The sequence below is a fragment of the Thrips palmi genome, unplaced genomic scaffold (assembly GCF_012932325.1).
Source record: "Thrips palmi isolate BJ-2018 unplaced genomic scaffold, TpBJ-2018v1 HiC_scaffold_19, whole genome shotgun sequence".
Taxonomy (NCBI): domain Eukaryota; kingdom Metazoa; phylum Arthropoda; class Insecta; order Thysanoptera; family Thripidae; genus Thrips; species Thrips palmi.
In genome coordinates this window covers 13,169,350-13,221,901 of record NW_023144628.1, presented here as the reverse complement: position 1 = coordinate 13,221,901, position 52,552 = coordinate 13,169,350, and the positions used below count along the sequence as shown (strand labels likewise).

Below are 52,552 nucleotides of genomic sequence, written 5' to 3'. Positions count from 1 at the left end.
ATTTCTCAAAGCTTGAGGGTCATTTTTACTCCTTAAGAATTTAAACAAGTGGACAAATTTTGGATGGAAAACTTCTAGCGGGGACTGAGTAGAGTGATTCCATGTCTAGGGAGCGCAAGACTTTTTTTTTGGTGTCACCGATCTGGAATGTGGACCAAAATTTTACCACATGTACCCCTTGGGTAGAGAAAGATGCCCACAAATTTTGAAGGTTCTAGGTCGACCCAGTCCGGAGCAGTGGGCCTTAGTGTGTTTTGCGACTTTTTGGTAAAAGTCAACTTTGAAGGTACAAACAGCGGGTGGAAACTCCTAGCGCGGCTGGGACATGGAGGTAGGAGAGGGTGCACGCAGTGCTGTGGGCATGGGCTCGGCGCGGTGTGACAACCGCATCGCGATTCCGCCCTGCACCCACCAACCCCCGCGCCCTAGCGCGCCAATCTGGCCAGCAACCCGACTCGTTTCACAAAGAGAAAAGGATATCTGTGGTAAATGTTGTGGTAAATGTGCGTTGGGGTGAAATTGATAGTTAAGTTCAAGAAGAACAGAGATAAAGGTTGTCTTCAGTTTATTTATTTACACAAGGGTAGGAGAAAATTTACAAACTTAACATACAATTATACCTTACTAATTTACTGTACAAATAATCTACTGACCTCTGAAGTGCGTAACCGTATTATTTAATGTGCGACACCTCTTTTTCCTGGTGAAAGCATTTAATTTGGAAACCTCTGAACAGACTCTAGTGACTAAATATTTCTTAATGACTAATTTTATCAGTTCTTCTCTATGAGAGCTCAGTGGATTACCATTGGCAACATGTTCATCCAGTGTGCTGAAAATATCACTAGATGGCCTTCGCCTTATGTTTATTTGGTGACGCAATAAGTTGATGGTGAACATGCGCTTCTCCCGCCTTGCTCCGCCTGAGTTCCCGCTCTGCTTCCAGACAGATTTTAGTGACATCAGAGGATGGGTACAGCAATCCCCCTTTGTCCTTGTTCATGATAAGAACGCACTTTGTCGTGGAACTGAACAATGCCTCAGCGCACCGCGCGCAGTGGGTCGCCACTGCGACCTCGCGACTGACAAAGCCCCCAATATATTCCACCACATCTTCAACAAACGGAGAAAGGGGCTCCAGTGGGCTGCTGAAATCGTGCTCGGCGATCAGATGGTCGTCGTCATCGCCATGCTCCTCAAGGGCAACATGTGATGCCCGAATCCGATTCCGAGCAGCGGCGGCAGAGGAAACATGCAAGGTACATGATGAGTCCTGCGGCATGCAATTGGCTCCTTTTCTACCCCCCAATCCGGCTTGAATCAAAATACGTTTGTACCCAGCAATAAAATGGGACACTGTTACAGCATTGTCCCGAGTACCCCTTGTTGCTCTAATTTGACTGAAAAAAATTTCATTGTGATCCTGAGAAAATTTGTATCCTAACAAAAATGCCATTTTGTTACTCTCTACCAACAAAACGTAAAGACCTTTAAATGTCTCAGTATTTACTAAAAAAAACCCAGAAAGCCAGTCTTAGATCTGGTCTGTATGATAAATTTGTTTTCAGTTTTTACCTTTAATTTAGTAATGTAATCAGTGGCTTTTTTGAAAAAGTCTAAATAAGTACTTTGAGTGTTACGATCAAATGGCGCCTTGAAGCCCTTTCCGGCAATACTCCTACTATTGAAAATATCAAACAAAGGATCAAATTTTTCTAATAAAATTTTATGAGTGGTCCAGCACCTGCAAACTGAGGCTGCTTTAGTTTAGGGATAACACAAAATTTCAAGAGCAACAGCCACACTTTCACTGAGTGTCTGCGCCGCTAATGCAACTTTTTTCTTCTCATTAAAATAATGAACATGTCTTGTAGATAATTTGTTGCCGGCGAGCAGACCCTCAGAAGTTTGGTAATCATGTAACAATTTATATATTTAAAGTCGATTTCCTCTCCATCCTGTCTATTAAATTTTGGCCCCCAAAAATATTTCGCCAAAGTTTCAGCATATGCACAGCGTCCCAGAAAACGTGGACCTTTTCATTAGTGACTGGATGGGGAACCACGAAGTAAGGCTGTCTGGTTTAAAAGAACACCCCAAATTCCATCCATTGACACTTTGACCTCTTTACCACCATGAGTCAGAGATATCACTAGTGACCCAGTCTCATGTAACATTTCTAGAGCCATTTTTACTATGTTTGCTCTCTGCTCTGCAGCTAAGCCATTAATTAAAAAAAAAAATGGAATTTTCCAATACCCATTGGCGCAAACTGCCATGAAGGTCCATGACTCACAAGCTCTGGTTGTTTTATCATTATATGGCAATGATGGTTCTCCCATTTCGATAAAGCCAACAGTTTCATCTCCCATTTGTTTCAGTCCCTCCCGGATTTTCGCTTCATCGCAACATACAGCAATGTAAACAGCAGAGCCTCTTTTGTGAGCCTGCTCAACCCCAACAGCGATAGCTGCTAAGCCTCCTTGGTGAAGCCGGCCTACCATCCACAGCTGACATCCCCCTCGAAATTGTGGAGGGGTGGGGCAGGGCATTGTTGAACTGTTCCCTAACGTACTCGTAAACCCCTTTGGTGATAGGTAGTTTAAAGTCAAAGCAAAAGTTCTAATCTCCGGCCCATAATCTGTATTTTTTTCCCCATTGATTGCCCGCATCAATACAGCAGCGGTGTTGGGTTTGGGGAAAATGTCCTGTGAGGCAAAGGAAAAAAAAATGATACATACAGTTAAGAAAGCAAGCCTTTTTTTGAGCGAACAAGCCACTGGTTGAATCTTTGATATGAAATAACACAGCCTCGTTGTGTGGCACTAGCTTCCTCTGAATAATACCGCACTCGCTCTGTGTGCCAAGTTCAGGCTAAAAAATTACGGTCTTTGTGAAAATTTCAATTGAAATATTAAAAAAAAACTTCAGAGAAATAAATAGAAAATCCTCTAAAAATTTTAAATTAATTTCAAAAATTAATTGTTTGCCACAATACTTGCGAACAGAACAAAGATTTCAACAACAAAAAACAAACACAAACTCAAAGAAAAAATATTAAAAACAGTAGCAACAAGAAAATTGTAAATAAGAAAAAAAAAGCTTTGTAGCATGGAAAAAATACCACTCAAAATTATCACAGATTAGTTCAGTATCACAGATGGAAGATCTCAGTCCTTTGCAGTGCATCGCACCCAAAAAAAATCTGTGATGCCACACACTGAGCTGCTATCACAAAATTACAGGGCTGGTGTGTGGAAAAGCCATATGGGGTTGGGAAACACAGTCTGGGAACTCTTCAAGGTTCTTAGTCTTGTGGACAGTCTGCTCAGAATTTCTCACTAACAGGCTTAAGGGAGATGGGTGGGGAAGTTACAGGAGAGTGTGCATAGGAAGGGAAGGGTAAGGGGAGGGCAGGGGGAAGAGTGGTATTAAAAGTTCATGCTAACCTCAAGCATCCGTTGACCTTCGATGTTCAAAAAAAGTTCCGCCAAGGCAAGCTTAGCAAAGCGGTCTTGCCGTGGACCGGCCGGGAAAGCCGGGCAGAGAGGGGGCAAGGAGGGAGGGGGCATTTTGGGGGACCCTCCTACAGTACGGCACCAGCACCCCCACCCTGCCTAGAGGAGGCCTCTGATTGGTCCGCAGAACACAGACTTGGACTTGCCGCCAGACAGCCAGACAGAGGCAAAGGCAAGGCTAGCCACAGATTTTTGTACTGAAGCTTGTGAGAGTGGCATTGATGGACTGTAACATTGACAGTTATAGACACTAAAATTTTCACAGATATTTCTAGAATTTGGCTAAATCCAAATTGTGCTGCTACTAACACTAGAGTAGGGACACAATAAATAAAGGAAGATTCTTTTCTGAAACTACGTATCCGCTAATCTTAGGGACCCTCTCTAGCTAATCTTTACCTATCCCCCCCTGAATTTTGTGCAGTGCGCTCTTAATAATTAAGATATAAGCAGAGCCATCTGAGCTCCTCACACAGAAAGAATCAGAGTTTTAAGGAACGCAGAATTTTGGACACTCAGTAGGAGTGTGAAAGGAGAAAACGAAGTTGAAGAAAAGAAGGAAAGGAGTTAGCTGATGGCAAAATAACTATGAAGAGGGATAGACAAAGCCTCTGTCGTTGAAAAAAAATTATTTCTCTAACGCAAAGCAATTTCCTTCCACCTTCAAATTCTGCTGTGAATCCCCCCACTATATCTTTAAATACTTTGTGATAAAAATTTCCTACTATTTCTAGGCCAATGACAATAATTTCCAGCCAATTTCTTTTTTTTTTAAATGAACTTATGACTAATGCTGCGGTTACACATGCAATTTATGTAATCAGAATTTTTGAGGTCAAAAGAACAAACAAATAAACTCCAACATTACTTTTTGAAGTTGTAAACTATGCGCTAATCTTTACCTTTTTCCCCCTTGAATTTTGTGCAGTGCGCTAATAACTAGAAGATAGCAGAGTCTGAGCTCCTCACACAAAGCTAAGGAACGCAGAATATTGGACGCTCAGAAGGAGTGTGAAAGGAGAACCTCAAAATTTTTGAGGTCAAGAGAACAAACAAATAAACTCCAACAATTTTTTTTTGCATGCCATATTCCATTACCGGATGATTGCCAATGCAATGATCTTAAACCATACCATAATATTTCAAAATAATTTAGTAAATGTCCCTGCATGATCTGTAAACTGAATCAACTCCCATCACTCTTGGAGTGTCTTGCGTTAAACAAATTAATAAAAAGAACTTGTAGCTTGGCCTTGACTGTATACTCAAACACAGAATGTCTTTTGAAATTAAAATGGATACACCATTAACTTGGCCACTGAAGGAACTTCTGCATTTTGAGCACAATTCAAATTCCCCCTAACCCTTACAATGTTTGTGATCTCATTTGCCTACAAGGCAGATGTTTTTTCTTGAAATTTCCTTGAAACCAGCTCGTCTCTTGTGAATTCAAATAGTACGCGCTGATCTGTGCCGGACCGCCGACATCCCACGGACCAATCAGAGGCCTCTCTGGGGGTATGGTGCCGTACTGTAGGAGGGTCCCCCAAAATGCAGGGAGGGGGTGGCTGTGAGGAGTGGGGACTGGCGCGGCGCGGCGGCGTGGCGGCGCAGGCGACGACGACAGACGAACCACGACCATGCAGTCCCCTCCGAGCGCGCTGAATGGATGGATGGGTGGATGGATGGGATGAGTAGGATCGTATGCAGAGCTAGAAGCGGTAGCAAAACCGCTTAAAAATTCTTCTTGCGCAGTGTAGTTATGATGAGAAAACTACGTTAAATTTGCCGGTTTTTCAAGGTCATTTTAGGCTATTTTCCCTGACTACACTTTATCTAGAGAGTTTTAAATATAACGATACGTCCTACGCCACAGGAAATTTCACGCATATTCCGAATCTGCCCTCAGATTTTCAATGCGGTGAACGATTGCTGAGAACGAAACGGATTAAGTTTGCTATGCGTAGGATGGCCGTAGCTCGCAGGACAGCGCGTCGCCGCCGAAAAGTTTCGGAGAGAAATTCATTGTTATAACATGTCTGTTGGTCAAATCCAATGAATGAAAACGATTCCTTGGTCCTTAAATTGTGCAGCCCCTGGCAACTCCCATGCCGGGGCTGTCCACACGGTCGCCGCGCTTTTCCGAGCGCCGGAACGCCGTTTCGCAGCATTAGAAATTGCATAAAATATTGAATATCAATTATTGGCTGAGCGTTAGCGAAGCTCTTGCCGTGTTTGGGCGCGCTGAAAAGTGACTGGTCGTGCGTCTGTCTGTCTGTCTGTCTGTCTGTGAGTCTGTTTGTACTCACCAACGATTCTCAGCAACTACAGTGGCTATAGTTTCAAGATTTCGTATTTAACGTCGCCTTAGTACCCCCCAACACGAGTTTGTTTCAAATCGTTGTTTAGTATCGTTTGAAATATTCAAAACATATTTTTGAATCAGGTCATTAGCGTGTTTAGGTTGGCAGCGCGGCAGCGCTTACCAATTTCTCATACCTGCGGGTCCGCTGCTCTCAAATACGGGACTTAAGCAAATAAGCAAATAAAACGAAATAAAGAGCAGAAGGGTTTGGAAATGAGATCGGCCTTAGTTTTTCAAAATTCGAGAATGATTAAAACCATTTTGGAACACCAACACAGCGAAATATGGAAAATGGATTCGAAAAGATTTACGTGTTTCGTTTCCCTCTCCCCCCTCCCCTGTCAGAGGGGAATCATCTTCAGGTCAGTGCACTTTGACAAAGCTTTGTAAAAAGGATGTTTTTATTTTGACCTTTTGTATTGTGTGCATCTTCTTATTTCATTCTAGTGTCATCCTCTTTTTAAAATTTTCAAACTAGAGGAAATCAGGGAAATGCATAAATAACTTGTGTTGAAATTGGCAGGCATACTTAGTTTGGACTCTAAAAAATTTTTTATTGCAATGCTGCAAGCTGACAAGAGTCCAAAAGTACTAACATGAGTTTATTAATAGAATTAATGTATGGTTGTGTATATTTAATCCTAATGGAGTTTGAATTGATATTGGTTTCAAAGAGACGACTCAGGTTTTGAGCGGTGAGTGAATTGGTGATTGGATTTAGTGAGACGATTCCTTTAACTTCACCGAAGTTAATGTAACTGGTACTACTCAGTAATGTTTACATGAGTAAGATAAATTATGTCGGTTCATTAAGCCTTGGGTAGCCTTGGCATTGGACTCTATGTGACGAATCACTGGATTTGACAATAATTTGTCCCCGTTAACTGGTTTAGATCAGCCTACCCTAAACTGACTCTCTTAATATTTACTGTGATAACATGTTCCAACCAATATTGTTTTATTCACTGGTTCACAATGAAAGAATAACAAAATGTTTCATAAATATAACTTATAAAATTGTGAGTTCATTAGTTAAGGAAAAAGAGTTATCGAATAGTGACCCAAGCATACGAGTAGCCAATTAAGCAATTCAATGTTGGCAATTGAATTTTACTCGACTGAGGGAATTGGTGACGACAGAGGGTGCTTCATGAAGACAAATAGGAACAATATACAGAAATTGAGTTCTAAGTATTGTATGTAGTTTGCAGTGTACTGGTCACAAAAACTACATTTATTTCAATGCCAATCCTACATTTTCATCTAGAGCTACGCAATTTGGGGCAAAACTTTCCAAGTTGAGATTTATGTATTTCCCTGTAGTTTTCAGTGCGCTGACCTCAATATTGACATCTTAATTGTCCCCTAACCCAAAATTTAACCGATTTTTGGTTAAATTTTTTGAAATGAATTGAACAGTGATTCTTGCAGTTTTTTGAGTGCTGATAACGAAAATAACTCCCATTTTCACACCAGACCTATATTTTCATCCCATATTAGGTCATTTTGGACCAAAAATTTCAAGTCAAGTTTTATATTGTTTCCTGCAGTTTTTTGTGTGCTGAACTCGAAAATGATTTCCCAAAAATTTTCCCAGACTCACACTTACCCGAATTTTGACCAATTTTGGACCAAAATTTTTAAATCGAGTTGACATTGTTTCCCAGCAGTTTTTGGTGTGCTGATAACGAAAATCACTTTCATTTCGACTCCAGACTTATATTCTCATCGCAAATTAGATCATTTTGGACCAAAATTTTCATGTTGAGTTTTACATTGTTTCCTGCAGTTTTTGGTGTGCTGAACTCAAAAATGACCTTCAAACTTTTCCCAGACTCATATTTAACCGAATTTTGACCAATTTTGGACCAAAATTTTTAAATCGAGTTTGACATTGATTCCAGCAGTTTTTGGTGTTCTGATGACGAAAATCACTTCCATTTGTACCCCTGGTCTAAAGTTCACTGAATATGAGCCCATAAGATGGACATTTCGTCTAATCAAGCAAAGTCCAAAGTGCACAAAAAATGTCAATTCGCATCGCTCAGCCACACTACGCGCCCAGACTGAACGGCGCGTACCCCTAGTTAGAAACATATGATGACCTCTAGGCGATGTAAAATTTCACGCAGAATCGTTTTCTGTACTCGGTTTTCCAATATAATGAACGGATCCGGAAATAAATGCAAAATAAGATAAAGCTACGAATGCCTATTTTGCCCGCCGCATATTTGCCTTTTGTTAATGCAAAGAAACCATAAAATTTAGAGGCAAACGGGCACTTGCAATCGAAAGATCACACTTTTTTCCTTGGATCTTTCAATATGGAATGAATGCGAGTCCGCTGAAACACTTACGTTGACTCGAAGAACGGGATTGATGAATTAGGGCAACAAAACCTCTTCTTCGCAACGCGTCTTTGTTTCTCGACCTTTTTGATCGTCTCAGCGGACTCGCATCCATTCCATAGTGAAAAATCCAAGGAAAAAAGTGTGATCTTTCGATTGCAAGTGCCCGTTTGCCTCTACATGTTATGGTTTCTTTGCATTAACCAAAGGCAAATGTGCGGCGGGCAAAATGGGCGTCGTAGCGTTATCATATTTTGCATTTATTTCCGGATCCGTTCATTATATTGGAAAACCGAGTATAGAAAACGATTCTGCGTGAAATTTTACATCGCCTAGAGGTCATCATATGTTTCTATTAGTTGATATTCAATATGTACTGGAACTTAAAATGTCGCGGAACGGCGTCGCCAGCGCTCCGGCGTTCGAAAATGAGGGGGAAATCACTCGCGTAATAGTCGGGTCACCGATTCCTAGCATTACGCGTAATAGTAATAGCGTAATAGCCAAATTTTTTTAAAATTTTCCCTATTTAGGGTCCGATTTTGGCTAAATATGGATAATTTTGAGCGTAATAAGCCTTACGTAATAGCGTTATAGAACGTAACAGGGAGTATACACTGAGAATTGGTGGCCGGCATAATATGTAATGCCGGCCAGATTGGCCGGCATTATGGTCATTTTGCCGGCCGCGGAGGTGAGCGCCGGTGCCGGCCAGGGTCGAGCCGCGCGACGCGACTCTGGCCGGCATAAATTGTGTCGTCCTGGCCTCCACAATTTTTTTCCGGCCAGGGACGTCTCAGATCTGTGAGAGGGGCGGTCCTTGCGGCGGCCAGCCGAACTACTGTCCCCTGGCGTCCCCCCGCATCCCCGCGCAGCGCCGCGCCACGCCGCGCCACGCCGCGGCAGCCGTGTGTTCCCCCACCCCTCCCCCTTCCCTTCCTCTCTTCCTCTCCGAGTGGCGTACGCGTACAAGCAACGTGCGTGCAGTATCATTCCTCGCTCGTAAAATGAACCTCCACGCCAAGGTTGTGACCTCCGCAGTTGAGGAGGAATTTGTAAAAAGCGTTCAGCAGTCACCCCTGTACTGCAACGTTGACTTCTTGGAGGCTTGGAATGACCTGTCGCCTGGAATTACGCCGCTCGCCATCTCCATGGGCATCACATTTGGCAACATGCCATATGCTCTCGATGATGGCAAGTAATAACTATGTCTCTTTATTACCTCTTTATGCATCAACCATCTGTTTTTTTTAAAATTTTGGTCTGTCATGATTGTCAGTGATCAATGTGTGTTTCGATATTTACTGACATTCCTACTGTCTTACCTGCAGGTGATCTGTACAACGCGCTCTTGCTCAATGTCATTTTTGGGGGTGGCTGATGGGGCCCCTGTGGATGGCTACCAGTGTCCATTGGGGTTCATCACCCAGGTAAAGCAAAATATTAGTTCCATTTGTATATTACAGTAAATCCATCCAAAATTTTTGTCCTGGTGTAATTGCGAGTAGGCAAGTTACCACTGCAATGTGTACAGAGATATCTGTGTCTTGTTCCAGGGGAATACCATATCTCCAGTTCATCGTCACCTTGCTTTGATGGCCAGGCGAAGATGGCCCTGCATTACTTTCATGAGTCGGGGCACTTTGTCCAACCCTACCGAGCGAGGAAGATACCATCTTGTGTGCCCCGGAGACAATGTATACTGCCTAGGGCAGTGCTCTGGCCCAAGGGCATTGCGTGTCTGGTATTATGCATTCCTTGGGATGACACGGAAGCCTGGTTGTGTAGTTGTGGTTCCTCCAGAACTCTGCAGACTCGTACAGTTCCTGTGTCATACTTTCACATCTAGAGACATCTGTCCCCTGACTGGCCTCAACGTTCGCACTGACACAGTCCTGGCATCTGTGTCGTGTAATCTTTACAGGGCCGCAGCTGATGCCCAGGTTGTTGCGAAGAGACTGGACTTTTAATTACGTAATAAATCCACTGGATTCATCTCATTGTCATTCCAAATATTTCATGTATTTAGAGTACCTGATGTGTGTAACGTCCCTCACCTTCATATCGCAGTGTTATAGGCAATAACTTTATGCACAATAAATTGAAACTGCTCGGAGCCTTATGTTGTCATTCTCCTATCCCTCTTGCACTATGTACTAACTGTGGAATATTATAATGATGACTGTGGAGTTCCTATCAAAAACACTCTTTTTTAAAGCTTCATTTTTATTCTGATCATTAGAAATATTGCAATGAAATCACAAGGAAAACCATTAGTCACTCTCAACTATTTTACGGTCTTCAGCTCCAGAGAAGTAAGTGGAACTGCCACTCGAGCCACTGGAGTTGTTCATGTCTTTGCCAGATGGGTCTGCAACAATGCAAACATTTGCATGAGTTAGCAGCTTCAGCAGCTCCTGCTGCAAACATCTTTCCGCACAGCAGACTTGCTTACCTTGGGTGGCAGGGATGAATTCGTCATAAAGCCCTGGGACCTGCGATAACTCCGCAACATTATTCATGTCCATGCCTAAAAAATTAGTCACAATCTCCTCATGTCCATCAGCAGAGCCATGGTGAATGAGAGTTATCCGTCTCAAATAGGTTTTTGCCTCCTCCTCAGCCTCATGTTCAGTGTCTCCAGAGCCCAAAACGACTTGTAAACCATCATCGTCATCCAGTAAATAGCCTGGAGGTGGATTCTGCTGTGTCCCATGTTTCGTCCAAGTAGACGTTGCTGCAGAGATAACAAAAACAAAATCAGTTGCGCCTTTGTGCGGTGGTGTGGGCCCAGCCTTTCCTGCACTCGCCCTACCTGTAACCCCATCACACATCCCGAAAGTAATGACAACGACTTCGGTCATGTTGGTGCAGACTCTTGGAGGTTATGTTGGCGTCCTTTCCGTGTTGCGTTGGTTGCGTTGTGATGTCGAAGCAGACTCGAAGAAAAGCCCAGAGTGCGTTTATCTTCAACTGCGAGTCGGCGGCCCGCTCCGGAGATTTGGGAAATACCCCCGGGGGAAACCGATCTTTCCCCAAGTGCAAGAGAAAAGAAGAACAAAACGAAGAAGAAGACGGTTATCCACAGTGGTGTGTGTGTTCTGCTTCGAGAATGTTTCAAGCAAGCCTCTGGAAACTTTCCCTGCCCCACAGTTGCTTGTCGTGCACGATTCCAGTTTTCAAAATTGCAAATTTAATAATGTCTATTTTGCTTCAGGCTGCTGGGCAGTATCAAGCAGTATTATTACTAGGCATGGCAAATTTCTGTGATCAGGGTTTTTATAGTTGTGTTTTCAACTTTGAGTGCAAGGATTCGGAAATGAGGAGTGGCGACAAGCATTGTGGTGCAAAATGATTTTAATGGATCCTTCTAGTTTCAAACATTCACATACGCGTACATAAAAAAATATTAATCACAGTGTAGAAGCCTTAATTAAATCTTTAGTTCATCACAGACACCAAAAGAGGGATTACAATCAAAAGTGATGTTCATCAGTTCACGCTACATATATAAATAAATAAATAATAATCATAGTGTAGAAGCCTTATTAAAAACTTATTTCATCACAGACACAAAGAGGGATCACAATAAAAAGTGTTGTCAAAAACATGAGGCTTCATTGGCAGAACCACTTTGACGCATAAAATGAAACCAGTGGCACGGAAACTCACAGAGCATAGCCAAACAAATCAGAAAAATGAGGCTTCGCAGGCAGAACCACTTCGACGCATTCAATGAAACCAGTGGGAGACTCACATAGTATGCTGGTCTAGTAGTTGGTTGGGGGCTCGCAGTCGCATGGAGGATGGCCAGGCATGTGGCATCTTACTGCCACCAAAAGATTCCTCTCCATCAACAGTTCCACTCTCGTGCCCTGCACATACACATGAACAACAATACGACAAACGTCACACTCAACATTTACTGGTAATCATGACAGTGAGGTTAAGGGGGGACATCACTCCAAAAACAGTGCTTTTGTAAAAGCGTCATAAAAACCAAACGGAAAGAGAAAAATTGTTCATATTTTAACAGATTAAGTATTAAACAACACGTTGTCAATCCGCCAGGGCAGTACAGCGCTTTCGTTGAAAACGCATTTTTGAGTGTTAGGTTAGACCATTTCGCACGGTTGCAGCGCTGGACGCCAAACGGTTTGACCTAGAACAACGAAATTTGGTGACAGCCTTCCTGAGATGTCTGGCTATGGTGGGTACCTCAATCACATTTAAAAAATCATTTTAAGTTGTATTTGTTTCATGCCAAAAAAAATTGTTTAATTTTTTGGGTCAAAATTGTTTAATTTTGAACGTCAAAAAAATAATAAAAATTGACCAATGCAATTTATTTTGCTACCCACCATAGCGGCATGTCGTAGGAGCTTCCATGCTAAATCTCCCCCCTGTAGCTCAAAAACTGCGCCCTAGAGGCCTGCAACCGTTTGCAATTTCATGTTCCGAGAAAAACGCGGTCAAAGTTGGGGAAACTGGGCTTTTCCCCTATGCATGTTTGCGGCCCACAGCCTCCCAAATCTGCAATTTTTTGAATTTCGGAATGCGGTTTTCGCCATTCGACGCAGAAAAGAATGGTCTTTAGTATGAACTAATAAAAAAAAGTTGCGATTTTTTATCATTTTGGAGTGATGTCCCCCCTTAAATACACAATGGCACTTACTCTTAAACGTCTCACTGCAGTATTCATGTCATGAACGTTCTCGTCCTTTCCTGGCGCCAGCTCCACGTGCCACCGCAGTTCAGTGGTGCCAGGTCTCTTGAACTTGCGGGTCGACAAAGACACCACGCGGACAGCGGGCAGCTCCCGCTGCAGTCTCTAGAACTAGGGGTACGCGCCGTTTAGTGGGCGCGTAGTGTGGCTGAGCGATGCGAATTTGTGCACTTCGGACTTTGCTTAAGAAATGTGCAGCTTGTGGGCTCATATTGAGTGAAATGTAGGTCTGGGGTATAAAGGGAAGTGATTTTCGTTATCAGCACAAAAAAACTTTTGGGGATCAACGTCAAACTCGATTCCAAAATTTTGGTCCAAAATTGGTCAAAATTCGGTAATGCGTGAGTTTGGGAAAAATTTGGAAGTCATTTTTGAGTTCAGCGCCCCAAAAAACTGCACGAAACAATATAAAACTCGATTTAAAAATTTTTGGTCCAAAATGACCTAATTTGGGATGAAAATATTAGTCTGGAGTCGAAATGGAGGTGATTTTCGTTATCAGCACAAAAAAAACTGTTGGGATCAACATCAAAATCAATAAAAAAATTTTGGTCCAAAATTGGTCAAAATTCGGTAATGCGTGAGTTTGGGAAAAATTGGAAGTCATTTTTGAGTTCAGCGCACCAAAAACTGCGGGAAAAATATAAAACTCGATTTAAAAATTTTGGTCCAAAATGACCAAATTTTGGGATGAAAATATTAGTCTGGAGTCGAAATGGAGGTGATTTTCGTTATCAGCACACAAAAAACTGTTGGGATCGACATCAAAATCAATAAAAAAATTTTTGGTAAAAATTTGGTAAAAATTTTGGAAAAGCGTGAGTCTGGGAAGAGTTTGGAAGTCATTTTTGAGCTCAGCGCACCAAAAACTGCAGGAAACAATAAAAAACTTGATTTGAAAATTTTGGTCCGAAATGACCTGATTTGGGATGAAAATATAAGTCTGGAGTCGAAATAGAGGTGATTTTCGTTATCAGCACAAAAAAAAATTTTGGGGATCAACATCAAAATCAATTCAAAAATTTTGGTCCAAATTTGGTCAAAATTGGGTAAAGCGGAGAGTCTGGGAAAAATTTGGAAGTTATTTTTGAGTTCAGCTCATTAAACACTGCAGGAAACAATATAAAACTCGACCTGAAAATTTTGGTCCGAAATGACCTAATTTGAGATGAAAATATAAGTCTGGAGTAGAGATGGAAGTGGTTTTCATAATCAGCACTTCAAAAACTCCAAGAATCAATATGAGATTCGATTGAAAAACATTGATATCAAATTGATCAATAATGGGTAAAGAATGGGTCGGGGTTTGGTCTTCATGGATCACTCTTTGTCGTCACCAATACCCTGATGCCACACCAATGAGATTCCTTCAGTCGAGTAACATTCCATTGCCACCATTGAATCGCTTAATTAGCTACTCGTCTGATTGACTCACTATTCGATACATCTTTTTCTTCAAACTACTGAATTTACAAATTTATTAGTTATATTTGAGAAGCCTTTTGTCATTCTTTCATTTTAAACCAGTGAATTAGACAATATAGACTGGAATATGTAATCATAGTTTATATTAAGTGACTCAGTTTAGGGCAGGCTGATCTGAAGCATTCGACGGAGAACAAGTTTTGTCAAACTCAGTGAATCGTCTCATAAAGTCAAATGCAGACGCCACTTGTTGCTCAATACGCCAACATAATTTACCTTATTCATGCCTCGTGATATTTTATCTTGAGGGGAAAAGAATAAATATAGTATTAACATTGGGCTTGCATTCAGAGAGCCAGCTTTTAAACCATTACCAATACTTAGTTTCAGTTGTCGGACACAAGCTTTGGTGAAGTGAAAGGAATCGTGTCATTAAATCCAATTACCAAGTCAATCACAGCTCAAAACCTAAATCGTCTCATTAAACCCAATATCAGTTCAAAATCTGTTAGCACTAAATATATGGATTATTAATTGCACTAATTACATCTAATTATGGATTCTTTTGATCAATAGATTTTAGTACTAGAATATTAATGTTATCTTGCAGCATTGCAATAGAATGTTATTTCCCGAGACAAACCAAGACAATTAACATGTCTTCTAATTTCAACAGAAGTTATTCATGCATTTACCTGATCAGATTTTCTATGAAAATTTTAAAAAAAAGGGCAGTATCAGAGAGAATAAAATCAGTAGATGCACACAAAGGCAAACATTCTATTTACAATCCACAACTACACTCACAGTGCACTGACCTGAAGGAAGATTCCCCTGTGACGGGGGAGGGGGGAGAGGGGAACGAAACACGCAAACCACTCTCACATTCAGTTTTCGTATTTTCCTCTGTTGACACTCCGGAAGGGTTTCAATCATTCTAGAATGTTAAAAAAAATATCTCAGAACCTATTTGAGAACCCCTTTGCTCTTTAGTTTGTTTATTTGCATAAGTGCCGTCCCGTCTTGCAGACGGCTTGCAAGCGCGGCAGCCGGTATGAGAATTGGTCAGCCAGACACTGCTGCCAACCTAAACCCCGCTAATTACCTAGTTCAAAACGATGTTTTGAATATTTCAAACGATGATAATTGTTAATCTGAGATAAACTCCCCCTGTAGGATGTTTAGGAGACACCAGGTGTGAAATTTGGATACTATTCGTTCAGTAGTTGCTGAGAAACGTGAGTGATTACATACAGACGGACAGACAGACTCACGACCAGTCACTTTTTGGAGCGCCCAAACACGGCAAGGGCTTCGCTATCGCTCAGCCAATAAGAAACGGGAGGTGAGTTCCATAAACAAAGGGGCGTTAGGTTAAGTTCTGCACATCTTCCACTTACATCAAAGGCCTCCGCGGCCTCAGTGTTCTCATTAACGCCATAGCACAAGCATGGGAGATCGATGTAGGTGTCAGCCATTTCAGCAGCTAGGATCACTTGAAATGTGCAAATTATACCTAGGACCGAACTCGATGTCAGACGCAGACGAAGTGAAGTGACGTTGACGTTTTTAGACACGACTCCACGACTGTCATTGAACATCGAACCTCAACGATACATCGATCTCGACGTAGGGAAAAATTCGGCGATGAAAAATTTGCGGGCGCTCATTGCGTCACTTGGGAGTCTACGTCACTTCTCAACCGTCACCAACCGTCACGACGTCTCTACGTCACTTCTCAACCGTCACGACGTCCGGAACCAAAGCCAATATAAGTATAAGTCCGGAACATTGCGAGCACCTCAGCTCCTGCGTCCCGCAAACAACATGGTTCACGGCATCGCCGCCCTCGTCCCTCAGGTGAGCGATGGAGCGATGACCTTCTCTCTCTCTCTTCCTGGATGAGGGACCACCTTTCCTGACTGCCGTCACCCCCAAGAACTATGTGATAGTCATCTACAAAAGAGCTCAAAACAGGAATGAATCTATCAATCATGAAGGAACCAAATATTATTTAACTTAATCTGGTGAGGAACGCCTGCAATGCTCTGAATTGCACTTCCTCCTTCATTTCCTTTAGTGCTTTTCTTCTCTGTCCAGGAGTCATCTGCCTTTGCTCCTCGTTTGCTGTTGTTGCCGGACTAGATGTATCCTTATCACTTCTTTTTGCAACACTGTTGCAAAAGTCACTGTTGCAAAAACACTGTTGCAGGTTTCAGTCCGTCGCTCCGTGCAGTTGTCCCTCAACTGTCCGTAGTACTGGTTGAGGCCCTTGAGCTTCTGAGGCACCTCCTTAGGCTCATATAAACCCTCCTGGGCCATCCCCTTCATGATGGCTTGGTAAGGGGTACGGCAAGAAGTCATCCTGCAGGGAAAAAAATAAAAAAAACCCTGTCAGCGCGGGTGGCCTGTCTGTTCGGCCCACACTCGCCGCTCCTTCGCCGAGCGCGCTGGCCCGTTGTTCGGACCCACACCCCCGCCCCTTTCGCCGAGCGCTGGCCCGTCCGTGTCTGTGTCGCTAACCACTCATTTTCGCTAGCCTGTGTGTTCGGCCCTGCTTTTTTTCATTGCTATGTTCGTTTTTCATTTCTTTTCTGTGTGTGCAAAAACCAAAAGGTTGGGGAAAAGTGAGAGTCGTCAGTTGTTTTCACATTTTTGTATTCACACTTTGTTTTTTGTTTTTTCAATATTCCAGTTTTGTCCAGTTTGGGCCATTGACACCCTACATTTAATTAAAAGTATACAATAAGATTCTTTTTAGACTCAAAACTATGGTTGAGATCACAGAAGCGAGATAAAGGACTTACTTTCTAAAGTACAGAAACCATCAAACCCTGCTGCGAGCTGTCTAGTATTTGGTGGGGGCTCCGTTGGCTCTAATCACCGCCTGCAGCCGCCTTGGCATCGAGCGTGCTAGTTTAGATATGAAGTTTCCATCAGCACCAGCTCTGCGCTGGAGGGAAGCCCACACTTCTTCCTCTCTCTCCGGGGGTTCCATTCGCGCACCATTAGCGCCCACACGTGCTCAATTGCATTAAGATCTTGCGAATTTGGCGGAGACACCATGCGGACAACATGAGGATGCTGGGCTTCATGTTGAGAGCCATGCAGCGACCCGTGCTGCGAGCCGCCGTGTTGCAAGCCGTGCTCAGACATCCTTCAAGTAGACACGGTCGTGGATCCTGTTGCAATAGTAGCAGTAAATCAATTTATTAGAGTGATCATTTAGGAAGCTTCACTACAAGAAACGAGGGATATAAAACACAAAATGAACAACTAAACTGAGTACGTAGACTGAATAACACGAAAAAAAATACTTAGTCAGTCCAACCAAATTTTAGTTAGCCTTACCAATGCTTCGGTTCGTTTTGGCCCAACTAAGATGTTCCGTACCAGTAACGAAAATTTCGTCGGAAGCGCAGAAAAGTTTGTTGCCACAACGAATCCATCGTTGCAGCAGCAAATTGATTCGTTGCAGTAGCCGACTCTTAATTCGGTCGTGCCAACCAATGAATTCACTGCTGCAACGAACTTTCCGCTGTCCTAACAAATTTTTCGTTCTTCGAACGCAATTTTTGTTACTGGAACAAAAAATCTTAGTTGGGCCAAAACCAACCGAAACATTGGTTGGACCAACTAATTATTTTTTTCCGTGAACCTTAAATGAATATACAGTACATGATTTCCATTCAATATTTAATTGAAATTGCAGGCCTACAAAAAGGGCACTTCTTCATTTTTATTTGGCCCCTCTTGCGCCACAGATATTGCAAGGCGAAACTGTCGATTGCAGGACGGACACCTTGTGGCCTTCAGGACTTTCCTCTTAGCCAGTTCCTCCATTATTCGACGAGGCGCTTTGCCACCTCCTCGACTGCGACCGCAGGAATACTTCAGAGTATGCAAAGTTATTTTATACTTTTTATTTACCTTCGCCGAGTCGGGAGAGTGAGCACACCGCTTGTGAGACGAGGAAGAAGAGTCCCTCATCTCCTGCGCCGTGGTGGTCGTCGGGGCAGTGGTCGACGCAAGAGCTGCTTCCATCTTGGCAGATTTGGCGGCTGCCTTCGCTTCTTTGGCGGCCTGAGCAGCCTTGGGGGCAGCCTTTGCAGCTTCCCTGTCAGCCTTTATTTTCTCCAAAGCCGCCAACTGAAACGAAAATGAACACAGTTTACAGGTAGGTTCACACGACCAATGCAAATAACAAACCACTTAACATAACGATTACTTGACACTGCGAACAGGTCACAATAAAACGAATAGGAAATCTGGATGCTATCTGTAAAATTTTATCTAAATTAAGTTTTCATCTTGACTAATATTATATACACGCAGCGTTTAAATAATAAAATTGGACTTAATGTACACGCAGCGTGCACATAACAGAAAAAAAATTATTTACACGCAGGATTTTTCCCCTCAGACGTCCACCTACGGTGGCCATGTAGGACAAAATGTTCCTGCGTGCAAATAATATTTTGGCTTTTATTTAAACGCTGCGTGTCTCCAAGACACCAAAAAATTATTGGCACGCAGGATTGTAAAAAGTCTCCCGACCGGCGACTGAGTCCGGCATGGCGGCTTGGTGGGTGAGTGGATCCATGCTTGCACGGGTATTTTTTGGCCCGAGTTCGAGACTCGCCTTCTCAAAAAATTTCTGCGTGTCAATAATGAAAACCAGTGTTGTTTCAACGCTGCGTGTTTATAATAAATTCACATGTAATTTACACGCAGCGTGTCTGCAAGACCCAGTTTTATTATTTACACGCAGGAAAAGTTTTGCTGCGTGTAAATAATATTTTGGCTTTTATTTAAACGCTGCGTGTCTCCAAGACACCAAAAAATTATTGGCACGCAGGATTGTAAAAAGTCTCCCGACCGGCGACTGAGTCCGGCATGGCGGCTAGGTGGGTGAGCGGGTCCGTGCTTGTACGGGAATTTTTTGGCCCGGGTACGAGACTTTGCCTTTTTCTCAAAAAATTTCTGCGTGTCAATAATGAAAACCGGTGTTGTTTCAACGCTGCGTGTAAATTACATGTGAATTTATTATGAACACGCAGCGTTGAAACAACACCGGTTTTCATTATTGACACGCAGAAATTTTTTGAGAAAAAGGCAAAGTCTCGTACCCGGGCCAAAAAATTCCCGTACAAGCACGGACCCGCTCACCCACGAGTGGATACGCGCAGGAAGATGCCGCGGCACCGCCGATCGGAGCGCCCCCAGCGGCAGTGGTGGGGACTGGTCCGGGGCACCGTGAGACTGTGGCGCCCCTGGCGGACGAGACGGGAAGAATGGTGCTTTCAGATTTACGCGAAATTTCAAACTGGCGCGGGGAAGGGAACCGCTTGATAAGGGAGGGAACTAATTAAGTTGGCAGAACAAAGGAAGTACATAAGTTACAAATGTTAGGGAAAAGCGCACGATTATCGGTCATTTCTGTTTTGTCTGTCAACCTGTGAAGATGTACTCAAAGGAAGCATGTTCACTATGAGTAACAACACTGGCTGCCTTTGACTACTTTGATCATTTCTCTATAAAAATTTTTCTTGTCTGGTCTCAGGTAACAACGCGCAGAGAGAGAGAATTCTATAATACTTTAAGGGGGAACCCTGGTGAAACTTTCAAATAGGCTTTAAAATAATCCCAGAAAGTTGAAACTTTGCTTACTTATTAGGTTCATTGAGTTCCCAAAACAAAATTCAATCCAAAATGTTGAACGTTCTCTGAGAAAAGTAGCTCTTCAGTGTTTTGTAGAGCGTTGGGGAAAAATCTTCCTGCGTCTTTCATTAAAACGGAAAGTCTTGAAAATTTTTTGGCTTATCCTAAAGATGTATAGGAGATATTTTAGTGACGGAATTTTCAATTTTAACTTCTGTCCTAAAATATGAATTTTCAAATTTTAACATTTAAAAAAAGTGAATTTTTTGCCCTTTTTTTCAAACTTTTAGGTGTTTGTAAAGAAAGGAGGGCTGATATCAAGATTCTGTCACTAAAATTTGTCGACAAGTCATCAATGAATAGAGTCCATGCAAGACGACTCATGTAGGTGTCAACCAGGAACGCAGGAAATCTTTCTACGACAAAATTTTTTGTTGACTGAGCAAAAGCTGTGAAGTTGAGCGTATAAGCCAACGACAACTGATCTCAATGTTAATTCTTTCCAAATGATGAAGGAACTACCCACATAGTTTAAAGGTGTTCAACCTGTTGAATCTGAAACCTTCTATGCACATTTTTATCCATGAACTTTAAAAATACTATTTTTGGCAGTTTCGGCCATTTTTTCACCAGCCCCCCCCCCCTTCCTTAATGTCCGCACAAATGTTTTTTCCACTTTTTCCGGTCGGACCCACCCACTTAGTCCTTCGTCCGCCGGGGGCGCTACAGTCTCACGGTGCCCCGCGCCAGTCCCCACCAGTGCCGCTGGGGGCGCTCCGATCGGCGGTGCCGCGGCATCTTCCTGCGCGTATCCACTCGTGCTCACCCACCAAGCCGCCATGCCGGACTCAGTCGCCGTAGAGGCCTAAATACTTCGTCAGAGAGCGGCAAGTGAAGGAACGCGCTCTGGTTGGTTATCCCAGTCACGTGGGTACTGGGCGCCGCCATTTTGGAGTGCGGCCATTGCCAACGTCGGAAAAGCACAAAGATTACTTTCCACCTCGTTTGCACTATACAAATAAAATATTCCATTAATAAGACTCAAGCCCGGCAGCTATAATGCTGAAAAAATAAAATTAAATTGTAAAGAGACTGTGCTTTAAGGAATATAAGCGAAGGGATTGGTTGTGGCAGTTAGCAACAATTTCTCAAACGACAACCCGCGCGTGCACAGTCGTCTGCTGCCGACCTAACCTAACGTTCACGTACCCGAATCGATAAAAAAGAGCGCGTTGTACACGTTTACAGTATTTCTTGAGTCGCAAAACTCGATTGTTATGGCAAACTGGCCGGAAGTTTTCAGGCTATCAAGACTTGTAGAAGTTTGTGGTTGCAGCGGAGGTCCGCCATTTTGGAGTGCAGTGGCTGGGCCGTGTCGAGCCAGCCGTTCGCTTGCCGCTCTCTGACGAAGTATATAGGCCTCTAAGTCGCCGGTCGGGAGACTTTTTACAATCCTGCGTGCCAATAATTTTTTGGTGTCTTGGAGACACGCAGCGTTTAAATAAAAGCCAAAATATTATTTACACGCAGCAAAACTTTTCCTGCGTGTAAATAATAAAACTGGGTCTTGCAGACACGCTGCGTGTAAATTACATGTGAATTTATTATAAACACGCAGCGTTGAAACAACACTGGTTTTCATTATTGACACGCAGAAATTTTTTGAGAAGAAGGCGAGTCTCGAACTTGGGCCAAAAAATTCCCGTGCAAGCATCGATCCACTCACCCACCAAGCCGCCATGCCGGACTCAGTCGCCGGTCGGGAGACTATTTACATTCCTGCGTGCCAATAATTTTTTGGTGCCTTGGAGACACGCAGCGTTCAAATAAGAGCCAAAATATTATTTGCACGCAGCAAAACTTTTCCTGCGTGTAAATAATAAAACTGGGCCTTACAGACACGCTGCGTGAAAATAAGATGTATATATATTATATACACGCTGCGTGTATATAAGACCCATTTTTATTATTTAAACGCTGCGTGTCTATAATGACTCCGTTTCATCTTACCTTTTTGAGTGCTGCAGCAAGCTCTGCTTGTTGCTGCCGTTGAATATCAAGCCTTTCTTTTCCTGCGTCGGTCTCCTCTCTCGCCTTTCTGAGGATATCTCCCAACTGAAACAAAAATGAACAGAGTTTTTCAGCGTGCTTATGGACTAAAGGACTTATGCTTATTGCAAAGCATACTGCTAAGTTACATCTCCCTCGTGTACGCTGATCGCTGAGCTGTCGCTGTTTTCCCCAGGGTCGCCGGGCATCGGTTTGGTTTGCAACTAGCTGCTGACTGAATGTAAATCCATCTTCGGACCCCTTGGGCATGCTCCCGTCCGGGCTAGGACTCTGGAGGGTCCCGGTGAAGAGGTCGCTAGGGCTCAACATGCGTGTCCTGGACACAAACAGAAGCAAACCCTTTTCAGAGATCTTTCGAAGAATTACAAAGAGAAAACGAACCCCGAAAATTCATTTAATTTTATTTGTATCAAGTTCAAGTAGGACATGTTTCAATTGAGAACAGCCCGTGAAAAAAAGGCAGGTACTGAAAGGTTCGGTCAGCCGCCGCTTTTCCAACGGTCGCCAAAGGTCACCTTTGCTCGCTCGACTATACTTGACTTACACCTTGAGTTGGGCATGGCCCGTCATTGTGCGCACCCTGCCCCGACCGAAATCACATTTTAGTGGCCTTGACCAGGGGGTGTCCTTTAGCAAAAATTGATTCATATCTGGGTTATCATTCTTGCCATTCCACTTTCTGTGTTTGCCGAAGTACAATTCCAAGTCATCTTGACACAAATTTCTAGGATTGATGTACTCTATTCCATTTTGCAGGAGCCATTGGACCATTTCAACACATGACTTGACGGTGATTTCTATGCCAGCCAGAGTTTCCTCACTGAGCTGCATGTATTTCCTGTCACTAGCACTGTATCTTCCTGGTCTTCTTTTAGCATCCTGTTCCCAGTATTCAAAGAAATTTAGGAAACCCTGGCTAAAGAATTCCAGACGGGGTCGTCGGGGTTAGTGTATGGAGCTCTATCTGGCTTTATTTTTAATTTTGCTTCCATTTTGCTGCTGCCATTCAAACAATCAGTTGCCCTGTCAACAAGCCGCACCAGCTAGATGAATTCAGTCATGTTGGGATCCTGCATTTCTTCCAAGGCATCAGAGGTTGTGGAACAGAGAACCTGCATAGCATTACACTCTACCAAAAATGTCCTGTAAATGCCGTTAATTTATTACCAGTTTTCACTGTAGGTTAATTCACAGCGTTTACTGTGATCTGCTCACGCGATTCACTGTGATATTGTTCACGGTGTTTACTGTGATCTGGTCCCCATTAAATACTGTGAATTTGACGCCGCTGAGCACCGAAGTACTGCAAATCAGGCTCCAATTCACGGCGTTTACTGTGGCGAGATCACAGTGAACGCCGTGAACTAGTTCACAGCAAACGCCGTGAATTGCATAACAGCAAACATTGGTAATAAATTAACGGCGTTGACAGGACATTTTTTGTAGAGTGTACAGACCCTCATCTTTGTGAAGCTGTTTGGGTAGATATGGTCCTGAGTTAGTTGCATGTTGCTCGTTGTGTGTCCTGCTATGTGGACTCATAAACCTGTATCAGAAACTTTCACAAAAGGTACTTCCCATTCTTCCACAATTTCTGCGTTCTGCTGCACATGCAGTTCCTCATGGTTTTTTTAAGGTGGGGCACATCAGATAGATAAGTGATCGAAGATCTTCAGAGTAAATGTTCAGAGTCTTGTAACCCCATTTCCCCTTTTCACAGGGTTCGGCACACGTAGCAAAAAAGGATCCATTAGAGGAGGCTCCATCTGCTATGATGCACAACACCTTCAGCCCACTGAACTCCATGTGCTTGATGACATCCCACGCTCTTGGGCAGAGTATGTCGCAAGTGACACTTGTTGTCCCATAAGCTGCCACAGTGGTCTTCAAGGTCCTCCCGCCACAGATGGATTTTGCCATGAAAGTCTGCATATGCTTTGCAGTTTCTCTCTCAGTGAAGGTGTATCTTCATCCATCCTTTTTATTTCCTCCTCAATTTCTTCTATGTGGGTGAAACCACTGAACTCTCCTGTCTTTGCATTGAACACAAGGTTTTCTTTGATTGACATCTCCTCTGCCAACTTCCTCAGGTTCTCGTACCGTATTCCCTGTCTCTCCTCCAGAACGTGGGTGTACTCCTGGATGGTCGTACGACCTGGCAAGGAAGGAGGTTTCAAGTTGAAGCTTAGTCTGAGCCATTTTTGACCCAGAGCCATGTTTCGTTTTTGGCTTGAATCTTATGTTAGAAGAGACTGGTGTTTGCTGTGAGAAGACGGTTTTCACTGACGACGAACGCTTTGGAGAAGAAACCACAAAGTCCTCACCTTCATCCTTCGGAAAGAGGGCGGTATTGAGACTGTCTTCTTTCTCCGCAACATCTGCACTCGTTGCTTCCCCTTTCAATTTCCTTTTAATCTCAGCAAGCTGCTCTTCCAGGGGGTGAAAATTTTGGGATCATTACCAGATCGCCGGTGCCGATTATGGTCTTGTTTCTTTGCCAGTGTACCTTCACTGAAAATTGAATGGCAAGACTGATGGCCAAAATTTGGCGAGACAAAAAAGTCTCGCCTTTTTTTGGCGAGAAACAAAAGTCTCGCCATTTTTTGGCGAGAAACTGCCGCTTCTTTTTGCAACACTGTTGCTTGCACCAAGACTGAATGTAAACTTTGCCTCCTTGGCAGACTCATCCCCACAAACCAAGCTCATTGCGTCGTAGTACTCCCAATTCCTGGCATCGCTCCCTTTACCAGACTGATTTAACTCGTCACATTTTTCATTGTATGTCTTCTTCAGCCTCTGCCTTTTGCCACGGCACTGAGTCCATTTGAAATTCCGTATGTCGTTCAGCTCTTGCTTGACCAATACCCAAAACTATTGAGGCCGGTGAGCCTTTGTTATGTTCATGGGTAGGCTGGAGTGTCTGTGGATCCGGGGAGGCGAGAGTGTCTTCTTGACATCTTCGTAGGTGGCTGCGTTGACATTTTTGCCTTCGCCGAGCAGTAAGTCGTACGCTAGGTTGAACAATTTACTGTCCCCATTGTTGTGGAGCAGTATTTTCTTCTTTTTGGCATCATCCACCACTCTATTGTCGGTGAATGTTAGTTCTAACTACTCCACCCAGCGCGTCCATTGGTCTGGTGGGTAATTCCACGGAAGCGAATAACACTTTTTCGGCGCGACCTCACCGATCTCGCTCAAACTCGGTGAATCGATTCTTACTAGTGCCCTTTGGATCCCTGCAAAATATTAGCACTTTATCTCAAGCCGTTTCCGAGATATAAGTATTTGGAAATTTTACAACTTTTTTGAAAATAGTTACACTTTTTTCAAAAAAGCTGAAATATCTCGGCCAATTTTAAAGCTACATAAAAACCGAGTACACCGTTGGAAAGAGCACAAAAACTGAATCAAATCAAGTCATAAAACGTCCCTTAAGGTCCATGAGCATTTTATCATTTTCTCTCAAACTGAAAAAATCGGTTTTTGCTATACCCAAAATACCTCATGTTCGATTTGCTTCAAACTCGGTGAAAAGGTTTTTGCCTCGTTCGCCGTCCACGAACGAGACAAAAAGATTCCCAATATTTTAGGGCATTTAAAGTAGATGGTCTGAGGAGCCTTAAAACAAAATAGTTTTTTGAAAATGTTATAAAAACTTCCCTCTTTAAAATGGTGCCTGCCGTTTGTCTCTGGCATTCATACTTATCTTTATATTAACGTCTAAACAGGAGGTTCGAAAATCGTCAAAATACGTGCAAATGACGCTACTGCCCCCTTAAGCCTGTTTTCCCATATGTCGTAGGATATTGTTCTCAGCGACGGCGAACTTGTCCCACTGGGCGGCTGACAGCGAGAGCGTCTCCGTCGCGTACGTCATGGCGGGCCGTCATACCGTGGTGTAGATACGCGCCTTGGCCTTCGTGGAGACGCTCCTCGACTTGTAGACTGCGTCCAAGGAGAAGTACGACGCCATCCCCGCCATGGTGCGTGCCCTGACCTCCGGGTCGATGCTGTTCTCTTATCGTTGATGGTGGAGCCCAGGTACTTGAAGTTCTCCACCCGGCGGAAGGTTGTGTCAGCCACTTTCAGGCCGTCCCCGTGTGGTTCCTCGACAACGCCATGAACTCCGTTTTTGGCGATATCTTGAGCCCGTACTTCGCTGCATTGTCCTCTAACCTCGCGCACGCCTCCGCCAGCTCCTCCTTGGTCTCCGCGACTATGGCGATGTCGTCCGCGAACCCCAGGAGCACGGGTCGTTCCAGCAGCTCTGGGTGTTGTTGCTCTTCGTGCAGCTCCCCGGCGGCTCCCTCCAGTGCCACGTTGAAAAGCATCGGGGCGATGGGCTCGCCTTGTTTGAGCCCGGAGTCGACGGGGAAGAACGGCGAGAGCTCACCGCGAACGCGCACCGCGCAGGCCGCGCCTTCGTGTGACAGCTGGACGAGCTCGAGCAACTTCCTTGGAGTGTCGATGGCCACCAGCTGGGCGTACAGGGACGGCCGGCGGATGCTGTCGTAGGCCTTGGTGAAGTCCACGAACAGCACGTTAAGGTGTCCAAGCCCCGCTCCTCCCGGTGCGCCAGGATTTGGCGGAGTACCAGGATCTGGTCCATGGTCGACCTGCCCTTCATGAAGCCTGTCTGGTACGAGCCGATGGCGCCCCGGGCCAGGGGGGCCAACCTGCTTGCGATGAGGTACGAGAAGACCTTGTACCCCACGCAGAACAGTGCAATGCCTCTGTAATTAGTGCACTGCGTCAGGTCCCCTTTTTTTAGGTAGCGGGACGATGATGCTCTTCTTCCATTCCTCCGGCATGGCGACCACGCGTGAGGGCGCGGTGAAGGTGTGCCACAGCAGTTGTTCGCCTTGGCCCTCCTCGATGATGTTCACTTTCAGAGCTTCGTGGTCACTCTCGTGCAAGGTGACCAGGAGAGCAGTGAGTAACTTTTTCATTTGTCCACTTTTGCTCCACACCCATCACAATCAACATCTTTAACTCCCTCTTCACTGAAATGGTTTTGGATGGAGAATTCAATGGTACGCTGTACTGAAAGCTGAAACTGATTGGCCTCACATGGTTGGGTGCTGGAAAGGTGGCCTTTGACACACCTGGCTGTAGGCAGCAGACAAAAAAGTTTCAGAGAGTAGTAAATTTAAAAAAAAAAATGGAATGCGGTGGTTACTTGGGTATATCAAAATCATACTTTTCTCTTGGAATGTAAATGAGAAAAGTTCATTGAGTGGTTCAACCACAACACCGTCATCTTGAATTTTTAAAGACTCGTCGTTCAATGAGTGCAACAAATGTGTCAGAAATTCATGAGAAGCATGCTGCAAGCCATCTTTCACATAAGGTATATGGACTGAAAAAAAAAATAAGGAAATCTGTACAAACTGCACCTATTTATACATTGAACTATAATTATTAAGTAAACGCCTTACCTTCCAATGATTTTAGGAACTCAGAGGAGACAATGAACCCTGTCTTGTAGTCATCATAGAGTTTTAACAAAGCACATACCAAGCAGGTGGGAGTGGTACATTGCAACCTGTGCGTTTTGTATTTGTGCAACCATTCAATTAGTGCAGAGCACTGAGAATTGGTGGCCGGCATTTTTGCCGGCCCCGAGCCGGACCCCGCCTGCCGGCCGAAGCCTATACAATAATGCCGGCCGCGGGTCGGCATTTTGCAGACACGCGACCCTGGCCCGCAGGACGCGCCCCGCCAGGGCCGGGACAAATCTGGCGGCCTCCGCCGTCAAATTATGACGGCCGATGCCGCTCCGCTTGGGCGGCGGGCAGCCCCGCCTGGAGGCCGGGGTCGCGGGAAGTGCCAGCCGCGGGGCGGTGCGAGGGTGCGGGTCGGAGCGTTGAAATGTGCCGGCCCGAGCTGCGTGATTGTGCCCGCCCGGGTCGGCGCTAATGCGGGCTGGGTCCGTCTGGAGCCAGTTTGGAGCCCTGCACGTCCGCTGGTCGCGGCAAATGTGCCGGCGGTCTGCGTGAGTAGCGCGTGTGATGCGGTTTCTGGTCGGCATTTTGTGGCGGCTCTGGTCGTGTAATTATTGTGACAGCCAGGGCGTGCGGATTGTGGCCGCCCTGGGCGGCACTTCGTGCGCAGATGGACAGGGTTAATTGTACACTGACAAAAATAATTATTTATAATAAATAAAATTTATTATAATTATATTAAAAATACCCGTATCAATAACATAGGCACTTAGTCAATAATTTATAAGATATAAAATTTAACACGCGGGCCAGCTGAGCGGCTGACTGAACTTGGCGTACTGGCGCGACGCGGCGCACGACATGCACGCCTCAGTGATCACGCCGGTATCGAGGAGTCTGGAACTGGTTCTCAACTGGCTTGATTTTCTGTTGGACAGAGCACAAAAGGATGTCAGCACTTATCTCTACACACATTCATAAAAACCGCATCTGGCTGATGCCAGCGTAGGATGTCACCTATCTTAACAAAAGGTGAAGAGGACTAATAACTTACCTTCCTCCAAGCTCTCACTGCTGGCCGGTTTACTTCTGCGACTCTCTCGACAGTGGGGTCAACTGGGTCCTTGGGAACTTTCTGTTTCCGGCCATTGTAATTGTAGCCTTTCCTGGACCTTGCCTCTAGGACTGCAGTATCGTTGTCCCTTATTGCCTTCTTCTTCAACTGGTCCAACTTGTTGGACAGTTGCATAAACCAAGTTGTCTGTTGGTCAGAACAGACCAGAGTTTAAAAAACACAGTTGGGGAAACAAAACACAAATGGAGAGATGGCCCATCGTAGCACATTTACGTACCTCCTCCATGGCTGTCTTTTCCTTTGACCCAGGAATGTGGGCAGGGGCTAGCCGGATGTCCTCATCATCACTCCCGGGCGTGTCAGCAGCGTTTTTGTGGACTCGAAGGAACGCAGTGATTACCCTGCACACATCAGAACTCGTCATCTTGGTAGGTCTCCATCTCTGGGCACATGTCTGTGAAAACGGTTAAAGACATCATTAGGGTGCATTGATCAATTATTCCAACTAACATGGCTTGCAGATATGTCTGTTTTTTCATCGTGATAAACTTTAATTAGTGTGATGATCTTACACTGACTCGAGCAATCTGACGAACTTAGAGATTTCTTTGTTTATTGAATATCATCTATATGGATGATCTTAGACTAAAACTACCTATATTGTGAGTGAGTGTGAGTCATCTTAACAAGAATTTAAGATTTAAACACCAAACATTTTGATAAATTAGTTGACTTTTTGTTTCCAACAGTGTACTTTCTATTTACTAACTTTTTTCAAACAAATTCAAAGATTTGTGACTTTATTTTTGTAGGAGAAGCTTTGCAATGAAGTAAACTCAGTGCACAGTAAAAATCTCTGATGGGAATTCATGAGAAGTTGTTGAATTAATGTCACTCGTTAGTGAAAAGCCATTATCGTAATTAGTGTTAGGGCATATTTTCATATCTTAATAACTTTGGGCACAGTCCTTCTAGACTCACAATTCTAGTCATAAATCCAAGTGGCTGTCATGCTTGCATGAATTTAATATATAAAGAGAAAACATGTCGAATAAAAAGTTCAGTTTTCAAAGATATTAGTGTATTAGACATTTGCAACTTTCCAAACTAAATTCAAAAGATTTGAAAGTTCATTCATGCTGGAGAGGCTTTGTTTTACATCAAAGCTACTTGCTGCAAAGTTTCAAGGATACATGTTCACTCATTGTATCATTTTTTCTTCAGAACCTAACTGTGAGTGTATCGGCAGATTTGGAGCCGAAGTTGGTCCAACTTTTGTTTGAGGTTAAACTGAGATCTGTCATGCCTTCTGGTGTCTTCTTATTCAAGCCTGAGTCCTTCAGATATGAATTTAGACAAAAATAATTTTGAATTTTCATTAAAAGTTGGGTTTTGGCTTATAACAGTAAACTAAGCATTTCCTAACTTTTAGAACTAAGTATGAATACTAAAGACATGAAATCTATTGGAGAAGCTTTGCAATGAAGTAAACTCAGTGCACAGTAAAAATCTCTGATGGGAATTCATGAGAAGTTGTCCAAAGAAACCTGACTCGTTACTGATGAGTCAACTTCTAAAGAAGTTCGACTATAGAGTGCAAGGATGCAAAGTGGTAGTGAGAAATCAATCTTAAATTGAGACTCAAATCAAAAGACTGTGAAGGTCTGCATATCCACAGTGTATAACATACATTGTTAACTTACAAGCATTGAGGCCACAGTTCACCTAGGGCAGTCACTAAGGTTTTCTGCACAGCAGAAATTCACTGAATCAACAGCTTTTGGTACTCGACTCAGGTCCACAGTGGCCTAGGTGGGTCTGTTGCTGGTCATCACAGTGGAAGTTTCTGAGTCCTCCGTGGTCTGCTCAGGGTGGGGCTGGAACGCTGAGGTCATGCAGCATTCACAGTCATGAACATGGGGCACTCTCCTGGTCAGGTTGATCATGAAACAAACATAAAATAGTTGCCGGGTGCCTTGGTAGGGTTAAGAGGCTTGGCGCCCAGCAGTCCCAGCAGCCCTGGAGCCATAGAGCGCTCCGAACAGACTGCGAACATGTTTTCCGTTGAAGCGTCACCTACTTTCTATCCTGGAAGCTGCACGCCAATGGGATTTAATTCACAATAGCCGTAAATGATGGTTTAAATTGGACAATTTTAGATGGGTCTTGGCGGGGCTGGGTCTAGGCGCGATTGCAAATGGCGGCGGGTGCGCGTCGGTGTGCGGCGTTCGCGGGCTGCTGCGCCCGGCGCTGCCAACATGCGCTGCCGACAAGTGTACATGTTCAATAGCACCACGGGCAACGCGCAAAAGCGTAGGCGTTAGGCCCGGCGGGACGATTGCAAACGTCCCTCCCACCGCGTAACGAATACTTTTGTCTCGAAACATGATGACACCTTTGTCATGTTATGGTATGACATGTCATGGTATGTCGAGTTGGCAGCGCCACTTGCCGCCCCACTTTAAAATGCTGTGTGGACAAGACTTCTCAAACGCGTTTCGCTTCAGAATGCCCAGTTTCGCGAAAAAGTGTCCATAATACCCCGCTCAGTTTCAGCCACCACTTTCAACTTATATGACAGTGAAAAACTCTCTTAAGGGTCTGAGAATGGCCAAGATCACTCCACAGTTCCACGCCTTACCCAAAACAGATGGTTGATGCATAAAGAGGTAATTAAGAGACATAGTTATTACTTGCCATCATCGAGAGCATATGGCATGTTGCCAAATGTGATGCCCATGGAGATGGCGAGCGGCGTAATTCCAGGCGACAGGTCATTCCAAGCCTCCAAGAAGTCAACGTTGCAGAACAGGGGTGACTGCTGAACGCTTTTTATAAATTCCTCCTCAACTGCGGAGGTCACAACCTTGGCGTGGAGGTTCATTTTACGAGCGAGGATTGATACTGCACGCACGTTGCTTGTACGCGTACGCCACTCGGAGAGGAAGAGAGGAAGGGAAGGGGGAGGGGTGGGGGAACACACGGCGCTGCGCGGGGATGCGGGGGGACGCCAGGGGACAGTAGTTCGGCTGGCCGCCGCAAGGACCGCCACCTCTCACAGATCTGAGACGTCCCTGGCCGGCAAATATTGTGGAGGCCAGGACGACACAATTTATGCCGGCCAGAGTCGCGTCGCGCGGCTCGACCCTGGCCGGCACCGGCGCTCACCTCCGCGGCCGGCAAAATGACCATAATGCCGGCCAATCTGGCCGGCATTACATATTATGCCGGCCACCAATTCTCAGTGAGGAATGGAACAACATCTGGGATATGAAACAGAGACCAAGGTGGAATGAGCGTGGTGAAGTGTGACAATTTTTTCACAGGTAAAACTAAAGCGTAGTATTACGCCTCTTTGAAGCGTACTAAAGGCTGGAACGCCCTGCTTCAAGCGTAGAGTTTGTACGCTTGAAGCCAAGCGCACTCCAGCCAGGTCAGAAATTCTTACGCCCTGCTTCAAGCGTAAAGTCAGTACGCTCAATTTCAAGCGTAAAGAAAACCTATGCTCAATTTTACAAGCACAGGAGAATGCGCACATTCATCGTGTGAAACCAGCTTAATTTAATTTCAGATAATATCTCACATTAGCTTCATGCATCCTTCATACAATTAAATGAACTTTCAAAGAAAATTACAAAATTTATGAAAAAGATGTTTGGGGGTCCAAGTCCTATAGGCCTTTAGGACTCCGGAACACTCCAAAAGTGTTTACACCTGGCGCAGTTCCGGCATTCACTCTTGAGACACTTACCTTGTAGTGCTATCCATTGATTGTTCCTGCTGGTTTGGTTTTAATGTTTATGATTTATTTCTTAGTCTCAGACCGCTGGCGCTGGTTTTCATGTTTCCTGATGACATGCTGAAGGCCTAGCCCCACAGACAGAGTGCATAACCTCTTGGTGCTGATAGGACAGTTCGATTTTACTCTACTTTCAAGTTTGTGAGTATGCTGTGACTGTGAGCATAAAGATTTCTTCGGGCGACACACTGGGCACAACTTCAAAATGCTTGACATGGTGCAAGTGATGAAACTGATCCGTTTGAAATAAAGTTTGTCAACACAAACACACATCTTGACTATTCACCCTCAGTCTCGAGTGCAAATAAGTTACTTGTTGCTTTTCACACTCCGGGGTGTGAAAAGCAAAAAATATCTTATTTGCACTCGAGACTGAGGGTGAATAGTCAAGATGTGTGTTTGTGTTGACAAACTTTATTTCAAACGGATCAGTTTCATCACTTGCACCATGTCAAGCATTTTGAAGTTGTGCCCAGTGTGTCGCCCGAAGAAATCTTTATGCTCACAGTCACAGCATACTCACAAACTTGAAAGTAGAGTAAAATCGAACTGTCCTATCAGCACCAAGAGGTTATGCACTCTGTCTGTGGGGCTAGGCCTTCAGCATGTCATCAGGAAACATGAAAACCAGCGCCAGCGGTCTGAGACTAAGAAATAAATCATAAACATTAAAACCAAACCAGCAGGAACAATCAATGGATAGCACTACAAGGTAAGTGTCTCAAGAGTGAATGCCGGAACTGCGCCAGGTGTAAACACTTTTGGAGTGTTCCGGAGTCCTAAAGGCCTATAGGACTTGGACCCCCAAACATCTTTTTCATAAATTTTGTAATTTTCTTTGAAAGTTCATTTATTGTATGAAGGATGCATGAAGCTAATGTAAGACATTATCTGAAATTAAATTAAGCTGGTTTCACACGATGAATGCGCACATTCTCCTGTGCTTGTAAAATTGAGCATAGGTTTTCTTTACGCTTGAAATTGAGCGTACTGACTTTACGCTTGAAGCAGGGCGTAAGAATTTCTGACCTGGCTTGAGTGCGCTTGGCTTCAAGCGTAGCTCTTCTTTACGCTTGAAGTCAAGCGCAGAAGTACGCTTCAAGATTTTACGCTTGAGGAAAGGCGTAATACTACGCCTTAGTTTTACCAGTGTTCACTTTATACACCTGCCATACCTGAAGAGATGCTGAAATGTAGCATTGCCATTGTTACTGAAGCCTGCCTTATACATTATCCTGTCAGAGTCTGGGGTGCTCTTTAAACAGTAACAAAGAAGTATTAAATACATTCATAACTTGTATGTTGATGTGACATGAGGAAACAAACCTCATTTTTCGCACTCTCTGCCTTTCAATTTTAAGTATGGATTGATTACCACAGGAGTTGTATTCTTGGCATCTATTCTCATAAATCTACTGAGTTGAATGATTAAATTTGGTGGATATGACACCAAGTCAAACCACTTTTGTTTTGAAACAGGCTTGTCACCACACTCTTCACAGTTGGCTTTAACTCTCACCTTTCAGAGATCTTTGTTGAAAGATTTTTGAATTGATTCGTTAGGTTGTACTACGAATTGGGTCTCTTCAAATGGTTCATTGAGCCAATGGTGGTTTCTGATACAGGAACCTGTAAGGTGCAAAGAAGACGTTTGTGACACTGCTCGGTGAGATTAAAAATGACGCAATAAGTACACAAATAAGTAATCATCATACTTTGGGCTTGGACATAGAAACCAAACGTGGTGGCCCTAAGTCCCTACAATTCAGAGCATTCCTCATCCAATTGTTTTAGAATGCAAGTCAGAACCTCATGATGCCGAAGCCCGGAGATGCCCGGTCCGCCACGGCGTCACGGGGGTCAGGGTCGACATGAGCCCCGTCCCGTTTGAGCCCCGATGACCTGAGCCCCGGCTACAGCACCGACTGAGCCCGACTCGAGCCCGGACTGAGCCCCGACGGTCAGAGCCAAAATCCTCATTAAGTATTTACTCACACGGTCAGAAGCGGAGGATACGAGACGCCGATTGCACCGCGGCACGGCATTTCAAGACATGTGCTTCTTCCACGCACTTGTCGTGACATTCTCTTGTGTACAGGAGCCGTTCCTTTGAGCCCTTCACCACGTGAAGTTTCTTGACCACTCCACGGTTGAAGGAAAATATAACAGTCAGAAGTGAAATTGAGGACCTGCACAGAAAGGTACAGAGACTCGAAGCGTCGAACAGAGAAATTTTGGAATTGAATCTGAATTTCCAATACCGCCATAAAGGTACTGAAGTTTCAAATGAGCTTAAAAATTGGGTTGGCATGTGGGACAGACCCCTCTCTCCAGGTTTACGGCAAAGCCATTGTGGCCGTACCTCTCTCCCTCCACAAAAAACAATATCCCTGTGTAATGGGGGCGGCGAGCCTGCTCTAGAGACTGCTGGTGAGCATCTTCTTTCTGCTGAGCCTGCTTTGAAGCCCGCCGCAGTGGAACCAGTGCGTTAGGCTTCCAACCAAGGTCACTGAAGCCTAAAACGGTGCCTCCAAGGCAGCAGCCCTCTACAAGGGAATAATAAGATTAATATATACATTTTTTGCAGTGTCACAGTTTACAACTCTTCTCCTTTAAAGTGGCAAACATCCTCCACAGTCCCAAATCAAAAGAATTGCGTGTCTGCACTTAGATATGATTCCCATTTTCCCATAAAATTTGGAATCGAATGGAAAAAACCACAAGTCTCTACGACCACTCCTTGACCCCAAACATTTCTATGAGTGAGTGAGTCAGTCGGATTGGGGCTATAAAGGTTCTTGACACCCAAGATTTGGAGTGTAGAGTGGCCAGCGAGGTGTTTTTCTCCTCCATCATGGAAGTGGTCTTGTTTCACGGTAACACTCGGTCCTGGATCTTTCAGGACCGTCTTGGCTTTTCTATGTATTTAGCATAGGAAAAACCAGGACGGTCCTGGAAGATCCAGGATCGAGTCTAACCGTGTTCTGCCAGGGGGCTTCCAGAGAGGTGCGACCTTCTTGGCAAAGAACTTGAAGCCTTTCTTGTCGGCGGCGGTAAGGGGCATGGTGTCTCTCGTCACCATGTACAGGAAGGAGTCGTCGAGTTCTGCAGCTCGCGCACCACCTTCTGAAATAACACAACTTCACGTTAATTACATACTAAATAAAATGTTCCTGAAAGGTAGACAATTTGAAACGCAATCGGTCTGAATGTAGGCAAATAGCGCGGCTTGCCACCACACAGTGGGCCAGAAGCCCGGTTGAGGCGACCGAAACTCGTGACGCGTTTTGAGCTCCAGCGTCGCTAAATGGGACTCCAACCGAACGTGTGACCCCACCAATGGATTCCTCGTTCGGAGAGCAATCCATTGGTGGGGTCACACGTTCGGTTCGAGTCCTGCTTAGCGACTCTAGAGCTCAAAACGCGTCTCGGGTTTGGGCCGCCGGCGCCGGTCTTCTGGCCCACTGTGCACCATCTCCCTATCCCCTAAAAAAACTTGTGCGCACGACACTGCATGAAACAGAGGACGCGATCGGTGAAAGTGACGCGTACTACACTCTCGGGAAAAAGGCCGAGTGTTTGGACAAGCGTTGGTTGTTTTGGCGACGAAGTGGAAAGGCTACTCCTCACACTTCTTTCTTTGCGTTTCATCCATGCCTCGCAGCCTTTAGGCTGAAAAAGATGTAAACGTGTCAACTGCATCAGGGGCAGCGGTGGGAGGCAAAGGCAGGTCTGGTTCCTTTGCCAAATCTTTCACAATTTTCATAACTTCCTCAATTGCAGCTCCTGCTTTCCTTTTATTCCCACCTCTTTCCAAACAGTTCACTGCTTTCAGTGGACTTTTGAGCGGCACTGGTGGGGAAAGGAATAGCACCCAGGGGAGTGGATGTTAGATTGCAAACTTGTAAATCACTGTTTCCTACAATGGCACTAGCACTGGGAGCGGATGAAAGTAGAGATGTGGCGAGCGAGCTGGAATTGTCTGAGGACTCATCCAAACTCAAAGAGAGTACAGATTTTGGTGATTTCACATCGGGAGGAATCATGAAGAATTGCATAGCATTCTCATCATAAAATACATCACCACTTGTAGGATTGAGTATTTTACATGTAAAGTTTTCTGACTCCTGTGAATTGCTTGAAGACTGTGTGGCGATGTCGGACAACTTCCATCTAGGCTTGTAGCCATCATCGGCTCCATTTCCACTGCTGCGTCGCTGACCCTATTCATATTGTCCTGGAAGGTCTCCTTGATAGATTTCCATCGCGCCATCAACATGTCAACTCTGATAAATGCGCGGATAAATAAGAAAAAAAATCAGAAATGGTCCAGGGAAACATAACCTCCACAACCTGTTGATACTGTCGCGCTTGGCGGTCAAAATGTCAACAAAAGGGTTTGGAATGAATTAAAAAGGGTTTAATTCGTATTCTTTTACTCACTTGTGAATTGCGGACCCATGATTTGTTTGACTTCCTCCCAAACCTGTCGTTTCATGTCAGTCCTCTTGCAGCACTCAGCAGTCGAGTCCCACAGCATTGGACGCATTTCCACTAACTCCACGAAAAGAAACTCTTTCTCTATCGAGAATAATTCTTTGTCTTTCTTCGGTCCCATTTGTTCAAGTTCAGCGTTCTCAGAACTATATCAATTAAATTCACAACTACAACTATGTTGTGCAATACCGATCACCGTTCGCGCCTTCTGGAGAGCAGACGACAGGCCAGAGCTGGTCACATGACAAATCCAGCTGCTCTCATTGGCTGCGGGTGCGGTTACCGGGTAAAAAAATAGACGGTCGGCTATTCGTAGGCCCGCACCCGTCGGGCGCTGCGCCCCTATTCGTCGAGCCAATACCCGCATCCGCACCCGCGCCCGCCAACCGCTCGGAGACCCGCTAGTGTGATTAAGCCTTAAGACCTTCACGTCCATGGCCGTAACGACGGAAGGGGGGCGCCATGAATGGAAACAGCATCACTCGCACTAACCTCACCCGGATCGTTCGAACAGTCGGACTTATCACAACTCAACAAACCTAGTTTTGACAGCCCCTTCTTATCGATGGCCACGTTCTTACGTGCCACTTTCTTCAGGTTATCCCATAACCCCTGGAGCTGCTTGACGGTCCGATAGTGGGTCGACCTGTTGTTGAAATTAACTTGCCGTCTGTCCCACTGTCGGGCCTTCTCCTCGGTGGTGAGGTGGTCCGTCTTCTTGCACTCGATAAAATCCTTACACTTCGGCATCAACTCCTCAACGAAAAGCGTCTTCTCGTCGTTTGTATAATTCGCGGTTCGAGTTCTTTTGGGTTTTTGTTGAGGAGTTGATGCCGCTGCCTGTGGTCCCTCCATGGTGGTTCTTTGTTTTGGGCCAGTGAGAGCTCTGTTACAGTGAACTTTGCCATCTTCATATCGACACTAAACCGACGCTTTTCACGCGAAGTTTCATTTCCTTTCGAATGAGCACAGAATCACCACTGTAAGTCTTCTAGGAGCCAAGATAAGAACAAAAAATGCTTACTCCACTTAGTCGAAAATGGCCTTCAGGTCACTGATGTGGTCCACAATGGGCCCATTTTCCTCCCCGAAGATCACGTTCCCCTCCGCGATGACCATTTGGGCCCAGCCGCGGAGTTGGGCTCTCCGCATTTCTCCCAGGTCCAGGTCATGAAGTAGCTTAAAATACGGATGGAAACGGGCCCTGGACATGACTCGGATCCGGCAAAGATTCTCCATGCGTCTTGCAGCTTTAAAGATCTGGTAATGCTCAAGAACCAGTTCCTTCTCATGACGACTCTCGATGTGTTTGATGAGCGACAGCCGGCGTGAGGTGATGTGCCTGCAATAAATGCACCGCCAAGCGTACAACTCCGAGGCGGCTGCGCGGGAGACGTTAACAGGAGTCTCCAGGTCGGCCGCCGGCCGTGCCTCGGCGCGGGGAGCCGATGCAGACCGAAATGAAAATCGCGATTTCTCGAAAACGGCTTGGCCAAAAAATTTCAAACTTGGTAGAGAGACTAGTAATAGACCACGCCCGCCCCCGGTCCGGTCAAATCCGGCCCGACATTGCCTGTTTGCCTACTGGCGTGATCGGCTCGAAAAACGGAGACCGCCGTATCTCGGCTCCTGGGCACGATATCGAAAATCGGCCAACGTACACGCGTAGTCCTACTCGTTGCCAAACGCCTCTCCAAATTTCAAGTCAAAATCTTGAACGGTGTGGCCGTAATTTGGGAAACGCCGAGACGAAAAACGCGACTTTTCGGCGACTGGCGTGGCGGAGGCTGGCTGGAGGCAGGCAAAGAGGCCTCATCAAGGGACCGGCCCCCGAAGTGCCCCCTCCGCACCTCCCCCGCCCCGCTGGTCCGCCACTGCACTGCCAGACTGCCATTGTGATGCGCCCGGCCGTCTGCGGCTCGCGCCTGCCTGGCGGCCGGGGTGCATCCACGCTACCTGCTCTAGCATTGCCTCTGTCGCACTCGCGGTGGCAGGCGGCACAGAGGAAGAAAGTAGCTGTCGACGTCTGGGATAGCTCTGCGGACGCCACCTCTGGCTCCGGCGAGACTCCGGCTCGGGGTTCCCTGCCCTGTTGAGCCGCGCGTGCCACGCAGGGAAGCCCACTTGGTGCCATTCATTCGCGCGCACCGCGAGTGCGCTTGTGTGTGTGTGTGTGTGTGTGTTTGCATCAGGATGGTAAATTTAAATTTAAAAATACGGATTTCACACATGGTACTATTTATTTACAGGTATAAACACAGGAATATTGCAGTCATTTATGTAAAAAAAATCCGTTCTTAGTAAAAAAAATTACATTTACAGAGAACATTGATAACCTAATTTAAATGAAAATCTACCCCTTGTCTTTGTCTCGATCCTCTTTCCTGCCTATCTCTAGCCGCTTGCCTTTTCTGTGTATTGCCTTTCTCCTTTTCCTCCGCGGCCTTTGCCTTCCTTTCCTCCGTTTCCTTCTTCTTCTGTTCCCGCTGCCTCGCCTTCTCTTCCCTCGCTCTTTGCCTTGCCTCTCTCGCCGCGTCTCGCGCCGCTATTGCGTCCAAGACACTCTGAGCCTCGCGAATGTCTTCGACGCACTGGCGTTTGCTAAATCTTGGCGAACCGCGCTCAGGAAGCATGGAGTTCATGTAAGGGAGGGTGGGGCACCTAGTGACACTTTTTGGATTTTGGCTCTCACTTCGATACTGTGCGAGAAATGAATCTACTTACACCTCAGAAGGTTGCTTTGATCCTTCCTTGATCGAAAAAACATGTTGTGGCGTTTTGACAACACCTATTTCTATTATTTACAGAGCTTCCCGCAGACCTCTGCACTTGTCACTTGGTGCCCCAGCCCGGGGCACCTAGTGACAGGTCATATAACTCACATTACCAGCATAGAGCGACGCTCCAGCTAATTGAAAACTATCCGTTTTGGACTCTTTAAGCTTTTTAAATATCAAACCATTCTGAACGGCGCCATTTTCCCCAAGAAACTGCATTTTACTAAATTGCCAATCAAATTCAATGTTCTACGAAATTGTCGTTAAAAGTAGTCTCATTTATGTTTCGTTGTGTGACAATCGGTGACAATTTACTTCGCGGTTGCCAAATCGATGTTTTGAAACGTTTAAATCGTTGAAATACGATAAATAGAGTGTGTCTGTCACTACCTGCCCCGGGGGCTCATTTTCGTTCAAAATTTGATATTAAGGAAATGAAATCACATGTTTGAGCTGGTTCAGTGAAAACAACTTACTAAAGGTCCTTATTATTGATTAAAAGTGCCAGAACGATCGGCAGTCCCGTTTACTGGAAGAATGGCGAGAAAACATTTTGTTAAAAAGTCGTAAAATCTGTGATTTTGGGTTATTATTTTCTTGCTTTTATTCTAGGGGCTAAAATATTTTGTTCAAAGTTTCACTTTCACTTGAACATGATTCCACAGCACAAGACCTTTAGATTAGCCACCTCAAGGTGTCTGAAAGTGCCATAGGGTGGCCAGGGCACCCCTGTGTCACTAGGTGCCCCTGTCACTAGGTGCCCCACACTCCCTTAGAAGCTGGAAGGAAAATGAAACAAAAATTATCGTTAAAAGTAAGGAAGAATGAACGAGAGAGCGTGTTGGACGAACGATTGAGAGTACGTACTCAATAAGGTCTGGCTCCATTTGTGCCCAGATGGTCTCGTCCCTTTGAATGAGAAAATGCATGTCCCACAGAAATTTAGATTTGTCTTTCTTAGTGGGCACAGTGCCCTGCCACACGTAGAGGTGGCACTCCTTGCGGTCCGTTATGTGGAGCTGCCCTTGAATTTGGGCGTAATAGTTGTGGTTAGTATTTACTTGCAGCTCACCGTTGTCTCCAAATTTCATGTAGGACAGCTGAAAGGTGAAACAGGTTGTTAGAAACGCAAGGCGTGGCAATTTGAACGACGCGAGTATTATACTCTTACCTTGTCTGCCCGGACCGCCTCTTCGGCGGAGGCAAACTGAGCGCCGCTTGTCGGGCATTTGATCTCAATGAGGGCGTTATCGCCTATCAGGCCGTCTGAAAAAAAAATTATTATTGTCAAACTGCCGCGCTGGTGACAGTTCCAAAATGTTGGCCGGCCAGGCGTTACTTACCCGGGCTGGCCGCAAGGAATGGGATATTCTTGTCCACCACAAGCCCCGTCCGCGCCACGACCAGGCCGTACTTGGTCTCGAAGTGCTCCCGAGCGGTGTCCTCCATAGTGATGCCGTGCTTCATCGACGCCGTTTTCACTTTTTGGTGAAGCAAGTCGCGCACCAGAGTCTTGCGCGGCGCGCACTTGTTTTTCACCCGCTTGCAAACTTCACCGAAGTTAGAGGCAGTGAGACGGAAGGACCGCTCGAGCCGCCACTCGTTGCTTTGCTGCACATACGCCCGAATTTCGTCCCGCCGTGACTGGGCCTCCTGCAGTTTGGCCAACAGTTCGTCCATATGGCTTGAAATGGCGCTCTCCGTCTTGATGCTGGTTCCCTTCCTGAGCAGCTCCGCAAGGACCTTCTCGAAGGGAAGGAACTCTTCTCCATGCTCGTCAAGCTCCTGACAGGTCCTCTCGAGCAGCTGGCAGAATGGGATGTGTTCTGGTTTCACCCCTTGGAACAGCAGGACGCTCAGGAGATCCTGGTCATCGATGGGCCGCCCGCTTTCCATGATGCGCTGCACCGCAGCCTGGAACTCCGTGACGTGCTCCTTGAGTCCCTGGGTCTGGCGTAGCGAGGTGGCGGCCTTGAGCAGCCCGGCCCTCCTGCGAGCGCCTTCACCCTCGAAGACGGCACTCAACTTCTTCCACATGGTTTAGGCGTTAGTGGCTCCAGCCGCATGGGTGAGGACTGCATCTGGCTGGTAAATGGTCGGCCTGAACGGATCGCACTGTGGTCACTGAAGGAACTTTCATTTTCACTTGGGGAAGGGTGGAGTTTGATATTTGCAGTTTGGGAAGGCTGGAAGGGCTGCGGTTTTAGATCATAAAGGAGAACATAGGCTGACGACCTAAAGTCAATGGAATCTAGTACACTGAGATTCCAAACGCTATGAGTATAGCACGTATGGTGCAATGCGCTGTGATATCGCACCATACGTGCAATGCCACAGCCATATTGCACCTTTGGTGCAATGCTTCCCGAAAAGGCCCTATGCTAATGCATGGGAAATGGGAGGCATTGCACTTCATGTGCAATGCTTTTGCATTGCACCAATTGACGCGATATTCATAGCGTTTGGATTCTCAGTGTACTGAGGGAGGCAAAACAAAAGTGGTGTGTCCTGAAGTATTACTTTATCCTTCAATGAGGTATACAGCGCAAACAGTACTTGGCTGTCATCGAATTGGCACCAATCAGTTTTTGAAGCAACCTGCACTTTACTGACACCTACTCACAAGCAAATATTGAAAGAATTCATGATATAACTACATTCTTTGTCATTTCTTTCTGCTCTTGCTGCTGCACTTTGCTGCACAACTTGCTAGGTCTCGTTTCCTTTTTTGACTGTGTTGTTTCAACCTCATTTCAAGAAACTTCTTCATGAACCTTTCAGTAATGCTTTTATGACATGGTGGACGGTTGAAATGTTCCCATGCATATTTGCATTTATCACAAAGCACCTTCAGTACATCAACTTTTTGATTCATTGGATGATCTCTTATGACTCTGAAGGTACAACGCACAAACACATCATGCTACTGTTCGCCACCTCACTTGCACTCTTGCTGCATCTTCTCCAATATCACTGCAGACCGCAAAGTCAGCCAAGTCGTTTCTGATGTTATCATCGAACTTGTTTAGTTTGTAAAGGGCCAGGAATCTCTTTCCTGCTGCACAAGTCCTCAGAAAGCTTTCAACCTGCTGCAAACAAAGAAATAAATAAACGGTTCGAGTTCTTTTGGGCTTTTGTTGGGGAGTTGATGCCGCTGCGTGGTCCCTCCATGGTGGTGTTTTCGGTCTCTCGGCCAGTGAGAGCTCTGTGGATTTTGCGCGAAAGCGGGCACGGGCACGGCCTCGCTGATACACGGCATCGTGTGGTGGGGGAGCGGTGTACTATCCGGCAAAGGTTCTCCATGCGTCTTGCAGCTCCAAAGAGCTGGTAACGCTCAAGAACCAGTTCCTTCTCATGACGACTCTTAATCTGTTTGATGAGCGACAGCCGGCGTGAGGTGATGTGCCTGCAATCAATGCACCGCCAAGCGTACAACTCCGAGGCGGCTGCGCGGGAGACGTTCACTCTACCAAAAATGTCCTGTCAATGCCGTTAATTTATTACCAGTTTTCACTGTAGGTCAATTCACAGCGTTTACTGTGATCTGCTCACGGGATTCACTGTGATCTTGTTCGCGGTGTTCACTGTGATCTGGTCCCCAGTAAACACTGTGAGTTTGACGCCGCTGAGCACCGAAGTACCGCAAATCAGGCTCCAGTTCACGGCGTTTACTGTGGCCAGATCACAGTGAACACTGTGACCGAGATCACAGTGAACGCCGTGAACTAGTTCACAGCAAACGCCGTGAATTGCATAACAGCAAACATTGGTAATAAATTAACGGCGTTGACAGGACATTTTTTGTAGAGTGTTGAGCGCCTGGCTTGAATTGGCGCTCTCCGTCTTGATGCTGGTTCCCTCCCTGAGCAGCTCCGCAAGGACCTTCTCGAAGGGAACGAACTTTTCTCAATGCTCGTCAAGCTCCTGACAGGTCCTCTCGAGCAGCTGGCAAAATGGGATGCGCTCTGGTTTCACCCCTTGGAACAGCAGGACGCACAGGATCACTGTTAAAAATTATGTTGTAATTTAGCAGTAAATATGTTGCTAATTTTCTTAATGATCAAAGTTGTTCTCAAATGACTTTTGTTGTTTACCAACGAGTTGCGTCGTTCGTCCACAAGATGTTTGTAAACCGGTAGACAGCCTTATTTGCATCAATTTTTATTGCCGATTAGGTCACAGACCTAGTAGAGTCCCGGTTACCCCGCAGAAACCACTTCTCTTAGATTGTCCGGGTTGTTTGTACGCAGCAAAATATTGTTTTAAAACAGCATAAATCATAAAAATAATTAGCAACGAATTGGTCGTTTCAAAACAAGCAAACTTGTTCACAAACAACAGCGTTGTCGAGGTTGGTAACTGTGTTTTTGTTTTAAAACAACCATTTTTAACAGTGGATCCTGGTCAGCGATGGGCCGCCCGCTTTCCATGATGCGCTGCACCGCAGCCTGAAACTCCTTGACGTGTTCCTTGCCACTCTTGAGGGCTCTTCTTATTAGTAAACTCAACAGCAACACTCAGCTTCCATCTCCTAGAGATGCCAGCAAGTATCACCAAGAGTGCTTTGCTGGCAGTTCCAGAGTGGCCTCTCAATGTGCACACTTGCCTACATATCTATCCAGCACATGGTCATGCTTGGAATAATTTTTAAGCTGCATCTCATCCATTACTATTTGGCAGTCCTTCTCCGTCTCCAGATCTTTAGAAAATATGTTGATGAGGTCAAACATGTTGCGAAGAAGTCCTGGTTCAAATTTAATGGATTGGACTCTTCGCTGAAGAATTCTTACAGATGGTAAATTATGAAACTCCTTGGCAATGCTGTTGTCGTAGCCTTTAGTTCCACACTTCATTTTGAATACAGGGCCCTTTTTAATTTCAGTAGATGTTTGATCGTCGAAATAATCTCTTCATTTGATTAGGTGTTAGGTAAGGAGAGTGTGTACACCTTATGTGTTCAGCTTGAAGTCGGGAGTGACTCATGGCAAGTGCCACATATTTGCGGTCCATGTGGCCCTTAACTTCAGCTCCCTCCTTCGTCCTTTCTTGCAGTATGTCTTCGAATGAGCTTATCCTCTCCTGCTGTTCTTCCAGAATGAGGTACGTGCGCTCCAGCACCTTCTGTTGTAGTATGACGAAATCAACAGCACCGGAACAGCACTCTGTACTGTCACATCTCCCCTGCATAGAAATTTATCAACCTGGAACAAATAGAAAGAAAAAAAGCAGAATATAAAATAGCGGAAAATAGCAGGAAGCGGAAACACAGGACGGCCATTTTGATCGTCAGTATGAGCACCGATTCGGTCAGAAGGCAATAACGCAGTTGACGATTCTCCCCAAGGGGCCTTTAGGACTCTAACTAGATCGCCACCGAGGCGCCACTGTCGCGACCCGTTTTGGCGCGCAGGTTCGGCCGGTCGAGGAGCGCGGAAAAGTCCCTAATTCCTCCCTCATGTTCTCATGTGCTCTACCGCTGATCCGCCGGCCGAGCGGCGAGCGCGCCGAGCCGAATCGCCACTGGTCGCCACCGATTCCGCCAAGTCGCCACTCCAGCGCCACTCGGGAGGCCAAAGCGCCACTAAGGTCGCCACCGAAACTCGGCGCCACTTCGGCGCCACTTGGGTCGCCCGAACGCACTGCGAACCGCCTCTAGGAAATTTTGCTAAGTCAACTTATATATATATGAGGTTTACTACGGGTTAGCAATTCAGTGGCAACTGGATTGGTAAGTTGAGTTGACAACTGGAGAAGTGCCTTTCCGGCAGACAAGATGTGTTGGCTTTTGCGCGTGCTCGACTAGGACATTTGTGCCTAGTCAGGATGGCTCTTGCGCGCGTCCGAGAAGGCCTTTCGCGCCTAGAGGACTTTTCAATTTTGCCTTCTTCCTGTGGCTATCGTGTGCCTGCTCGTGTTGCTCTTGTTGTGTGCTCCACTTGGCACAATAGTGGTATCTCCACTTAGCAGTTTCGGTAAAATGGGTTATCGTTTTATAGAAATAAAAACCATGTTCAAAAATTGTACTTTAATATCAATAAAACAATTCTGATAGGCCCACATACGAAATACAAAGAATGGGAAGAGGGAAAAAGGGGAACGCTTCATTGCGACTGCGGCCCCTCTAATCTGGTGATAAGGTATATGCAGCTGCCTTTTCTTTCATTCTTCTTCTTTTTCCCGCAAGGAGTTGAATCATCTGGCCCTGGCAGCCCACATATTTTCTCTGCGACGTATCTTAGTGTAGTGTCCTTGTTGTCGAATTCTAAATCAAACACATAGTGCGCGCAAAATCCCGTGACGAGGGCCTGGGTAAGGGTCATAGGCTCCCCGTTGTAGTGGGTCCACATCTCCTGTCGGTCAACCACGACCGAGAAAGCCGCACGGGCGGTCGGCCTGAACCAGGCCGCGTCCCCGTTTTCCTTCACGAGAATCCTGGGCGAGGGGTCCAAACACCTATTGTTATCATTGACCCAACGCTTGGGAGACTCACACGGGTGGACGGCGGCCAGCCCACAGAAGACATATGCCAGCGTCACTGCAACAAACGGGACAAATTTATTTCAGAACAGTGTGCTGGGTTAAGAAATGGGTTAATCTGCTGCTGATTTTTGTCCTTACTTTCTCTCTTCTGTGCAAGACTTGTTCCGGGAACCTGCAGCACTGCCCTGTTGTACGCCTCTGTGAGGAACTTCGACCGAGTCTCCTCTCTAATAAAAGAAACTGCTCACACTTACTGTCTTCAACTTTGGCAGCAATTATAGAAAAATCCACCTCGTAACCTTTCGCTAAGGATGCAATGCCTGGAGCGAGTTCCATCCACGTTCCTAGAAATACATCCTGCGCAAACATAGGTGAATTCTGAACTCGAAAAACGATAGCCTTTTCGCGGTCAGATGTAAGGGGCAAGAAATCCGTTCCCATTAGTACATCCATGATCCTTCAAACCACATTAAAATGAGACCAACAAAAACGTGTTAAGCGGGAGGGAGGAAGGAGAGGGGAGACAGGGGACTGGGTTCTGCCACTGGCAGGAGTGGTGGTTGGGTGGTGCGGGAAGGAGGGGGCTGCCGTTTTTTCGTTTCAATTTGTTTATTGAGAATATACAAGTTTGCGCTTTACAGAGGTTGACGGTGGGGCACCTGCCGAAGCCTAATCCCCATTTACTTGGTGTTTAACTGAGTTTTGGCTAATGTATACTACACTTAAAGATGACTAACGGAGATAAATATTTACAGTTATTTACACTTAAAACTAGGTAACTTCAACTTAAATCTAGTACTTCACTTAGCCTATTACTTCAATTATTTTAATGTTTACAGTGCGCTTGGCGTAAAGACTTTGGTGGGTGGCTCCCAATGGGGAGGCACATCAGTTTTAATTGAACTGTTCATTCAATGTTTATTCATTGTTTATTTTTTCCGTCTTTGCCACTTCACTCTCTTGCTCCACTCTCACTCGCGATGGCGGGGGAGGGGGGGGGGGGGGGGTAAGGGGGCGGAGGGATTCCGTGGTTCTAGCTCATAGTGCGCCGTGTCGACGGCTTGCAGAACATCTTCGGCGGTGTGGTCGGGACTATGGCACACTGTGCACTGCTTGGCGGCGGTGGCGGGGCAGCTGTCCTTCCTGTGGTCGTGGCTCGCACAGATGAGGCACTTAGGCACGCGGTTACAGCCGGTGCCCAGATGGCCGGACTTGCCGCAGCGGCGGCAGAGTCCGGAGGTTTTGTTTTTCCGGGGGCGGGGGGCCTCCCAGTTGAAGTTACAGTGGAGGATGTTTTTGACTCTGCGAACTTCGTTTAGCTTTGTGCTCGCAGGGAATCCTACGAGCACCGAGGGGGAGGGGGAGACACTCGTGGATGGGGTGCCGTCTGGGTTGCGGCGGAAGGTCCGCTGGGGTAGTCTGCTGACCAGGAGGGGCTCTGGGAGTCCGGCCTTCACGAGGGCGCCCCGGATGTCGTCCTCGGTGAAGCTTCTGGGAAGCGGCGTAGCGACTACGCGCAGCTGGCGGCGGCGGGACGGCGCAGTGAACGTGTGCCACTGTAACTGGTCGCCCTGGCCGCCTGCCACGATGTTCACTTTGAGCAGTTCATAGTCTGTTTCGTTGAACGTCACTAGTTCTAGGTAGGTATGCTTGGAGTTCGCTTGGAGCTGGTATTGAAGCCCCTGCTGCAGTCGGGTCGGTAGGCCGATGAGGGCCTCGTTGGGGTAATCGACGCATACCGGCGGTGGCTTGGGTACGCCTGCTGGGCGCGGGGACGGCCACGGAAGGGGCGCCGTCGGCTGTTGGGGCTCGGCGATGTCGTCGGCTCCTCCAGGTCCATGTTGAGGTTGGAGCGGGACCCGGCCGGGGAGACGTCCGGGGAGTAGAAGAAGTCTTCGTAGAGGGAGCTTTCGCGCAGGTGCTTGGGGGCGCGGCCGTCCGCACTTTTGGAGCGTTTTTGGGCGCAGTTGTTGGGCATGGCTGACGGGAGGTCGCGGAGCCATGCGCTGATGGGGGTTGGGGTAGGCACAGGGAGCACTGGGGAGCTGTGGGGGCGACACTGGCACAGGGAGCGCGGGGGGTCACTGGGGAGGCACTGGGGCGCACTGGGGGTACACTGAGACACTCGGGGAGGCCATCGGGCCGTCGGGGCGGCCGGTGGGGGGCCGACGGTGGTGGCTCGCCGTAGGGTGAGCGGCGCCGGCGGGGGTCGCGGGCGCGGAACGGGTTCACGGGGTCATCCTGGCGGGTGAACACGCCGTTGGGAAGGGCGCACGCCGCGCGTGCGCCGGAGCGGTGGCACTTCAGGCTAGGCACCGTAGCGTCTCTAAGCACTGTCGTTGTCACTTATCACTGTCACTGTTCACTAGAAGCGTCACTAACGCGATTTGACGGCATGTGATCGCGGCACTACACTGTAGCGTGGCGGCGCTCGCGAGTTGGTGCGGTCCCGGGCCGGCGCGGGCCGGCGCGGAGCGGAGCAGCGCGTACGTGCTTTCGGTTCGGCTGCCGGGCAGCGACGTGATGATCGGGGCTGCCGTGACAGCCCGACTAGGACATTTAGCCTTGTCGAGTTATCACTCGAGGCAGGTACGACCTCCCACCAACATACGTGGTTGTTTTAGAAAAAGTGACACAGCGGACGGTTCATTGTCTACTCGACTTGGCGTTTGTACCAAGTCGACTTAGCATGTCCCGAAACGCCTAGAGGCGGTTTGCAGTGTGGCGTCAGTAACTAACTGAATTTGATGGTTGTTTATGCTTGCTGCTCGATGTGTTGAGTTTACTACTGTGCTTTGTTCTGGTAGTAGCTGCAAGATTTGTTTAGGTTCCCTGGCTTTGTCAGCGATTACTCTATTCAAATTTTCGATTTCCTGAGAAGTTGCTACCCCGAACAAGAGTTCTATCGGTAGTAACCCTGCTGATCGGCGTCTCCTAGTCTGTTGGTTGTTGATTGTGAGTTGCATATTAGCCAGAATGGTTTGTACCTCTGAAATACTGTTTTCTATACGTGCTATTTCCTCGTTCATGACTTGTTTTAGGTGCATTATCAGGGGCGGGGGACTTGCGTCATAGAGAAGCCTATTTTTGGAGCGAGTCTTGGGGTGAAACCTGGTACTGTTCAAATTGGAATTCTTATTTTTCGATAGACTGTCCGAGTGATGAGATGGCGCTTGATAGAGCCTTGAGTACTTGGGGATAGTTTTCAAGTTTGTAGTCCAACACTATTCTCCATTTGTCTCCGGTTAGAGTGATTTTTTCTTTTTTCCTTGGCGAACACTATTCCCTGATTTAGCCTGGTGATGTTGGATAGCTGGTATTCTGGGTTCGTTGCAGTTGTCCAAGTTGTAACGAGCAAGAGCAGCGGCAGTACTGCGCGTCGAGCCATTGCGGCCAACTGCAACAAGGTTTTGTTTTATTTAGGACTTAATACAGTAATTTATTTTTGAATTTTTTTGCTTTCTGAATTTTCTTGAATAGCTTTGTATCGCGGCGATGGGCGCGAATGTCGCTGCATTTGATGTACCGAGTGATGATTGAATAGTGATTAATTGATGTCCACACTATCCTTTCGTAACCTGGCATGTTGCAAGCAATGTACTCAGGGCAGTCGAGTACTATGGGTTGTAGTCTGTCGGGGCTGAGTAAGGTGGATACTAAATTTTCCCAATCTGATCGCTTAGCGCACCAGTCTTCTTGTAACTCAATATGGGGGCAGTACAAGTCCCAATCTGGAACTATCAAGACTAGGCAACTTACTTTCTACACTTTGTAAACGGCCATTTACATTGCTTAGTTGGCTCTCCACCCGATCAAGCTTTGTCATGAGAATTGCAGTGGCAGCTTTTCCATCATCAGCTGCAAGTAATTGTTTTAAGAGCTCTACCTGAGCTCTCAGCCTTTCCGTTTCATCTTTTTGAATCGCTGATGCTAGGCTGCTGATCGTTACCACCAACAGCACAGCCAGACTTATACCCCGAGTCAAAAGAAGTAGTGTTTATGGCTTGAAGATTATCAGTCTCCAGGTAAACCACTTTGACACCCTCTAAGGTTGAGGGTGCTGTCAATATCTCATCGAGAAGTACAGTGCTTTCAGAAGAGTTGCCATAATTTGAACAACCAGCCATGTCTGTGTCTGGAGCGTCGTGTGAGGAGCCGCTTGTTGGTCACTAGTGACTATTGTTTCGGAGTTTGTAGGAATCATAATGACGTTGTGATGCTCTAATTTGACTGAAAAAAATTTCATTGTGATCCTGAGAAAATTTGTATCCTAACAAAAATGCCATCTTGTTTCTCTCTACCAACAAAACGTAAAGACCTTTAAATGTCTCAGTATTTACTAAAAAACCCAGAAAGCCAGTCTTAGATCTGGTCTGTATGATAAATTTGTTTTCAGTTTTTACCTTTAATTTAGTAATTGGCTGAGCGATAGCGAAGCCTGTTACTCCAGTGGGGTTGAAAAGTTTTTCCTGTCTGTCTGTCTGTCTGTCTGTGTGTGTGTGTGTGTGTGTGTGTGTCTGTGTGTCCGCACTACTCCTCCTGAACGGCTCGGCCGATCTCGGTGAGATTTTGCACACTCTTTAGGCATGTCCTTGGCTCGACACACGCGAAATCTCACCATCGTAGCTCAACTGGTTCAGTTTTTATAGCCGAAAAACACCTAAAAACCGGCGAAAAATCGAGTTTTCTGCAGGCAGGATGCCTTCTGTCCTGAAGAAAGGGGGGGGGTCTGGGGGGCGGAGCCCCCCAGCCTCGATAAGCTCAAAGGTTACAAGGGTCAAGATCATGATATCTGTAGATGAAGCAACTCTACCTAGAAGGAAGGGGGGGTCTGGGGGCGGAGCCCCCCAGCATTCAACAAGTTAGAAGTAACCGACGATGGACAAGCCATTGCCTGCCGAAGGCAGGCTAGCGCCGTAGGCCAAGGTAGGTACGCCAGGCGCGGATTGGAGGAACAGGCAGCGAAACATCGCGAAGCCTGTTACGACAAGACGCGGTCTGGCGTAAACCTACCTTGTGTAATCAGTGGCTTTTTTGAAAAAGTCTAAATAAGTACTTTGAGTGTTACGATCAAATGGCGCCTTGAAGCCCTTTCCGGCAATACTCCTACTATTGGAAATATCAAACAAAGGATCAATTATTCTAATAAATTTTATGAGTGGTCCAGCACCTGCAAACTGAGGCTGCTTTAGTTTAGGATGATAACACAAAATTTCAAGAGCAACAGCCACACTTTCACTGAGTGTCTGCGCCGCTAATGCAACTTTTATCTTCTCATGAAAATAATGAACATGTCTTGTAGATAATTTGTTGCCGGCGAGCAGACCCTCAGAAGTTTGGTAATCATGTAACAAATTTATGTATTTAAAGTCGATTTCCTCTCCATCCATGTCTATTAAATTTTTGGACCCCAAAATATTTCGCCAAAGTTTCAGCATATGCACAGCGTCCCAGAAAACGTGGACCTTTTCATTAGTGACTGGATGAGGGAATCACGAAGTAAGGCTGTCTGGTTTAAAAGAACACGCCAATTCAACATCCATTGACACATTGACCTCATTACCACCATGAGTCAGAGATATCACTAGTGACCCAGTCTCATGTACCATTTCTAGAGCCATTTTACTATGTTTGCTCTCTGCTCTGCAGCTAAGCCATTAATTAAGAAGTAACCAAATGGAATTTTCCAATACCCATTGGCGCAAACTGCCATGAAGGTCCATGACTCACAAGCTCTGGTTGTTTTATCATTATATGGCAATGGTGGTTCTCCCATTTCGATAAAGCCAACAGTTTCATCTCCCATTTGTTTCAGTCCCTCCCGGATTTCGCTTCATCGCAACATACAGCAATGTAAACAGCAGAGCCTCTTTTGCGAGCCTGCTCAACCTCAACAGCGATAGCTGCTAAGGCCTCCTTGGTGAAGCCTGGCCTACCATCCACAGCTGACATCCACCTCGAAATTGTGGAGGGATGGGGCAGGGCATTGTTGAACTGTTCCCTAACGTACTCGTAACCCTTAGGTGATAGGTAGTTTAAAGTCAAAGCAAAAGTTCTAATCTCCGGCCCATAATCTGTATTTTTCTCCCCATTGATTGCCCGCATCAATACAGCAGCGGTGTTGGTTGGGAAGATGTCCTGTGAGGCAAAGGAAAAAGAAATGATACATACAGTTAAGAAAGCAAGCCTTTATTTGAGCGAACAAGCCACTGGTTGAATCTTTGATATGAAATAACACAGCCTCGTTGTGTGGCACTAGCTTCCTCTGAATAATACCGCACTCGCTCTGTGTGCCAAGTTCAGGCTCAAAAATTACGGTCTTTGTGAAAATTTCAATTGAAATATTAAAAAAAAACTTCAGAGAAAT

The 52,552-nt window shown here is 45.9% G+C and overlaps 1 protein-coding gene across 1 annotated transcript; it reads right to left on the bottom strand.

Annotated features, from left to right (window-relative positions):
• Positions 1–28,326: 28,326 nt before the first annotated feature.
• Positions 28,327–30,831, bottom strand: LOC117646084. The gene is made up of 5 exons (XM_034386770.1): positions 30,713–30,831; positions 30,336–30,561; positions 28,910–29,086; positions 28,612–28,818; positions 28,327–28,484 (listed from the first exon to the last, which is right to left on the bottom strand). Exons 2-5 carry the CDS (start codon positions 30,339–30,341, stop codon positions 28,428–28,430), a joined length of 447 nt encoding a protein of 148 aa, XP_034242661.1. The 5' UTR covers positions 30,342–30,561; positions 30,713–30,831; the 3' UTR covers positions 28,327–28,427.
• Positions 30,832–52,552: the final 21,721 nt, after the last annotated feature.

Excerpts from the sequence above, each read along its gene's own strand:
- LOC117646084 (XM_034386770.1), bottom strand. Across the intron at positions 28,819-28,909 it reads AAAAGACAGCCATGGAGGAG|ACAACTTGGTTTATGCAACT; the intron begins GTACGTAAATGT and ends TCTGACCAACAG. Across the intron at positions 28,485-28,611 it reads CAGTGAGAGCTTGGAGGAAG|AAAATCAAGCCAGTTGAGAA; the intron begins GTAAGTTATTAG and ends TCTGTCCAACAG.